Here is a 72,089-nt window from a genome sequence, read left to right as displayed (position 1 = left end):
TTGAAGGGGTGGTCCTCCGAGTCGAAGGTTAGATCGGCCTCGGGCGCCACCCAGCCCAGGGAGGCTTCTCGGCGCTTGGAGGCGGTGCAGATCCGGCGGGCGAACGGCTTGACGTGATGACTCGAGGGTGGTGCCTGGGAGCCACCCAGGAGACCTGCGACGACGGGTGGCGCTGGTGCGGCGAAACAGGTGAGGAAGAGGTCTCGCAGCTCCTCCCAGGAGGCGACAGAGGCCATTGGCAGGTGGAGGAGCCACGCGCGCGGGATGCCGGTGAGGGCCATGGGTAACCAGTTGGCCATCACCCGATCGTCTCCCCGGCTCCGAGGATGGCCTCCTCATACGCCAGCAGGAAAATCATCGTGTCCGTCGCACCGTCGTAGCGCGACGACATCTCAGGCCTGAACTTGCATGGCCACTGCACCTGTCGCAAGGGGGGGGGCAAGGCCCGGAGCCCCCTGGCCCCAGTGTCGGCATCCGTTGCTGGAGCGGGCGGCGCGTTGTCCGCCATGAGGGCGGGATGCGATGTCGGGGGAGAGCGGGTCATCAGGAGGGAGGACTCCGGTGCACCCCTACCTGGCGCGCCAAATGTCGGATTTCGGATTCCGGCAGACCCTTGAGGTTCGAATACTGGGGTGCGTGCGGATATCTCTCCCCTACAGATCTATGCCCAATCTCGTTGCGTGATTTGAGCTGGAAACCACGAACAAGAAAGGGACACAAGGTTTATACTGGTTCGGGCCACCGTTGAGGTGTAATACCCTACTCCAGTGTGTGGTGCGGTGGATTGCCTCAGGGGCTGATGAGGATCAGTACAAAGGAAGAACAACCTCGTGAGAGGTGTTCTTGAGCTGGTGCGATGAACTGCTAGGGTGAGTTCAGTCGCCTCTCCATCTCTCTCTGCTAGCGTTCTACCAGATTTCTAGATGTCCGTTCCCTCTGTGGTGGCTAGCTCTATTTATAGAGGCCCTGGGCCTCTCCCCAAATAATGAGCGGGAAGGGCGCCAACAATTGGCCATTTTGAAGGGGAACATGTAGTACAAGTTATCCTGACCAAAGGTGGTCTTCGGCTACCAAAAGTACTGGTGATGACGCCGTCTTGGGCTCCACGGTGACCTCCGTCTTGCCGCTCTGCTGGTCTTGGTCTCGTTGGACCGGAATGGCAACCTTTGCCTGATGCCTTGGCATGTGCTTGCCCCCTTTGCACCAAAGGGGAAACAAGGACACTGCGTAGGCCAGCGCCCGCCTGGCACCCGCCTGGTCTCGATCGTCATGGCTTGCGTCACGGGTTCCTCGCGAGGTACCCCTGCCTTGATCTCTCCGCCTACTCGCCAGCCTGCCTGAGGAGGCTACCTTTGAGGAAGCTTCCTGTCATCCGCCCCGCGAGGCTTGGCCCCTCGCGAGGGTCTTGAGCTTGAGCTGATGAAGATGGGCCGTTCTGGGCCCCCACTTGAGCCACGCCGCAGGCCGCAGGCAGGCAAGTCTGGGGACCCCCATTCCCAGAAGGCCGACACTAGGCATGTGCCTCGCGAGCGTTTTTCTTCTCTCCGCCTTCTCGTGAATCACCCTCATTCGAGCCTGAAAGCTGGCACATCTCTCCTAATCCGTGCCCCTCGGGTACAGCGATACAAAGCGCCAAGTCAAGGTTTGGGTGAACGGCAAACCCTCTAGCGCACCCGCTAACAAATTTGTTTTGGCAGTTTCTAAGCAAACACAGGCATCTCGTGAATGAATGGGCGTCCCATACGCACCAGGCAGGCACCTCGTGAAGGAAAGGGCATCCCAGACACATCAGGTTAAGTTATCGTTGCGCAAAATAACAACATGGCATGGGAATAACACACACGTCGCATTAACCAAGAACCACAGTTCGACACACGCCCCTCTGGGCCCATACTGGTTTTGATTTCTGATGCAGGAAAAAGGAAAAAGCTAAACAAAGTGGCATTTCAGCAATCCGCGGAGGCAGGCCCTTGGCGACGCCCCGAGCCTAGCCAGACCCCTCCTCGCGCTTCACGGAGGCGCGGCAACGTGATGATCCGCTGCCTCCTTCGAAGCTGGCGAGGCGCCGCGGCGGATGGTCGTAGCCACCGCTGCTGGAGCTGTCACCGAAGGAAGTGCCGCCATAGCTGCAAGAGACGCGGTCGCCGCTGAGGGCAGGCTCGCCCTCATCCTCGTCGCGACCATCGCCATGGCCGAGCACCTACTCACCGGCGTTCGTCTCGGGGCAGCACCCGGCGCGGCGACCATCTTCCTCGAACACCCTCACATAGAGGGTCGACCCACCGTCATACCTGAAGTGGAGCATGCACCACCTGCCCCGGCCGCGCGCACGGGCGAACGTCTGCCAGCCGCGAGCCATGGCTATGTTGCCCGTGGCAGAAGTCTCGACCACGACCCAGGAGGCCTTGCTGCAGCAACCATCCGCCTGCAACCAGAGTCCGCCTGGACCAGGGGCCGACAGTTCATCGACAAAGAAGCACGGAAGCTGGAGCCAGTTTTCGGCCGGGATCTCCGACCAGACAACGAACTCCGGCGACACCTCTACTGAATGGAAGCGTGGGCGGGGAGGCCACGCCACCATCTTGCACCTCCCCTCTTCAGCTGGACCGCCATGGTTGTGACGGTCCCCTCCGCATGCCGCGGCGCCGCCTTGGCGGTGGGCCACGGTGGGGGTCGCAGCATGCTTGTGCGGACGGCCGCGACCACGCTTGGGCGCCGGGAAACCGGGACCCTCGCGAGGGGCTTTCCCCTTCTCGGCGGCTGAGAACTTCCTTCGTGGCGCCATCGGAGGAGCTGCAAGCAATGAAGCAAAAAAGAAGCGAGCAAGCGAGGAAGAGAAGGGCAACGGGGGCTCCGCCCCCCTCTCCATTTATAGCAAGAGAAGGCCAACAGGCGTCTCCCACTTTCGCAGATAATGATGGTTTCCCTTGCATGTCGCAGGGACTTGTCAAGTCATGCAGTCATTGAGGCAGCGTGGGGAAGCGGAGATGCCCACGTCCAATCAACTGCCATGCGTCAACCGAGGCCGCGGGGTTTTGGGGGCCAGCGGTGCTCCGAACTTGACCCTTCGCTTCGCCGTGAAGCCAAGCATGAGCGCACCTTTGGCCCGGGGGCTACTGTCGGCGTTCCGGGAATGGGGGTCCCCAGACTTGCCTGCCTATGGCCCGCGGCGTGGCGAAGCCAGCAGGCCGTACGGCCTATCTTCACCAACAAGGCACCCAAGACCCTCGCGAGGGGCCAAGCCTCACGAGGCGGACAATGCAATACCTCCTCAGGAGTAGCCTGGTCAGGTAGTCTCGCGAGGAGCGGAGATATCAAGGCGGGGCAAACCTCACGAGGCTCTCGTGATGTGAGGCATGACGATCGACACCAGGCGGGCGCTAGGCAGGCTCCAGCGCGCGCAGCGTCCTTGCTTCCTTTTTGGTGCAAAGGGGGCAAGCGCAGCCGCGGAGTACCGAGGCATCAGGCAAAGGTTGTCATTTCGGTGCAACAAGACCAAGGCCATGGACCGCAGAACGGAGGTCATCGTGGAGCCCGAACGGCGTCACCACCAGAGCTTTGTGCAGGCGAAGACCGCTATTGTGAGGATAGCTTGTACTAGCTGTCCCCCTTCGAATTAGCCCGCCATTGTTGGCTCCCTTCTCGCTCAATATTTGGGAAGAGGACCAGGGCCTCTATAAATAGGTCTAGCCACCATAGTAGGGAGGGGACATCATCAGACCTAGAGAGACACACAAGTCTGAAAGCACAAGAACACCTCAACCTCAGGAGGCTGTTCTCCCCCTTGAACTGTTCATCATCAGCCCAAGTGGCAATCCACCACCACACTGGAGTAGGGTATTACACCACAACAGTGGCCCGAACCAGTATAAACCCCGTGTCTTTCTGTGTCGTGAGTTCGTCGAGTTCGTCCGCAAGATCTTCACGAGCTAGAGTGTAGATCGGTAGGAGGGAAAGACTTCACGCGCACCCCAGTGTTCGAACCTTAATGGTTAGCCGGAGCCCCACATCCGACAGACATCAAGAAGCTAAGGGAAGCCAGGTATCTGATCGCCAAAATCTCGCACAAGCTGCCTGCTCAAGGGCAGGTCATCCCCACTCCCAAACCCAATGAGAGTGTCGTATTTGTTTCCCACTTCCTCCGAGGGCTAGGCTTTAGTCTTGATCCCTTTGTAAGAGGGCTTATGTTCTATTACGGGCTCGATTTCCATGATCTAGCTCCAAATTCCATCCTTCAAATCTCGTCGTTTATCATCGTGTGCGAGGCCTTCCTCCGCATCACCCCACACTTCGGCTTATGGCTCAAGACCTTCAATGTGAAGCCGAAGACGATCAACGGGCGACACACAGAATGCAGAGGTGCCATAATAACCAAAGGCGCCGATGCTCTATGGCCTAAGGGCTCCTTCCCGGAGGTGTCCAACTTATGGCAGCGGGAGTGGTTTTACATCACAGCTCCCCGAAGTAAAAAGTGGGCTGCTGCCCCCGCCTTCCGCTCGGGCCCCCCGCCGCAACTGGCGTCATGGGTCAACAAGGGGCTGGACTGGGGGCCAGTTAATGACGTGCTGACATTGCAAAGTTGCATCCGAGATCTCCTCAAGAGGGATGCCAGTCTTGTCAAGGTAATGCAAGTTATGCTAGTTCGTCGGGTCCTGCCATGCCAACGTCGACCTCTCTGTATCTGGGAGTTCAACCCGGAAGGACCGCGAACTATTCAGCAATTCTTCGGTGTGACACTCGAAGAGATGTACGGATTGTTCTTCGGATCACGAATAAAGTGTCCGGACACCACTAAGGATGCGGGTCTCAACTGCAACCATCCAGATACCCACGTAAGTAATTCTGCGGCCGAACATGTTGGCTTTTAATTTGTCACAACATCATTCTAAAAAAACCGCTCTCGGCCCCACTTCCCGAAGGCTCACCAGATCCTGTGCTAGGCAAGATGCTCGAGCGCGCACCTTATCAAGTTCCATCAGGGGAAGATGAAGGGAGGAATAAAGAAGCCGAAAGCGGGCTTCACGCATTACTCATCCAAACCGGGGGAATTAGTGTCTCCACGAAGGAGGTTAGTCGGGGAGAAGAATCTAGAATCCCCTCTCCCCAAAGAAGGAAAAGGACCGCCTCTGAAGACTTGGAAACGAAAATTTCCAAACGACGGAAGAAACCTTCACCAGGAGGCCCTGCCCCGGAGGGCGTCCTTACTGCACAGTGCCCGCAAGGGGGGCAGACCTCCACCGAGTTGTAAGTGAAAAACAGTACTTTTGGTAAATATATCCTGCTTTATCTCCGAGGATAACAACCGCGACATATATCTGGCATTCCGGCCCGTAGCCCTTCTCGACAGAGTTCGTCTTCGGGGGATCTTTTTCCGGAGATGATGGAGAGCGAAATGGCTCCCCCTGCCTCCCCGCCACATGGGGCGGACGATCCTGAGGTGTCATCTCAGAGGATTTCTCCTGATCTGCCAAGGCTAGAAGGTGACCCTTCGGCGACCCAAAGTCCGAAGTATTCGGCTCCTAAGGAGAGCAACAGAAAGAGTCTGGGATTGTCCGGTGCACAACTGGACGCACTAATGGGTCTTTTGGAGCAAGCGGCTATCTCAGAGGCGCATCATACTTTAATGGGTACAGTGGCTGAGAGGATTTCATCCGCAAAAAGTGGGTTACATGAGGCTTTTCAGCGCCTGCTAAGAGGCTTTGAGGTACGCAAAGTAATATATAAATTTTTTTGACGATACCACACATGCTAGGTGTGCTCTATATAGATAGTAGCCCCTGAGACTCTGGTTGCTGTCCAGAGGCGGCAAACAGAGGGTCATAGTCCCAGGTAATGATCGCACTGCTTTCATGTGCAGGCGGCTGAGGGTCCGGTGGCTGGCTAGACTGCTGAGTTTGCCGGACTGAGGCGACAACTTGACGCGGTAGATGCCGACATCGCGGTTGTGAACAAGCGGCTTGACGAGCCACAGGGTATGTATTTTCGGGTGGTCAACAAACATTAAGAGGAGCATGATGCTAGTATCTATAATATGTTGTGATTGCAGATGGAGCTGCGGCCGTGGAGAACCTTCGGCTGGAACTTGCCCGAGCCAAGGAACAAGCAAGGAGAAGTGATGCGGCCACCCTAAAGGCGGCCGAAGACTTAAGAGCCGAACAGGCTGCTCGTCGCTAGAGCAAAGATAAAATAGCCAAGATGGCTGTTGAGCTGAAAGATGCCACCGGCTGATATGAGCTTCTTGAAAAGGAAAGCCAAGCGAAAGCGACTGACCTGAAGAAAGCAATGGAAGCAGCCAAGGAAACCTGTTCTGAAATCAGAGCGGCAAAGGTGGAGCTCCGTCAAGCCGGAGATATCGCGGCTGGGAAGCCCTTTTTGTTGTGGTTGAAGTTCGGAGATCCGAAATATGCCCCTCTGGATCAATTATGGAGTGCTGTAGACATGTATTCAGACTTGGCAATGAGTGCTGCTGATGCGACTGAGTTTTTCAAAGATCAAAAAGATCATGAAGTTGAGAGGTTGTTCTGGTCGCAGTTCAGTGCTCCAACGCATCTGCTGCTGTTGAATGAACAAATGGCCGAGTGGGCCGAGCTCCATAGGTTGTCCGGACTTGCCATGAGGTCTGTCGTGGATGATCTTTAGCCGAAGGGGCGGAGGCCAAATAGTTATTTTGGTTTAGTGCAACGATTCCTTGGTGCTGTGCCGCATATCGATGTTGTAAAGAGGTCGGCGTGTATAGAGGGTGCGCGGATGGCTCTTGCTCGTGTTAAGACATACTAGGCAGAGATGGATACCACCGCTATTGTGACCCGGGATCCGGCCATGGGCCAGGTCTCGGCTGAGCACTATTTTGAACAAGCACTGGAAGGTGCTCGTGTAATAGAGGCTCAGTGCTCGAAGAGTATCATGTTCGAGTGTCATGAATCCCAATTGTAAAAACAATGCTATTTGGATTATAAAGGATGTGTTTATACTTTTGACTGAAAGTATTATGATGCCTCATGTGCGGCTGTTTATGTGTGCATATAACCTGAAAGTTTGCAGTCGTCGGCTTCAGCCCCCATGCATATAATGCGGGGGTGTTCGCAAAAGTGCTTGTTCACACCTGACCCAACGTCTTGGTCCATTAAGGAGGTGATAGCACAGCGAACAAGGCAATCGGATTATATAGCTTTAACACTTTCACTTAGCCATAGGAGTTTGACGGTGGGGCTACTATATAGCCCCTGGTACTTCTGCGCTCATCCGAACACGGTGCGCGTACGTACATGACCGAAAAACCGGTCCTTCATTAATGTGGAGAAATCGCGAAGATTCCGCTGAGTCATCAAGTGGTTAACTAGTCTCGCGCTTTATCATGACAGTCAGTTTTTGGCTTTCTCTACTGAGGTGCTCGTCCAGATGAACAAGGGCACAACCACCATAGCCGATAGAGCGGAACGTAAGGTAGCAAAACACGGGAGCCGGGAAAACCCAACTATTGACCAAAGACATGATTCAGAGCTGATGCATATAAGGCCAAACTCACGACGCCGAACACTCCCTAAGGTGTTCGGACTTTGCATCATATACTGGGCTGAGAAACGCCCTTGATAATGAGCCCTTAATTTCCAGGTACTTGCATTAGTCTGACGTGACGAAATGTCAATAACGCCAGCATCCCTTTCGGTTGTGTTGGGTATCCGGATGGAGTGAAGCAACAAGAGATAGTAAAAAAGGTTTACACAGGGTCTTAATATAAAAAGAAGCCTTTGAGCGGGGCCCTGCTGCACGTCTGCGCCTGTGTATCCGTTGTGCCATATTCTGCAAGGGTGTAGTAAGATGATCATCTGTAAAAGAGAAAAACGTAGGTGAAAGTCTTCGTGTGAAAAATTGGTTATTCTTAATGAACCATTGAAATGTGATCTAAAAAGGGTCAGGCCGGACTGTAGCCCTTTTTACATGCGGGAAGCCCCTAGCACCACCTATGGGGGTATATCCATCGACCCAATCTCAGGTTTATCTGAGCTGTTACAGCTAGTGGTGCACCGGAATCGTCTAACCGTGTCCGCGGTCTTGACGACCGATCATTTCTTCTGGTTGGAGAGGCCGTTCAGTGGTTGACTGCTACAGCCGCCACATATTCCTCCCTACGTGAGGAACGCTCTGTATTTCCGCAAACTATGACGATGCCATGTGGACCGGGCATCTTAAGCTTAAGATAAGCGTAATGCGGTACTGCATTAAAACGAGCAAAGGCCGTTCTTCCGAGTAGTCTGTGATGGCCGTTTCGGAATGGAGCGATGTCGAAGGTTAATTCTTCGCTTTGGAAGTTGTCGGAAGAATCGAATACAGCCTCCAGTACTAGAGAGCCCGTACAGTGGGCCTCTAGGCCTGGTATTAGTACTTTAAAGGTAGTATTGCTTTGGCTGGTTCTTGTCGGGTGTATCCCCATTTTGCGGACGGTGTCCTGATATATCAGATTAAGAGTACTGCCATCGTCCATAAGGACTTGGGTGAGATGGTATCCGTTAATTATTGGGTCTAGCACCAAGGCAGCTGATCCTCCGTGCCGGATACTAGTCGGGTGATCCTTGCGGTCAAAAGTGATCGGGCAGGCCAACCAAGGGTTGAACTTGGGGGTGATGGGCTGCACGGCGTATACGTCTCGGGGTGCGCGCTGGTGCCTCCTCTTCGGCGTGTGAGTTTGCGTAAATCATGTTCACTGTTTTGACCTCTGGTGGGAATTTTTTCTGTCCCCCATTGTTCGGCCGGCGAGGATCATCCTCGTCTTCGCTTGGTGTCTCCCTCCCCTTGTGTTCGGTGTTTAGCTTGCCGGCTTGCTTGAAGCCCCATCAATCTTTGTTGGTGTGGTTTGCCGGTTTGTCGGAGGTGCCTTGAATCTGACATCATCTGTCTAGAATATTGTTTAGGCTGGACGGTCCATCTCTGCTGCATTTAAAAGGCTTTTTTTGTTGACCGGGTCGAGAGCCCCTCAATCCGGCGTTTACCACCGTGTTGTCTGGGCTGTCTTCGTTGTTTCGATACTTGCTTTTACTGCGTCGCAATTTCCCGTTGCCATCCCTGACTTCGGATGTGCCTGGGTTGCTGGTGCCACTACGGGCTAGCCAACTGTCTTTGCCCACGCAAAAGCGGGTCATAAGGCTTGTTAGGGCTGTCATTGTCCTCGGTTTTTCCTGGCCGGGATGTATGGCGAGCCATTCATCCCGGACACTGTGCTTGAAAGCTGGTAAGGCTTCGGCATCCGGGCAGTCGATGATTTGATTCTTCTTTGTGAGAAATATGTTCCAACGCTTTCGGGCTGACTCTCCGGGCTGTTGAATTATGTGACTTAAATCGTCTGCGTCCGGAGGTTGGACGTAGGTCCCTTGAAAGTTGGCCCAAAAAGCATCCTCAAGCTCTTCCCAGCTTCCAATTGAGTTTTCAGGGAGGCTTTTCAGCCAGTGCCGAGCTGGTCCTTTCAACTTGAGGGGCAGGTATTTGATGGCGTGGAGATCATCTCCACGAGCCATGGGGGTGTGAAGGATAAAGTCCTCAATCCAGACCCTAGGGTCTGTTGTTCCGTCGTATGCCTCTATGTTCACGAGTTTAAATCCCTCTGGAAATTCATGGTCCAGCACCTCATTGGTGAAGCATAGGGGGTGCGCGGCACCCCTGTATTTTGATTTGTCATGGCATTATTCAGACGGTTGTAGCATTTGGTTTTGATTCCGAGCTGTTAGTCGGTCAGTATAGTTATTTGGGCGGCCATGATTCTGTGCCGGAGCGCGCTTCCTAGATCTGTAGATGGACCTGGTCATACCGGCTTTTTTGTGGGGGTCTTCACGTAGATCGTGTGCTGACTTGTGTGCGACGTCATTAGCCGCCCTATCGTGGCCTTGGGGTGGTCGATCCGGCTGATTGGCCGTTTTATTTATCGGTTGTATGGGCTCTAAAGCCTCATCGTTGAATTCAGGAAGAAGCTTGCGTTTTGGATAGCTCTTTGTGTGGCGACTGCCGCCATACTTTTCTTCAGTGTCGAGCACTTTGTTCCATCTGCTGTTGAGCGTATTCTGCGCGGCCTTAAGACTTTGCTTCTGTTTCTGCAGGCTCGTCGCAGTGGCGATAAGCATTCTATGGAGGTTCTCTTGTTCCAAGTGCCTTTCCGGGATGATGTGTACATCGTCGTCCGGGCTGTTCTCCTCCACGGAGAAAGGTTGATGAGTTTTACCCTCGACGTCGCCGTGATCGGACAACGGCTCTGTACTATGTTCGTCGTCCGCTTGCTCATCCAGCTCCATCGCTGGGTCCGTGTGGTCGTCGTTTCCTTTGGAGTCGACTGGGGTATTATTCTTTCTTGCGCCGTTATCGCCGTTTTTGCAGAGGCGGGCTTTGGAGCGGCGCCTATGTCATCGCTTTGGTTGCTTCTCGAGGGGACTAGCCGTCGCTGCATCCTCCATGTATATATCATGTGATGAAGTGGCTGTCCAGCGCCCTGTGGGCGGTAGTTCATGTTTCTCTCCTACATCGTCGTCCATACCGTCGATGTCTTCGGAGTCGAGATCAAGCATGTCGGTTAAGTCGCCGACAGTGGCTATTAAGTGGGTGGTGGGTGGGGATCGAATTGCTTCGTCGTCCGCTTCCCACTCGAGCCGGACATAGTTAGGCCGAGGGTCTCCTGACAAGGAGAGAGACCTCAATGAATCTAGCACATCGCCCTAGGGCGAGTGCTGAAAAATATATGCGGAGGTGAACTCCATGATCGGTGCCCAATCAGATTGGATAGGCACGGACGCAGGCGGTTCGGAGCCTGTGGCCGGGGACGAATCCAAGGATCCGGTAACACAGATCTCATAGGAGGTGAAGTCAGTATTTGGCTCTATCACCACTGGGTGTGTGGCTTACGTGGCGGGGTCCAACCACCCGTCCTCGGATGACACGATCTGCTCCGGATTGAGGGCCGGAGTTGCCACAGGTGTGATCTCCCGAACACCGTCCGACGGTAGAGCTAAGTCATGCTCGTTGTAAATGTGCGGCGCACCTGACACGGGCTCGGATCTGTCGAAGATCAAGTCTCTGCGGATGTCGGCAGTATAGTTCAAGCTTCCAAACCTGACCTGATGGCCATGGGCGTAGCTCTCGATCTGCTCCAGATGGCCAAGCGAGTTGGCCCGCAGTACGAAGCCGCCGAATACGAAGATCTGTCTGGGGAGAAAAACCTCACCCTGAACCGCATCATTGCCGATGATCGAAGAAGCCATCAAGCCTTTATCATGATGGCATAGTGGAACTCTCAATGAAAGCACCAATGTCGGTGTCAAAACCGGTGGATCTTGGGCAGGGGGTCCCGAACTGGGCGTCTAAGGCTGATGGTAAGAGGAGGCGGGGGACACAATGTTTATCCAGGTTCGGGCCCTCATGATCGAGGTAATACCCTACTTCCTGCTTCATTGTTCTAGGTGATATGAGTATTACAAGAGTTGATCTACCACGAGATCGTAGAGGCTAAACCCTAGAAGCTACCCTATGATTATGATTGTTGTTGTCCTACGGACTAAACCCTCCGGTTTATATAGACACCGGAGGGGGCTAGGGTTACACTGAGTCATTTCCAAGGGAGGAGAACTACATATCCGAATTGCCAAGCTTGCCTTCCACGCAGAGGAGAGTCCCACCCGGACACGGGACGAAGTCTTCAATCTTGTATCTTCATAGTACAACAGTCCTGCCAAAGTATATAGTCCAGCTGTCCGAGGACTCCCTAATCCAGGACTCCCTCACTCCTTCCTGACGGCGACCAGGGCCGCGGTAGCCGAGTGCGGCGTGGCAGCCAGGTAGAGCACCAGGGGCTCCAGTGGGTGCGGCGCCACCATTACCGGCGGGCTGGTGAGGTATCTCTTGAGATCTTGGAATGCAACATCGGCCTCTGGAGTCCACTCGAACGACCCCTTCTTCTTCATCAACTTAAAGAAATGGGAGGGCGCGCTCCCCCAGCTTGGAGATGAAGTGCCCCAGCGGGATCACACAGCCCGCCAGCTTTTGCATTTCCTTAAGAGTCTGTGGCGGACTCATCCTTTATATCGCCTTGACCTTCTCCGGGTTTGCCTCGATCCCCCTGTGTGATACCAGAAAGCCCAACAACTTGCCGGAGGGGACGCCGAACGCGCATTTCTCCGGGTTGAGGCGCAAGTCCACCCTGCACAGGCTAGCGAATGTCTCCACCAAGTCCTGAATGAGGGTCCTTGCCTCCCGAGATTTCACCACTATGTCGTCGACGTAGGACTCAACATTTCTCACGAGCTGCTTGGCCCAGGGCGATGTGCATGAGCCACTGGAAGGTCGCCCCAGCGTTGCGCAACCCAAAGGGCATGCAGGTGTAGCACTACACCCCGCACGGGGTCAGGAAGGCCATCTTTTTGAGATCTTGCACTGCCATCTTGATTTGGTGATACCCTGAGAATGCGTCCAACAAGCATAGCAGGTCGCATTCTATAATGGATTCAATGATCTGGTCGATGCGCGGTAGCGGGAAGGGGTGTTGAGGACATGACTTGTTGAGGTTGGTGAAGTCGACGCACATGCGTTACTTCCCGCCTTTTTTAGCTACCACGACCGGGTTCGCCAGCCATTCAGGGTATCGCACCTCCTGAATGACACCAGCGTCCTACAGCCTGCGGGTTTCTTGGACAATGAACGACTGCTTCTCTGTGGACTGTCACCGTGCCTTCTGCTTCACTGGGCGTACATTGGGGCATACATTGCGGTGATGCTCAATCACCCCCTTGGGACTCTGGCCAGGTCCTTGGGCTCCCACGTGAACACCGGCTTGTTCGAGCGCAGGAAATCGACCAACGCATTTTCTTGGTCCGGGGCGAGGTTGGCACCTATGGTGAAGGTGGCTCCTGACGCCCCATCTTGGTCGTCCAACACCTATTTCGTCTCGGCCCGGTCTTGAGAGAACAACTACTTCTTCTTCACTAGTACAGGCCTCGGGGACCTCTCCCGCCTTCGGCCACGCGGTAGCCGCGACCTTGAAGGCGAGCTTGAGAGCCGCCAGTGCTTCCTTGGTGTCCCCGGCCACAGTGAGGACGCCGCTGCTCCCTGGCATCTTCATGATGTTGTAGGCGGGGTGGGTCGCTACCATGAACTTGGCTAAGGCCGGCTACCCGAGGATGGTGTTGTATGGGAGGCCGATACGGGCGATGTAGAAGTCGATGAGCTCGATGCGGTAGTTGTCGTGGGTACCGAAGGTGATGGGGAGGCGGATCTGTCCCAGGGGGCTGGTGGATCCATCGACGACCCTGGAGAACGGCTTACTGGGGCGGAGCCGGCCATGTGACATGTGGAGTAAGCCAAAAGCTTCCACGGAGAGCACATTGACCCTGGCCCCGCCGTCGATGAGGGTCTTGGTTACCTCCACATTACAGATGGTGGGGTGCAGAGCATTGTGAGTGCACCTGCACCCGGGGTGGTCACTGGATGGTCTCTCGAGTCGAAGGTGAGGTCGGCCTCAGGTGTCGCCCACCCCGGAGGAGCTCCCTATCGCGCGCATGGGACACCGGCTTGGCGAAAGAATTGCTTGATGTGGCGGTCTGAAGGTGGCGCCTGAGACCCGCCGAGGAGGGCTGCGACAGTGTGGGGCAGCGGTGCCGCAAAGTGCGCAATGAAGAAGCTTCGCAGCTCCTTCCAGGAGGCCACAGAAGACTCCGACAGACTAAGAAGACAGGCACGCGGTACGCCCATGAGGTCCATGGGGAACCAATTAGCCAAGACCTTGTCATCTCTGCCTTCCACCCAGATGGCCTCCTCCTACCCCCGGAGGAAGCTTGTCGGGTCTTCTTCATCATCGTAGCGGGGTGGCATCTCCAGCTTGAACTTGCGCAGCCACCGTACTTGTCGTAAGCCGGGGGCGAAGACCCGGAGCCCCACCGCGCCTCCGCGCATGCCTGTCGGCCCTTATGGAGGGGCGGTGCTCGCCTTGAGGGTGGAACGGGGGAGCAGAGCGGCAGAGCGGACGAAGAGGCGAAGCTTCGACGCACCACTACCTGGCGCGCCAAATGTCAGATTCAGGGATCCGCAGACTCGTGAGAGGTTCAAACACTGGGGTGCAAAGGAAGGACACTCTCTCCCTAGCTCGCTCGCTAACGATCCCACGGCCTAGCTCGACGAACCCAAAGAACGAGAGACACCAAGATTTATCCTAGTTCGGGCCACCTTGCTGTGTAATACTCTACTCCAGCTTTGTGGTGGATTGCCTTGAGGGGCTAAGGATTAGCTAGTACGGTGGACGAACAGCCTGAGGCGGTGAGGTGTTCTTGAGCTCGATGAGCTGGTGGGTGTGGGGATGGTTCTTATGATCCTCTTTTCCTATGGTGGTGGCTAAGCCTTATTTATAGTGGCCTTGGTCCTCTTCCCAAATGTAGGCGGGAAGGGATCCCACAATGGCCAAATTCGAACGGGGACAACTAGTACAAGCTATCCTGACAAAAGTAGTCTTCGCCTACAAAAGGCTCTGGTAGTGACACTGCCATGTGGGCTCCGTGATGACCTCCGTCCCTCCATCCTGGTGGTCTCGGTCTTATTGCACCGATATGGAAACCTTTTCCTGATGCCTCGTCACCCCACGCCTGCGCTTGCCTCCTTAGCACCAAAGAGGAAACTGGTAAACTACGCTCGCTGGTGCCTGCTTGGCCTTGGTCGTCATGGCTCACGTCATGTGAACCTCGCGAGGGCACCTTGCCTTGATATCTCTGCTCCTCGGGAGCCAGCCTAGCGTGGCGGCCCCCAGGGAGGTCTTGGTGTTGTCCGCCTCATGAGGCTTGGCTCCTCGCGATGGTCTTGTGTTGTTGCTACTGAACTGGGCCGTACGAGGCCGCTAGTGGAGCCATGCCATGGGCCACAGGAAGGCAAGTCTAGGCACCCCCGGTCCCAGGACGCCGACAAAATTACGGTGTGCAAGTCATTACGGTGCACACGGTCAATAAAGCACAGCGTGTGCGATATACACCATAATCCGAGGCGGTTCACAGAGAGGAAATGTGTGTAACAATGCACACAGTTGCCGTTTGCAAAGCATGTGTGATGTCAGACACTATCACATACGATGCGGGAAAACTAAATGTGTGTGATTGTCTACCTATCATACACGGTTTATAATCATGAACTGTTTGTGATGTGCCAGGCATCGTAAACGTAGAGCTAGTTTGGAACGTGCCTGGAAAACTCCCGCGCTTGGAATCTGCCTTGTTTTAGGTAAAACCACAAAACTTTGACTGTGATGGTAATGCAAGCACAAATGAGTAGCAAGGATGAAGCGTTTGGGATATTTGAGATATTGGAAACGGTTATATAGGGACAACTATATGCATCAAGGCTCCCTATCCCCGATGGTTTCTGGGTCATGTGGGAAGGACCCCCTTATCGCAGTCACTCACTAGAAGAAGGTTCCAAATGTTCTCACGGAAAGAGGTTAAAAACTGTTTGTATAGCACCTCGCTATACCAGTGTCGGAGCCAGCGATCCGTCATGGGCTTAAACTTCCAAAACCTCTTAATGCATCTCAGTCATACCAACCCACTCCCACTCGGTCTCACCAAATTCATTAAGTTGATCTAGGTTTTCAGCTCGGTGCAACCGATTTGAACAATTCGGTCACACTGAGTTGCAGTAACTGCTAGCAATTTTGCATCTTGGTGCCACCAACTCATTCCACTCGGTCACACCGACAGTTACTGCATATATATATACTGCAGGTTGAAAGTTGGAAATTTCTTCAAACACTCAACCGCGCCTTCCTAGCTCCACCGCCCACTTGGTCTCCAGATCGTCGCCATCATCTCTGTCGGATTTCAGGTTCCGGCAAACCATTGATGTTCGAACACTGGGGTGCACACGAAGATCTCTCCCCCTTCTAGCTCGCACGCATCTTGATCTCATGGCCTAGCTTGACGAACCCAAAGAACAAGAGACACAAGAGTTTATACTGGTTCGGGCCACCGATGTGGCGTAATACCCTACTCCAGTGTGGTGTCATGGATTGCCTCTTGGGCTGAGGATGAACAGTTACAAGGGAAGAACAGCCTCCTGAGGAGAGGTTTTCCTGTGCTTGGTGAGCTTGAGTGGTTGAGGATGGTCTCTTTGATATGTCTCTAGATGAGCTGACCCCCTCTTCTATGGTGGCTAGTCCTATTTATAGAGGCCCTGGTCCTCTCCCCAAATATTGAGCGGGAAGGGATCCCACAACGGCCAAATTCAAAGGGAGACAACTAGTACAAGTTATCCTGACTAAAGGTTGTCTTCGCCTGCCAAAGGCTCTGGTGGTGACGCTATCTTGGGCTCCACGGTGACCTCCATCATGTCGTCCTGCTGGTCTAGGTCTCGTTGCACCGATATGGAAACCTTTGTCTGATGCCTCGGGACTCCTCGCCTACGCTTGCCCCTTTAGCACCAAAGAGGAAACGAGGACACTATGTGCGCTAGTGCCCGCCTGGCGCCCGCCTGGCTCCAGTCGTCATGGCTTGCGTCACAGAAACCTCACGAGGTGTCCCTTGCCTTGATCTCTCTGCCCCTCACGAGCCGGCCTTGTGAGGCCGCGCCTGAGGAGGTCTTGCTTCATCTTCCTCGCGAGGGTCTTGAGTGTTTGCTGGTGAAGATGGTCCGTACAGGGCCATTGGTGGAGCCACGCCGCGGGCCGCAGGCAGGCATGTCTAGGGACCCCCTTTCCCGGGACGCCACCAGTAGCCCCCGGGCCAAAGGCACGCTCGGTCATAGCTTCGAGGCAAAGCCAAAGGGCAAGTGTGGAGCGCTGCGGGCACCAACAGCCCGCGGCCACAGTTGGCGCGTGGCGATTGATTGGACGTGGACATCTGCACTTCCCCATGCTGCCTCGGCAACTGCTCGACTTGACAAGTCCTTGCTGCATGTAGAAAAAGATCATTATTACCTTAGACCGTGGAGGCCGGCGGTTGGCCTCCCCTTGGCTATAGATGGGAAGAGGGGCGTGGAGCCCCTTGTCACCCATCTTCTCCTTCGGTTCTCCCGCTCCTTCTTCTTCCTCGCTTCATCGCTTGCTGCATCGATCATGGTGCCGATACAGAGGTTCTCGGCCGTGGAGAAGGGAAAGACTCCCCTTGACGAGCCTGAGCCACTTCTGTCGAAGAAGAGGTTGTCCCATCGTCGTGGCATAGTCGTGAGGCTTGAAGTGTCGCGCCCATGGTACGAGCGGCCACCTCCCGGGTACCTGCTGCCTTTGTACGCCTAAGCTGAGGGCTCCGGAGGGAGGGGCGACGAGCGTCGTCGCCTGCGCCAGGGCTATGGCCACCGCGCCGTGGTGATGCATGCCGTCGCCCCAGGAGTCCACTCCACGGACTCCTCGCGCGAACTTGTGATGTGGGCGGCGATGCCTCCGTGCACTTGGATCCGCTTTGCGCAGTTCTTCTCTGTCGAGATGCCGCCGAGGGGCCCCCTTGAGCTTTGGCTGCAGCACGCCGACTGCGATGCCCCAATGACTGGAGCGGAGAATGAAGCCGTCTCCTCCGGGAGGATCTTCATGACTCGTGGCTGGGGTGAGGTCGCTCGAGTCTGCCATGCGGAAGGCACCCTCGCCATCCACTTCGTGTATGACAGCGTGTCCACGATGTTCTTCAACGTCTTCGACGAGGAAGGCCGCCGCTTGGAGTGTTGCCCCGAAGGGAGTCGCCAGGACAGCGCAGTGGCCGATGCCGAGCCTTCCGCTGGCCTCACCAGCAACTCCTCCAACGACAGCGGTGATTCCTGGTGGTCCAGCGACTCTCCCGAGCCCGCCGAGACTCCAGAGACAAGCGACGATAGCTACGTGCCCTCGAGCTCTCGCCGGGCCCGGAGCAAGGCTGCAGCATCCGGCCCCCACCGTCGCTGATCTGGATGGGGTTGGAGCTGGCCTCCCGTGGCCTACTGTTGATGATGGCGTCGGCCACCCCAGCGCGTCAAGATAGAGCTCCTAGGAACTCCCTTCTTTTTGTTCCCTGCGAGGAATCGAAATGGACCCCGTGGGGGCATGTAAAGGGTCTGTAATGTCTTCTGTTCATATTATCCCTATTATGAAAATTTGCGATCGCATGTCTTGTTTCGGCTCGGTCTCCCCTTTCCAACCCCACGGTAGTTTGGTGCTCTACGCCGACAGGTCCCAGTCCCCAGGCAGGCTGCAGCCGTCATTGGTATGCCAGGTCGCAATGCCGTGGTCAAGGCCAGGAGGTGAGCGGCCAGAGGTCCACTAAGAGCTCCTGAGCCGCGATGCTCAAGAGGTCCCTGAGGGAGTCCTGGATTAGGGGGTGGACGGATAGCCGGACTATACCTTCGGCCAGACTTGAAGACTTCGTCCCGTGTCCGGAAGGGACTTTCCTTGGCGTGGAAGGCAAGCTTGGCGATACGGATATGTAGATCACCTACCATTGTAACCGACTCTGTGTAACCCTAGCCCTCTCCGGTGTCTACATAAACTGGAGAGTTTTAGTCCGTAGGACGAACAACAATCATACCATAGGCTAGCTTCTAGGGTTTAGCCTCCTTGATCTCGTGGTAGATCTACTCTTGTACTACCCATATCATGAATATTAATCAAGCAGGACGTAGGGTTTTACCTCCATCAAGAGGGCCCGAACCTGGGTAAAACATCGTGTCCCCTGCCTCCTGTTACCATCCAACCTAGATGCACAGTTCGGGACCCCCTACCCGAGATCCGCCGGTTTTGACACCGACATTGGTGCTTTCATTGAGAGTTCCTGTGTGTCGTCACTTTTAGGCCTGATGGCTTCTCCGATCATCGACAGCGATGCAATCCAGGGTGAGACTTTTCTCCCCGGACAGATCTTCGTATTCGGCGGCTTTGCACTGCGGGCCAATTCGCTTGGTCATCTGGAGCAGATCGAAAGCTACGCCCCTGGCCATCAGGTCAGATTTGGAAGTTCGAACTACACGGCCGACATCCGCGGAGACTTGATCTTCGACGGATTCGAGCCACAGCCGAGCACGCCGCACAGTCACGATGGGCATGATTTAGCTCTGTCGCCGAACAGTGCCCTGGAGGCCGCACCTGTGTCCGCTCCGACCCCTAGCTCGGACCCGATCACACTAATCGAGGATGGGTGGTTAGACACCGCCTTGAGGGCTGCAATCTTTACGGCGATCGAGCCGAACACCAGCCCTATTCTCTGCGAAGCCCGTGACTCCAAGGAGCCGGACTCCTCTCTAGACTCTGAGCCCTCCGCACCGATCGATTGGGCGCCGATCATGGAGTTTACCGCCGCGGACATCTTTCAGCACTCGCCCTTCGGCAACATTCTGAATTCACTAAAGTCTCTCTCTTTATCAGGAGAGCCCTGGCCATACTACGGTCAACAAGGTTGGGATGCGGATGATGAAGAAATTCAAAGCCCACCCACCACCCACTTCATAGCCACTGTCGATAAATTAAACAACATGCTTGACTTCGACTCCGAAGACATCGACGATATGAACGATGATGTAGGAGATGAACACGAACCAACGCCTATAAGGCACTGGACAGCCACCTCATCTCATGATGTATACATGGTGGACACACCCAAAGGAAGCGATGACGAGGAACACAGGGATGCAACGAGGGATCTTTCACTCGAAAAGCAATTCAAAGCGGCAACATAAGCGCTGCTCCAAGCCCCGCCTCAACAGAGACAGCAGCCATACAGACCCAACCATAGAGCAGGACGAGCCGGCGGACGACGAACATGCCTTCGAGCAAGCGTCCGAACAGGGAAACTTGGATAAACAAACCGAACACCCCGTCCCCGGCGAAAACAACAGTCCGGACGACCTTACACCGGATAAACTCATGGAGCAGAAGAACCTCCACAAAAGGCTCGTCGCCACTGCGCATAGCCTGAAAAAGTAGAAGCGGAAGCTCAAAACTGCGAAAGATGCACTCAGAATCAGATGGAGTAAAGTACGCAACACCACAGACAAATATGCCGGCAGTCGCCACACAAAAACCTATCCAAAGCGAAAGCTACTGCCTGAATTTGACGAGGAGGCCTTAGAGCCCCCGCAGTCAAAAAATAGGAAAGCCATCCGGTTGGATGGACGACCGCATGGCCAGCATGGAGCGGCAAGCGGCGCCGCACACAAGCCGGCACGCGATCCACCAAAGGATCCGCATCAGAAAGACGGCCCAGCCAGATCTATATACGGGCCAAGAAAGCAAGCTCTAGTAAGCAATGTAACAGAACAAATATTCGAACATCACGGCACACCCAAATACAGGGGTGCCGCACACCCCCTATGTTTCACCGATGAGGTGCTGGACCATGAATTTCCAGCGGGATTCAAGCCCGTAAACATGGAGGCGTATGACGGAACAAGAGACCCTGTGGTCTGGATCGAGGATTATATACTCCACATACACATGGCCAGAGGAGATGACCTCCACACCATAAAATACTTACCCCTCAAGCTTAAAGGGCCAGCCCGGCATTGGCTCAAAAGCCTTCCTGAAAACACCATTGGAAGTCGGGAAGAGCTTGAGGATGCTTTCCGGGAAAATTTTCAAGGGACCTATGTCCGCCCTCCGGATGCAGACGATCTCAGTCACATAACTCAACAGCCCGGAGAGTCAGCCAGGAAATTCTGGAATAGATTTCTTACTAAAAAGAATCAGATAGTCGACTGTCCGGATGCCGAAGCCCTAGTAGCTTTTAAGCACAACGTTCGAGACGAATGGCTCGCCAGAGACCTCGCCCAAGAAAAGCCAAGAACAATGGCCGCATTAACAAGCCTCATGACCCGCTTTTGCACAGGAGAGGACAGCTGGTTGGCGAGATGTAGCACCAGCGACCCAAGTACATCCGAAGTTAGGGATGCAACGGAAAACCCCGACGCAGCAAGGACCAGTGCCGAAATAAGGGAAACAGCCCAAAGAGCACGACAGTCAACACCGGATTCAAAAGCTCGCGGCAGAATCAGAGAAAGCCGTCCCTCAAGGATAACAGGGACGATCTATCCAACTTAAACAAAATCTTGGACAAGATATGTCAAATACACAGTACTCCCGGGAAGCCTGCGAACCATACCCACAGAGATTGTTGGGTTTTCAAGCAAGCCGGCAAACTCAACACCGAACACAAGGGGCTCGACACACCAAGTGAGGACGATGACGAACCCCACAAGCAGAGCACCAGAAAACAAAAGGATTTCCCACAAGAAGTCAAAACAGTACACTTACTTCACGTGATGAACAGAACGGCGCCACCAGAGATATGCGCCATATGGCCTATCCCAAAGGAGTCTCGCCAATGGTTGTTAAAACCGATCACCTTCGACCATTAGGATTACTCTAGAAGTATCCGGAACGTAGGCTGGACTGCCTTGGTATTAGATTCAATAATCGGCGGACTCCATTTTACAAATGTCCTGATGGACAGCGTTAGTGGTCTAAACCTGTTATACCAGGACACAATCCGCAACATGGGGATAGACCCAACCAAAATTCTCCATAGCAAAACCTCCTTTCAAGGGGTAACGCCAGGCCCGGATGCCCGTTGCGCGGGTTCTCTCCGGCTAGAAGTTATGTTCGGCTCCCCCGATAACTTCCGTTGCGAACAGCTAGCATTCCACATCGCCCAATTCTCAAGTAGCTATCAAGCACTGCTGGGACGCGAAGCTTTCGCCCGCTTTAATGCAATACCGCATTATGCATCTCTTACGCTTAAGATGCCCGGTCCACGAGGTATCATCTCATTAAAGGGAAAACACTGAGTGTTACTCCCGCGCGGAAAATAGTGCAGCTGCCTTGACAGCCCCACAATAAAGCGGCTTCACCAACCAAAGCATCTAAATAGGTCGTCAAGACCACGGACACGGCTAGACGAGTCCGGCATACACATACAATTGATAAAGGCTTAATAACCATATACCCCTGCACTAGGGGCTCCGCGCATATAAAACAAGAGACAATAAAGCTCAGTTTTACCCATTTCGATTTATACTTTGTTTATTTAGTATAACTCATGTTCGGCACGATCTTTCTTTAAATAAGTTCCTCTCTTTTACAGATGAACAATGTGCTACGCCCGTCCAGGATACGGCACAACGGAGACACATGCGCAGACGTGCAGCAGGGACCCATTCCAAGGATTTTTTTTCAGATTAAGACCCTGCGTAAACCTTTTTTACTGTCTCTTGTTGATACACATCCCCTGGTTTCTTGGTATAACCAAGGAGGAGGCTGGTGTTTTGGCATGTGGCCACGTCAGAGTTTTGCGCGTACCTGGACACTAGGGGCTTATTACTAAGGGCGTTATCCCGCCCGCCCTCATAAAGACCGAATACCTTAGGGAGTGTTCAGCGTCGCGGGTTTGGCCTTATATGCATCATCTCCGAATCATGTCTTTGGTCAAATGTTAGGTTTGCCCGGCTCCTGTGTTTTGCTGCCTTACGTTCCGCTCTATCGGCTAAGTCGGCACCAGGAGAACTACTGCGATTGTGCCCCGGTTCGGCCAGGCGAGCACCTCAGTAGAGAAAGCCAAAAACTGATTGTCATGATATAGCGTGAGACTGGTCAACCACTCGATGACTTACCGGAATCTTTAGGATTCCTCCGCATTAACGAAGGGCCGTTTCCCGGCCAGGCACATACGCGCCCCGAGTTCGGGCGAGCACAGGCGCCACTAGGGGCTATATAAGTAGCCTCAATGTCAAACTCATATGGCTAAGTGATAGTGATAAAGCATCATAGTCCGATTGCCTAGTTCGCTGTGCTATCACCTCCTTTGTAGGACCAAGACGTTGGATCAAGTGTGAAAATTCGCCTTCTGCGAACACCCCCGCATTATGTGTGTGGGGGCTGAAGCCGACGACTGCCATATTTCAGATTATATACACGTATATGTTAAACGGCCGCACAGGAGGTATTCCAATACTTGCAGGAACAAGAATAAAAAGCTTCTACAATTTATCAAAATATTTTTTTACAATAATACATGCTATTTGAATATAGTATCCTTCGAGCACTGTGTCTCTATTAAACGAGCGCCTTGCAGAACTTCTAAAAATAGTGCTCGGCAGGTACTCGGCTTCCATCCGAGTCTGGGGATGCAACAGCAGTGGATTCCATTTCCGCCCAGTATGTCTTGACACGGGCAAGAGCCATCCACGCACCCTCTATGCACGCTGACCTCTTCATCGCATTGATATGCGGCGCCGCACCAAGGAACTGCCGCACCAACTTGAAATAACTTTTCGGCTCTAGCCTCTCTGGCCACATATGATTCATGACATACTTCATGGCGAGTCCGGACAAACTATTTAGCTCGGCCCATTCGGCCAAACGATCGGCTAATGATAGTGGACACTCTGGATTGTGGAACTGCGACCAGAAGAGCTTTTCCGCTTCGCGATCTTCTTGATCTTGGAAGTGTTCGGCCGCATCTGCGGCACTCACTGCTAAATCCAGATAGGTGTCCGCCGTACTCCACATCTGGTCTAACGGAGCAGGTTTAGGATCACATAACTTCCTCCGCAGCATAAAGGGCTTTCCAGCCGCGATCTCTCTGGCTTGACGCAGCTCCTCCTTCATAGCTCTCATCGTAGAGCGAGCATCCTTGGCATCGGCAACGGCCTTCTTCAGGTCCGTCCATTCCGCCCGATCTTCTTTTTCAAGAAGCTTGCAACGGTCAGCAGCGTTCTTCAGCCTCACGGCCATCTCGTTCATTTCCTTCTTGCTTCGGCAGTGAGCAGCCTGTTCGGCTTTCATCTCTTCAATTGCCTTTCCGGAAGCCGCATCACTTTTCCTGGCTTGCTCCTTGGCTCGGGCAAGTTCCACCCGAAGATTCTCCATGGCAGCAGCACCATCTGCATCAAGCACACACATTGTAAGATACTGGCATAAAGCTCCTCTTACCAGGCGCCGCCGACGGAATTACATACCTTGTGCCTCGTCAAGCCGCTTGTGGACAAGCGCGATGACGGCATCTGCCACGTCAAGTTGCCGCTTTAGCTCGGCAAATCCATCAGTCCAGCTGGCCACCTGACACTTTGCCACCTACGTATAAAGGCGACATATTAGACCTAGGATTATGATCCTCTGTGCGCCGTCACTTTTGACAACACACAGAGTCTCAGGGGCTACTATCTACACAGGGCGCATCTTATTTATGCGCAACTGTCCATAAAGGGTACATTATTTCGCGTACCTCAAAACCTGTTAGTAAACTCCTGACGGCCTCGTGCAATCCGCTCTCCGTGGATGAAATCCTCTCAATCACCGTACCCATCAATGCACGGTGCTCCTCTGAGATGGATGCTCGCCCTAGCAGATCCTTCAGCTCCTCCGACCGTGCACCAGACGGCGCCGGACTCGTCCGATGGCCCTTTTCAAAGGCCGGACACGGAGGGCTTTGGGGGGCCATATGACTACCTTCCGGCCCCGCCGGATTTGGAGAAACCCTCCGCGACGATACCTCAGGGTTGCCCGCCTCGCAAGGCGGTATGGCAGGGGGAGGCATTCCGCTCTCCATCATCTCCGGAAGAAGATCCCCCGAAGACGAGCTCTGCTAAGAAGGGCTAAGGTCCGAGCTACAAGGTAAATTTTCAATTACTTTTCTCAGATATATAGCAGGGATTTCTCTCGTTTCTTAAAAATAAAACTCCTCTCTACTTATGGCTCGGTGGAGGGCTAATCCCCTTGAGGGCATAATTCGACCGAAGTATCCCCTTGCACAGGACCCTCTGGCGAAGATTTCTTCCCCCGCTTTAAGGCCATGGTCTCCGGGTCTTCAGAGGTGGTCCTCTTCTTCCCCTGTGGAGAGGAATTTTCGATTCCTCCCTTCCGGACAACCTCCTTTGAGAAGGTTGTAGCTTCCTTGTCCCCTCCCTCGCTTCCCTTTAAAGGCACAACCTCCAACATCCTAACTAGCACGGGACCCGGCGTGGTCTCGGGGAGGGGGCCCGGACACCTAATTAGCTTTGCTTTCGCTACCCACTCCAGTTTAAAGGACAACTATTTTAGGGGGCAAATTTATGATAAATATACGGATAGTGAGTCCGGGCACAAGGCTACTTACTTGAGTATCCAGACAATTGCAGCTCAGACCTGCGTCCTCCATAGAATCCGGACACACTACTTGTGGTTCGAAGAACAATTTGTACATCTCCACGGGCGTCATGCCAAGAAAATGTTGGAGAACTCGTGGTCTCTCCAGGTTGAACTCCCACAGGCGGAGGGGGCGACGTTTGCAGGGCAGAACTCGGCGAATTAACATGACCTGCGTCACCATGACCAGACGGATGTCTCTTTCTAGGAGATCTCGGATGTGGCCCTACAATAGGGGCACGTCCTTTGCCGGCCCCCAGTCCAGCCCTGTATTGACCCATGACGCCAGTCGTGGCGGGGGACCCAAGCGAAAGTCAGGTGGTGCCACCCACTTAGGGGCCCTGGGAGCAGTAATATAAAACCACTCTCGTTGCCATAAGCTGGACTCCTCTCGAAAAGAGCCCTTGGGCCATGGAGTACCAGCATTCTTGCTTATAAAAGCACCTCCGCACTCCAGGTGCCGTCCCTCGATCATCTTTGGATCTACTTTGAAGGTCTTGAGCCATAGTCCGAAGTGAGGAGTGATACGGAGGAAGGCTTCACACACGACGATGAATGAGGAAATATGGAGGATGGACTCAGGGGCTATGTCGTGAAATTCCAGCCCATAATAATACATGAGCCCCCTCACGAAGGCATCCATCGGGAAGCCTAGCCCCCGAAGGAAGTGAGACATGAACACCACAATCTCACCGGGCTTGGGAGTGGGAATGACCTGCCCTTGAGCAGGCAGCCTATGCAAGATTTCGCCAGTCAAGAACCTGGCCTCTCTCAACTTCAGCACGTCCTCCTCCGTACCGGAGGAGGGCATCCATCAGCATTGAAGGTCGGAACCGGACACTGTCGAAGGTCTGAAGCGCCTAAAATCTGGAACCTTGGGTGTTGGAACTCGAGGCGAAGGGCGAACTCGTTTGAGATTGAAAGAAAGGAGTAAGGCCATGGTCTCTTTATAAGAGGTTGAATACCAAGGGCCTTCCCCGTGACCGTTTGGGACTCGCCTTTGATCGAGAAAATATACCAACTGGTACGGTTGGGTTACCATGCCCGTATAGATGAGAATCCCGGAATAAGGGGACACGATCTCTGCTTTAACAAGACGTGCCAAGGAAACCGCCTCGCTAAACGCGCTAAGGTGGGACAGTAAAGCGATTCGAATAAAGACTTGTCCGTGGTGTGGTGTCATGCTACGGAATACGTCAGCAGATTAGATTTGTGTAAATATTATTCTCTCTATGGAAATATGTGGAAACTTATTTTGCAGAGCCGGACACTACTTTTGTGTTCAAAATCTTCTATGAAGTACTTGGAGGAGGAACCCGCCTTGCAATGCCGAAGACAATCTGCGCGCCAGACTCGTCGTCATTGAAGCCTGGTTCAGGGGCTACTGAGGGAGTCCTGGATTAGGGGGTGTCCGGATAGCAGGACTATACCTTCGGCTGGACTCCGGGACTATGAAGATACAAGATTAAAGACTTCGTCCCGTGTCCGGAAGGGACTTTCCTTGGCATGGAAGGCAAGCTTGGCGATACGGATATGTAGATCTCCTACCATTGTAACCGACTCTGTGTAACCCTAGCCCTCTCCGGTGTCTATATAAACCGGAGAGTTTTAGTCTGTAGGACAAACAACAATCATACCATAGGCTAGCTTCTAGGGTTTAGCCTCCTTGATCTCGTGGTAGATCTACTCTTGTACTACCCATATCATCAATATTAATCAAGCAGGACGTAGGGTTTTATCTCCATCAAGAGGGCCCGAACCTGGGTAAAACATCGTGTCCCCTGCCTCCTGCTACCATCCGACCTAGACGCACAGTTCGGGACCACCTACCCGAGATCCACCGGTTTTGACACCGACAGTCCCCATTAGCGCTCAAGCAACTACTGAGAGGCAGGAAAGGTTGGCCATGTTGCCGTAACAAGGCTGCCGCAGGTGAGGATCCTATGCTGTAGCGCTGGGTCGATCCAGGCGCGAGACTTATCTTGGCATTCCGGAGTTGGTTCCTTGTGTTGCGCCAGACTTGGGCATAGACCACTGTTGGGTAGCTAGGTTAGTCCCGTGCGAGCCTCCCCCTCTTCTCCATGATCTTTTGTGTGCTCTGTGTCCTCAGGTCCCAGGCTTCGAGCGAGCTCAGCCGTCGCTGGTATGCCAGGTCGCGATGCTGTCCGTGGCACTGCTGCGCCACTTCTTCTTCCTCTGAATCAATGACGACCACACCTCTGGGTGCGTCAACTTCGTCACGGCCGGCAAGGCCAACGCGATGTCGAAGGCCGGAAAGAAGGCCGAAGGCTTCAGGAGCAAGTGGGTCATGATGGATGCCAAGTGTCTCCACCCACGGTTGAAGCTGTCGACGGAGATGCCCCAGCCTGACGAGGGGTGGTCCCGCGTGAAGCTCACTGACGACCGAGCGAAGTCGGTGCTGGAGAAGAGGACCACCGACCTGAGGCCGGGCAACACGAAGGTGGCGAAGCTGACGGGGGCCATGCTCCTGAGAGAATTCCTAATGATGCGGGTGGCTCCTCTCCAGGCACGCTCGCACCCCTTGTGGACGCTTGGGGGCAGAGAAGACAAGCTTTGCTTGAGTTCGGAGGCCTTGTCTGAAGAGGAGCTGGTTGTGGCTCTCCGCCTCTTCGTTGAGGACGACCAAGAGTATCTGCCAAGTGCCCATGTTCCGCTGTTCCTTCGGAAGGATGGGGCACAGGTCATGGCCGCCATGCCCACCTTTGAGGGGCGCGGCCTAGTGTCGCTGGCGCCACTTGGAGTCCCAGTGGCGACGGCGCCGGTAGACATGTCTTCCGGCGATTCCCGCAGGGAGCAAGAAGAGGAAGAGGGCGAGGAGCGTGACTCGGAGGCGACCCCCGAGGGGATGGGGGAGAACTCCCCCTTGCGCAAGGCCGACATCCTCCGCACCTTGCCTGATGACGATGACGAGGCTGGCGTCCTCCCAGAGAGAGAGGAGCCGTCCGTGGTTTCGACGAGGGGCAGGTCGGCGCTGATCTCCCGGGATGACGCTCCTGCCCGGACATTGCCTGGAGCTGCTTCTGGTCCATCTGCTGCCCCTGCTTCTGCTCCTGGAGCCTGCGCACTTGCGCCTTAGGCTGCGAGGCTCTCATGCTTCAAGCTTAAGAAGCGGAGGAACTACGCCACGGTGGACCAGTTAGTGTTCTTGTCCTACCTTGTTCTTGCTTCTGTTGCTCATCCTTGACATTTCTCCGTTGTGCAAATAGGCCGACGCCCGCGGCGAAGAAGAGAAAGGAGGACGAGGTGGTATTGCTCGAGCCTAGATCGCCTCCTGGGGCCGCACCCCTCTCCATGGATAAGGGCAGTGACGGCGCTCGTGCTTCTCTAGCCCGATCAACCTCTCAATGCTTGGTGGAGCATCCTCTGGAGGAGTCAGCTCCCGTGGCCCCGCTGGCTCTGGAGGTGCCAATGTCCGGCTCGGGCGCTGGGATCCCCGAAGCTCAAGAGCTTCTGGCCTCCTAGGCCATGGTGACGACGTCGCCTCCTCCTCCTTCTGCCGCATTGCTGTCTCCGGGTCCTTCGGCCTCCCCTGACTTCCTGGAGTGCACTCTTTCTGTGATGACCCTACTGCGAGAAGATCTTCAAGGCACCGACCGTCGCCTGGTGGCCGGGCGCCAGGAGCTGGTCTCTAGCTGGCTTCTCTCCGATGTGTCTGTCCGGGCGATGCTGAGCCAGGCTGCTGTGGACTCCGAGAAGGACAAGGAGGCCGTCGCGCAAGCTGTGGCTGCCCGTGAGGTGGCGTTGAAGGATGCCAGGGCCGCCCAGGACTGCTGCCGGTCGCTGGAGGCTGAGCTGCAGACCGTGCGGAGGGAGCGCGCGAAAGAAGCCCGAGGACGCAAGGCAGAGGAGGAGAAGATGAAGGCCCGAGAGGACGCCGTCAGGGATCGCGACGCCGAGCTGGATCAGTTGGCGAAGGCGCAGGCCACGAAGCCAGCTGGCTAGAGGAGCTGGAGCAGAAGCTGAAGGCGGAGAATGTCGAGCTTGAAGCCAAGGCAAAGGTCCTGGATGAGGACTGTGCAGCCTTCAAGCTCCTCGAGGAGAGGTCTCGGATAACGCTGCGTTCACTCTACGAGAAGGGCTTGGAGGAGCCGCTGGCCGCCAGCGACGAGGGCCCCACCCAGCTGCCTCCTTATCTGGTCGATGCGCTTGAGGACGTCGTGAGCAGTATCGGCCCCATGGCAGAGTAAGAAGCCCGCGTTCTTTCCTCAACCGCACTGACGCGTGTCTTCAGCCACCTCCATATTCGCGATCCTGCCACCCATCTTAACGAGCTGCTGGAGCCTGTGGACGATGAGCATTGCGCGGCCGCTGCTGAGCCGTGAAGGGTCAGGTGGAGGCCCTGCTAAAGAAGTTCCGCGCCTTCGGTCCCGGGCCCCCGACCAGAGGTGCTACTGATCCTGCAACTTCGGCTGGTGGTACAGGTGAAGGCGACGCCGTTCAAGAAGAGGCATCCCTTGCAGGCGATGGCGGTGTCCAGGGATGACAGGATGACTTGCTGGTGGCTCCTTTCCTGCTTAGTTTCTGCAATATGCACCATGCCTTGTGGAGGCGTTAAACTCGCGTTTGGGTTCAGGAGAACAATATGTCTTGTAATATTTTCTTTGAAATTCTGCGGTTTCCTTTCCATTTGCTTTACATTCTACGTCAGCAGGGCCCGACCCCGTGCATACCTCAGCCACCATTGGGCTGTCCGGATCCCTAGGATGGACCAAGGAGTGAGGGGCTACGTGATCAGTTAGGCTCCCGAGTCGCGATGCTCAGGAGTCCCCTTCACACACAAACAACCTATAGAAAGGAGATCCAGGAGTAGGCCCAGTGTTCTATGTCGGCAGGGCCCGACCCCGCACATACCTCAGCCGCCATTGGGCCGTCCGGATCACCAGAACGGTCCAAGGAGTGAGGGGCTACGTGGTCAGTTAGGCTCCCGAGTCGCGATGTTCAGGAGCCCCCCTTGACATTCAAATGACCTTCGTACCTTGGCACCAATTGGGAGGGCGCGTGACGAACAGGTCCGAGGGACCTGGCAGGGTGGCGTATGCTTGGGCTTGACCCGAGCGCAACCCCCGTGCCCAGCCCCCCCCCCCCAAGGGGAGGTGTTGTGATGAGGCCAGACACTGAGCTCGGAGGCTCCCTGAGGTCGATGCGGCCTTGAGGCTGCCCTCGGTTGTTTATCACCAGCGCGGAGCATATATAGCGCTTCCACACTTGCACGGGCATAGCCACTCGTCGGCAGTGTCGACTGCCAGCGTGGAGCATGGTGCTTCCACTGGCACATGGGAGGGGACTCCGTACTGCGGAGACCCCTCGGGGCATGTACAGCCCCGCCCTGACATGTGGCTTGCACGACAGGGCTGGACGAGGTGTGTCTAGGCACTCGTGAGCCAACGCAGGACTCACGAGGCCCTACCTCAAGGCGGGTTGCGCCTAGTCTTGGTTCTTGATGGCTGTGGTGTTGCTGCGAGATGGTTAGGCAACCTGTGCCGAATGAATTTACTATAGCTATCGCATGAGAAGGCCAAGCACCAATGACCCCAGGAGGTGACATGAATGGGGCCGGCCCGCTAGACAGATCTCAGTCGTTGGATTTATCAATGCTGCAGGGACGGGCCCGAGCATAGATGCCGTGCCTAGCCTTCTTATGCGAAGGATCCTAAAAAAAGACGATCGGCGCGCGGCTCCCACGGTGGGTGACAATCAACCAGGTGATAACCATAGGTAGATTATGCACGAAAAGCAAACTAGCTTAGGTTAATGCAAGAATGATACACACCATTGGGTTGGACCCGATCGGCTTGGGGATGATGCAGCCCGAGGGGTGCCCCCAGCAGGGTGAACTAAAGACGTAAAGGGATACATGCCACAGGGACAGACCCATGCAGCCTGGGAATGATGCAACCCAGGGGGCGCTCCCAGATAAATAAACTTGGAAAATTTCACCTAGTTTGGTTGTTGAAGGAGTGTTGGGGTAGCTGAAGATGCATGGCGAAGAAGTCGCTCCTCACGAGCCGTCGAGACTCAGAGCCTCGGGAGGCTTTGGAGGCTCAGGTGACCTCCTGAGGACCGTCTCCATCTTCGCCAGGACTGCCTGATGCCTGGCCTCTTGACCTCGCAGTATGCTCCGCAGGTTGCGCTGGAAGGAGGCTACCACGCTCGGCAGTCTGAACGGCATGTGAACATAGCTGTGAGGTGAACGCTCACACTGCCCAGCACGCGAAGGCTAGAAGCGCTCCTGAGATGCGGCCCTATTGAGCCCTGGGATGTCGATGAAGACGTGTAGCTCACCTCCCTCGCCTGGGTGGGGAGCTACACTAGGTGGGCGGCAGTCGCCGCGTATTGCCCTTGCTTCCTGAAGCTCCTGAGTGGTCTTGATGATGAACTCCTGAGCGTCAGGCGCTCCTCACCCGGTGCCCTCCCGAGGGAAACTTGCCGCGAGGCACGCCTCCGTGTGGTGCCCGAGCGCCTCCCTAGTGATGCTGGCTAGGTCCGAGGCCCTCCAGAAGAGAGCCCCCGAGCCCCAGGCGCGGGCACCGATCCTGAGGTGGTGCCGTTGGAGGCGTGGGTCCCCTGAGGCCCAGTGCGGAGTAGCTGTTTCTTCTTGGGGTTGGCCTCAGGAGGGTACTATACAACCGCGCTGTCAGGGTCTTCGATTGTTGCAGCTTGGAAGGCACGCTCGAGGGAGCACACCGCATCTCTTTCTTCGCAGGGGACTATGATGATTCCGCCACTTCCCGGCATCTTGAGGATGTTGTAGCCATGGTGGGTGACAGCCATGAATTTGGCTAGCGCTGGGTACCCGAGGATGGCATTGTACGGCAGGCGGATGTGGGCGACGTCGAAGTCGATGAGCTCGGTGTGGTAGTTGTCGCGCTGACCAAAGGTGACAGGGAGACGTACTTGCCCTATCAGGGTGGTGGAGCCATCACTCACTCCTGAGAAAGTCTTGGTGGGCTGGAGCTGATCGTATGGCACTTGAAGGTTGTCGAACGTCTCGATGGACGGGACACTGAGCCCTGCGCCGCCGTCAACGAGGGTCTTGGTGACTTGGACATTGCTAATGACGGGTGAACAGAGCATCGGGAGAACGCCGGTGGTTTCCGCGCATTTGAGATGGTCCATCGAGCTAAAGGTGACGGCGTACTTGGACCATCTGAGCGGGCGCGTGGCCACGAGCTTGGGGAGGGCTGGCATTCACCTCGCGAGAGAACTGCTTGAAGATGCGCTAGGAGGCTGGGGCCTGAGCGCCACCCAAGATGCAGGCAATGGCGCGTGGCTCCTGGAAGCCCCCAGCCCCTTCGTCCTGTTGGTGGTCGTCGTTCCTCCTTGGTGGTGGCGGTACCGGAGGGAGACCAGGATTGCCCTGAGGACGGTCCTCGCGAGGCTAGTCCCTCCAGGCGCCCTCACGAGGCTGGTCCTACCAGTGGTCCTCACAAGGCTGATCACACCACTCCTGGCGGGCCCCATGGTCGTCCCAACGTCCTCCACCTCATCCACCTCCTCGATCGTAGCCCCAGTCGTCACGCTCAGGGCGTCGACCAAAGCGTCCATCTCGAATGGTCCTGAGCTCTTGACAATCGTTGGTGTTGAGGCTGCGCACGCTGTGGAAGGCGCAGAATGTATGGCTGCCCTTGGGCGACTCGGGAAGGTCTCGTCCGCGCTTGGTGTCTGGATCTGCCGCGAGTATGGCCACCCCTTTGTGCTTCACGTCCTTGACCTTGGCCTTCTTCTCCTCTGGATCCGCAGCAGGGAGCTCAAGGAGGGAGAGACGCCCCTCCTCAGCTCTTGCACACTTTGTCGCTATGTTGAACAGCACGATAGTCGTGCATAGCTCCTCATGGATGGCGAGCTCCTCCTTCATCTTGATGTCATGGAAGCCATCGGAAAACACTGAGATGATGGCCTCATCCGTCACCTTGGGGATCTTAAGGCGCACGCTGTTGAAGCGCTGGATGTACTTCTGCAGGGTCTCTCCCAGCTGTTGCTTGATGTGGCACAGGTCACCCGTGGCCGGGGGGCGGTCGCGAGTGCCCTGGAAGTTGGCGACGAAGTGGTCGCGCATCGCATCCCAGGAGGAGATCGAGCCCGGGGGCAGGTTCAGGAGCCATGAGCGGGCACCGTCCTTGAGAGCCATGGGGAACCAGTTCGCCATGACCTTTTCGTCGCCGTTGGCGGCCTCAATGCTCAGCTCGTAGAGCTGCAAGAACTCCGCAGGTTCGCGGGTGCCGTCGTAGCGAGGAGGAAGATTCGGCTCAGGAGTGAAGGCGCGGCAGCGCGCCGTGGCCACTAGGGCCCGTCATGGTGGTTGAGCTTGATCTTGGTGTCCTTGTGCGTCCACGGCAAGTGGCGCATGGCCCTGCCGCGGCAAGCGATCCTAACATGGCGGTGGTGCGAGTGGTGGAGCGTTTTCTTGCGGACGAGGAACCTCTTGGCAGCTTCTTTCTTCGTGCGCAGGTGCACGGCGTGGTGGATCACGCCGCGGGACCGCACATCTTGGAGCGAGGACACCGTCTTGATGTGGAGGAGGCGGAGGCACTCCATGAGCCACGTGTCTTGGCGCGCGGGCACCGTCTTGATGCGAAGGAGGCGGAGGCCCTCTGTAAGCCACATCGCTCGCAGCCGGGGGCGGGCGAGGCAGCAAGAGGGATGGTGCAGGAGAGTCCCCCACAGCGCTGACGAGCTTGGCAATGCGGTCCAACCAGTCCTCGTAGAGGCTGTCGACCGGGCGGTAACGCAGGAGCTCACATCCCATGAGCAGCACGGCCTGCGCGGCCGTGGGTGCGCGACAAGCGTGAGACGATGAACTGACCGGAGTCAGCGACGGGGTGGCGATGCGGCCGTCTCGCCGCACGAAGGGGTGTAGTGAGGAGGCATGCTGCCCGTTTGTCGCCGGGCCAGTAGCGGCATTGGCGGCGGGTGACGGAGAACGACGTGGAGGCCCACCGACAGGGGCTTTCTGACCGACGCGGGTGGCTAGAGCGGCCCGGCGCTCAGCGCGGGCCCGGCAAGCATCGACCATGGCTTGGTGAAGTGGCGACGCACGGATTGACAAAAGGGGAAGCTTCAACGCTCCCCTACCTGGAGCACCGAATGTTGGATTTCAGGTTCCGGTAAAGCCCTTGAAGTTCGAACACTAGGGTGCGCATGGAGATCTTTCCCCCTTCTAGCTCGCACACATCATGATCTCACGGCCTAGCTCGATGAACCCAAAGAACAAGAGACATAAGAGTTTGTACTGGTTCGGGCCACCGACGTGGTGTAATACCCTACTCCAGTGTGGTGTGGTGGATTGCCTCTTGGGCTGAGGATGAACAGTTACAAGGGAAGAACAACCTCCTGAGGAGAGGTGTTCTTGTGCTTGGTGGGCTTGAGTGGTTGAGGATGGTCTTGATGATCTGTCTCTAGATGAGCCGACCCCCCCCCTCTTCTGTGGTGGTTAGTCCTATTTATAGAGGCCCTGGTCCTCTCCCCAAATATTGAGCAGGAAGGGATCCCACAACGGCCAAATTCGGAGGGAGACAACTAGTAGAAGTTATCCTGACTAAAGGTGGTCTTTGTCTATGAAAGGCTCTCGTGGTGATTCCATCTCGGGCTCCACGGTGACCTCCATCATGCCCTATTGCTGGTCTTGGTCTCGTTGCACCGATATGGAAACCTTTGCCTGATGCCTCAGGACTCCTCGCCTGTGCTTGCTCGTTTAGCACCAAAGAGGAAACGAGGACATTTCGCGCGTTGGTGCCCGCCTGGCTCCAGTCGTCATGGCTTGCGTCATAGAAACCTCGCGAGGTGTCCCTTGACTTGATCTCTCCACCCCTCGCGAGCCGGCCTGGTGGGGCCACCCCTGAGGAGGTCTTGCATCGTCTACCTCGTGAGGCTTGGCCCCTTGCGAGGGTCTTGAGTGTTTGCTGGTGAAGATGGGCCGTATAGGGCCGCTGGTGGAGCCACGCCGCGGGCCGGAGGCAGGCAAGTCTGGGGACCCCCATTTCCAGGACGCCGACAGTCTCCAGTTTTTCTTGCCGCTAGTCTCTGTCACCGTCAACGGGGATCTCACCGCCGTTGCCGCTATAGTGAGTTCGTCGTCAAGTTAGGGTACGAAATTGACCTCTTTGTGCGCTCCATTATTCCGATTCTTGCACAAAGATCTTTGCCATTGTTCTTACCACGAATGAGATCAATCTATCCTCCGTAAAATTCCATTAGTATAGATTTGATGCAAAAACGTAGGGTTATGTTTCTGTCGAACTCATCTCGGACCGACCGATCTAAGGATCTCGGTGTGACCAATTTGGCTCGGGCTATTGCACAAGTACAACTCGTCTGACCGAAGTGTACTAATCGGTGTGACCGAAATCACTTACTTTGTGAAACCCTAGCATCTCAGAGTCACCGAACTGCATTTCGGTCTGACCGAAACCGTATGTTTAGACACTGGTTGTGCTTCGGTGTCACCAAGTTTGTAATATTGGTAGCTCCAAAATGCTTTCTGTAGAAAACTAAAATTAAGTTTTCATCTCAATATTTTTGCAAAATAGTTGTACTTTGTGATGCTCATCCATTCTATCTATACCCAACTATACATAGGGTCAGTTTTAGACATGTCAGAGGGTAGTGACAGCCAGAACAGGTCTGAAGAGAAAGTAAACCTCAGTGAGGGCACTGGTCCCTCAAGCAGCTATGATGATGGTAGCAGAAGCACTCCAAGAAACTTGCCTAAGGCTGCTACTTGGCAAAGGTAGAAGAGAGCTTCAGAATCCGAGGATGAGGATTTTGTCATTAAGGAGGAGGTCACCTCCAAGAAAAAGGTGCACAAGAAAGAGTATGATGCTGCTGCCACAAAGCCTAAGCAGTCATAGAAAGCTCCTACCAAGGGAGTTTCAATGTCAAAAGCCAGAGCCTCCACTCAAGAAACCAAGGTGTTCACTCTTGAACTAAGAGAGGAAGAGTCCACTGGAGGAAAGAAGAGGAAGGAGAGAGTCAAGAAGACTATTTCCAGAGTTATTGGCAAACCTTCCATGCTGAGAAGATCAGGTGAAGAGGAGGAGGAGGAAGAGCTAGCTACACCTCCATCAAAGACTCAGAAGCTCATGGGGGATGCTATAAGGACTGGGGCTGCTCAATCTAAACCCAAGTCGGCCCCCAAGCCTCCAACTCAAGCTCAAGCTCCAAAACCATCTGCAACCAAGAGATCCACCAGAAACATATCTATTGCTGAGAAGAACGAGGCCCCAGTGCTTGAGACTCAAGAAGATGAACGAGGCCCCAGTGCCTGAGTGCACTCCAGATCATAGTGATGATCATCTAGTGGCTGAAAACATGAAGGAATGGAAGGATGCAGTCGTCTTCTGGGAATGGGGGTACCTAGACTTGCCTGCCTGCAGCCCATGGCATGGCTCCATCGATGGCCCAGTATGGCCGAGCTTCAACATCAACAACTCAAGACCCTCGCGAGGCGGATGACACCAAGGCCTCCACGGGAGCGGCCTCCTCAGGCTGGCTCCCGAGGAGTGGAAATTCCTATGCAAGCCTCACCTCGTGAGGATCGGATGACGTGAGCCATGACGACAAAGGCCAGGCGGGCGCCAGCGGGTGTAGTGTACTAGTTTCCTCTTTGGTGCAAAGGAGGCGAGCGTAGACGCGGAGTCCCAAGGAATCAGCCAAAGGTTTCCATTTTGATCCAACAAGACCAAGACCGCTAGGATGGCAGGACGGAGGTCATCGCCGAGCCCACCATAGCGTCACGACCAGAGGCTTTTGTAGGCGAAGACTACTTTTGTCAGGATAGCATGTACTAGTTGTCTCCCTTCGAATTTGGTCGTTGTGGGAAAACTTCCCGCCTTCATTTTGGGAAGAGGACCAATGCCTCTATAAATAGGGCCTAGCCACCACCATAGAGGGGGCGGGCGGATCTGAACTAGAGAGATTATCCTCTCCCTCGCCAACTCAAGAACACACCTCCTGAGGTTGTTCCCCACTGTACTAGTTCATCCTCAACCCCTCGAGGCCAATCCAGCACAAAGCAGGAGTTGGGTTTTACACCGTAAGGTGGCCCGAACCTGGGTAAACTATTGTATCTTGTTTCCTTCCTGTTCATCAAGCTAGGCTGAGAGATTGGCGAGTAGACAGACTGGGGAGGTTGAGTTCTTCGCACGCACCCTAGAGTTTGAACATCTCAAGGGTCTGCGGAACCGGAAATCTGACATTTGGCATGCCAGGTAGGGGTGTGTCGGGCCTCTCTTCCTCCAGTCGATTCGCCACCACCTCGCCATTCCCATGGCTGATGCTCCGAGGGCTCACGTTGAGAGCTGGGTTTCTCGGCGTACCCGAGCAGTGTCGTCCGCCCAAGAGGATCTCCACTCCGTGCTCCCCGCGACCTGCGCGCTGCCCAACGTCACCGGTCGCGGGCGGCGTGGACCGCCGCCGCCCGCCATCGCACCATGACATGCTCATGCCACCATGCGATCTTCGAGCTATGCCGCAGCGTCACTGCTGCACACTCGCCGTGCTCATCGTGGCATGAGAGCTGCTACGATGCCGAATGACGGAAGGCGGCCGCGATGCCCTGCTAGAGCGGGTCGCCGAGATACTCGATGTCGCCTGCAGGGGCGTGGCACCCTTATGTACCATGCCTACATCACAAATGGTGTCGGGGCCTGTATCGGCCGTCATCAAGTCCGCGCGCCCCTCCTTGGAGCACCTGGGGAGCCCGACGACACCAACCTAACCCGCAGTGCCGCTCCTCCTACCCAAGGTGTGCCACCCCCAGGCGAGGCAAGCTTGGGCGGTCCCTCTTGGGGCCGCGCCAGGGCGCCATCCTACGACCATCGAAACCCGGTGCCTGGCCTGGTGGCCAACAGCACAGGACAGCCAGGCGGCGACCTTGGCGCGATAATTTCAGATGCCTACGTGCCTTCCATGGTGGACCCGCGATACACGTCGAGAGAAGGCCCCAGCCAGTTCCGAGGCTCTCCACGAGCCGCCCGGGAGCTTCATGGACGTCTTCAACGACAACAGCCACTGGGTACAACCAATATCTTAGGAGCACGATTACGCTAACCATGGACCGCAGGTGAACCAAGCCATGACGGCAGCTAGGAACCGCAAGGCAGTGGCCTCACTGCCGGCAGGAGGGGTGCACTGGGGGCTATGCGGGGGGAGCCCGGAGCCAGGGCCTCCCCTGCGCCGCACGGAGCAAGGTGCTGCAGGGAGGTAGGTCCTCTGCCGAGGAAGGCGCCAATGAGCCCTTCCCCCTGACGGAGGGCCTCCGGCCGCCGAGGGCACCGCCAGCGTCCCCCTTGCCCGTTGGTATCGTGCTGGTTTTCGGACGCCCCAACGGTGGTCAGGGGAGGTGCAGGGCGGGGCCCTTGCCAGGCGCCATGAAGCAAGGCCCAATGCTTGTGAAGGTCTCCGCTCGTGACACTCTCACGTAATAATGACTTGGGCTATACATGCCCCAGAGTCTCCTGTGTGCCGCCCTCAGGCCTCACGGGGGCTCCCATCCATGTCCAAGTGGAAGCACCATGATCCGAACTGGTCGTTGACATTGTCCCCCAATGACTATGCCCACGCCCAGTGGAAGCACTTAGCTCTGTGCTGGTCGTTAGGCACCGGACGCGGCTGTTTGCTTTTGCTCTCTTTCTCTAACCAACTTGCCTTCTTTTGGAATGATATTTGGAGTTTCTTTCGTTTGTCAAAAACGGGGGGAGTTTTCTTGCTCGTGGTGATTTCTTGCTTTCTAGCTTCATGTTTAAGAGTGAGGCTCATGCCCGCCACCCCCTACGAGCGCCCCGCGAGCAGGGGATAGGCGTGGTATGCATGCGTCGGGTATGCTTGGGCTAGCCGAGGTAGCGCTAAGGCACCCCTACGGTCAAGGATGCAACCGCCTCAGGGCCACTGCGCGCACACCTTGTTGTAATCCGGCAACCGGCTCCTCACGAGGCTCCTTGGGCAGGCCAGTGGTCCCCTCAGGAGGGCCGAAACCTCACGAGCCCCTCGGGGCTCACCTCAGGAGGAGGGTGCTTCTACAATGAAAGGGCCCCCTCGGGATCCACAAGACCAGAGATAATCCGTGACAACTACTCCCCTCCCAGGTCCACGGCGACACATTTCAAACCCTATTTTAAGGCATATTGTCATGTCATACATTATAAGGGCCCCCCTTAGAAAATGCTTTCATGCCCCACAAGTTCGTGCCCGAAGGTTTTTTCATACATGTCAGAGCAAAAAGGAAATACAGGCCTAGCTAGACGCGCTACTTCCGATGTCATCTTCATCGCCTCCATCTGCGCCACCTGTACTGTCGCTGGAATCGTCCTCATCGTCGCCATCAGCATCGCCCCATCGGCTGCAATCATGACCGTGTCATCCTTGGGAGCGAACTCCGTGACCAGGTCGTCCACATGGTCGTCCACCCAGCCCGCCAGGTTGTCTTCGATGACCCGGGGCATGGGGGCTATGGCGGCGTCAAAGTCGAAGTGAGGGTCAAGGCTGAGGAGGTGACTAAAGACTTATGAGAAGGCACCCTCGAGAAGGCCATGGCTTCTCTCTCCAACGAGCTGGTGAGCCATCGCGGTTTGGTCTTCCAGGCGGGTCATGTTCTGGGTAAAGAAGCGCAAATGGTTGGTGCCATCATCCTCATTCAGATGGGCAACGCTCTCTTCGCAGATGGTGCGCAAAACCTGGTTGGCCCTGACCCTGAGGGCCTGGAGCATCGAGGAACGCTCATGCGACATCGTCCGACAGAGGCACGCCTCATTCTCAGTCTGCTCTGCGCGGGACACAACGACCTCAACCTATTGCTGAAGTGAAGACAGGTCAGTTTGAGCAGAGGCCAGGTCGGCCTGGGTGGTAGCCAGAGCCTCCTTGATAGCCTTCTCACGCTGTTCCGCCACATCCAGCTTCATCTTGAGGGCGGTAGTCCTGCCCTTAAGCTCAGCCTCCAGGAGCTCCAACTTCAGCCGGTGCTCGTCAACAAGAGCTGTGCGAGCCTTCGCCAGCCTTTGGTCGGCCTCCTGCTGGATCTTGGCCTCCTGAGTGGCGACGGCGTCCTCAGCCATGGCTACCTGGTGCTCCCTCACCTCCAACCGCTCAAGCTTCAGGCTGCGCTCCAAGAACTCCAGCGCTAGCGCCTCCTCGCATTCCCAGACCTCCTTCTCATCGGAGGAAGCCTCGCTCAATGATGCTACCAGGGCGGCCTTGCACGCTTGGATCTGCAACTCGAGGGCGGTCTTCGAAGCATGAATCTCCTGCTCCCTCTCCTCGACCGCCTCACGATGGTGGTCAGCGTCCTTGGCTTCCTCATGAGCACGGGCGCAATGTCGGATTTCGGGTTCTGGCAGACCCTTGAGGTTCGAACACTGGGGTGCGCGCGGAGATTTCGCCTTCTGGCTACCTGCACCCCTCCGCCTCGCTGAGATCTAAGCTATGGAAAGAACAGCACAAGAGACACAGGGTTTATACTGGTTCGGGCCACCGTTGTGGTGTAATACCCTACTCCCGTGTGTGGTGTGGTGGATTGCCTCTTGGGCTGATGATGATGAGCAATACAAGGAAGAACAGCCTCGCGAGGGTCTGTTCTTGGTTGGGAGGATGAACTGCTAGGGGGAGTTCAGTCACCCTTCTCTCTCTCTCTTCTCGATTCTCTCTCTGATTTCCGATCCTCTCTCTGATTTCCGATCCCTCTCTGATTTTCCCATTCCTTCACCCTGTGGGTGGCTAGTCCTATTTATAGGCAAAGGCCCTGGGCCTCTTCCCAAATATTGAGCGGGAAGGGCGCCAACAATTGGCCATTTTGAAGGGGAACATCGGGTACACTTATCCTGACTAACGTTGGTCCTCGCCTGCCAAAGGCTCTGGTGGTGATGCTCGCTTGGGCTCCACAATGACTTCCTTCCTGCCGTTGGACTGGTCTTGGTCTCGTTACACCGAAATGGGTGCCTTTGCTTGATGCTCCCGCCTGCGCTTGCTCCCTTTGCACCAAAGAGGAAAGGAGGACACTGCGCGGGCTGGCGCCCGCCTGGCGCCCTTGGTCGTCATGGCTTGCGTCACGGGCACCTCGTGAGGTACCCTGCCTTGATCTCTCCGTCTCCTCGCGAGCCAGCCTGATGTAGTCGCGCCTGAGGGAGCTCCGTGTCGTCCGCCCCACGAGGCTTGGCCCCTCGCGAGGGTCTTGGGTTTGCGTCGATGAAGACGGGCCGTGCTGGGCCCCCTTTGAGCCACGCCGCAGGCCGCAGGCAGGCAAGTCTGGGGACCCCCGTTCCCAGAATGCTGACAGTAGCCCCCGGGCCGAAGGCGCGCCCGGACTTGGCCGTGCAGGGAGGCGAAAGGGCAAGGGTGAAGCACCGCGGGCCGTAACAGCCTGCGGCCGTGGGCGCCGCGTGGCGGTTGATTGGGCGTGGGCGTCTCCACTTCTCCATGGCGCCTCGGCAACTGCACGGATCGGACAAGTCCCTGCATGCAAAGCAGGTCATGATTACCTGCGATCATGGAGGTCAGCGGTTGGCCTTCGCCGGCCATAAGTACGAAACGGCGCGCACCCTTCCAGTCCATCCCTCCTTGCTTCTCCTTCTTCCCGGTCCTTGCTCCGTCTTGCTGCGATGTCTCCGATCCGCCAGTTCTCGTCGGCAGAGAAGGGAAAGGCTCCCCGAGAGGAACCAGACCCGCTCCCGCCGAAGAAACGGCTCACCCTCCGCGGCCGAGACGAGGGGGCCCATCAGGTGGTGTCGAGGCCATGGTGCGAGCGGGCACCGCCGGGGTTCCCGTTTCCCTTGTACGCCCACATCGAGGGCCCTGAAGGAGTTGATGCTGATCGCCACGGGCGGCGCCACCGTCGGCGCCAACGGGTCATGAAGGTGTGGGTCGTCCCTCCTGGGGTCCACACTAAGGGCTCCTCCCGAGAGTTCGTGCTCCGCGCCGCTATGCCTCCTCAGTCTTGGATTCGCCTTGCTCCCTTCTTCGCCTCCATCATCCCACAGGGAGAACTCTTGGAGCTTTGGCTGCAGCACGCCGGCTGCAGCACCCTCGCGACCGAAGCAGAGGTCGCGGTCGTTGCTCCGGGCGAGGTCTTCATGACTCGAGGCTAGAGCGAGATCGCCCGGGTTTGCAGGACAAGAGGCGCCTTCGCGATCCACTTGGAGTACGACGGTGCTTCGGTGATGTTCTTCAAGGTCTTCGATGCGAACAGGCACCGGCTGGAGTGCTGCCCCGGGAGAGGTGGTCGGGACCCTGCTACGGCGAGGACTGGGCCCGCCGACCGCTCCCTTGGCGGCTCCTCAGGCGGCGGAGGCATCGGAAGTTCCAGCGACTTCGGCGAGCTCGTCGCGACTCCGGTGACGAGCGACGATAGCTACGAGCCCCCGAGCCAGTGCCGCTCCTGGAGTAGGGCAGGCTCATCAGGCCGTCGCCGACTCTGGTCTAGATGGGGTTGGCGCCGGTGCTTGATGGTCCACTGTTGATGATGGCGTCTTTTCCAGGGGCACGTGTAGTTAGCGTCCCTTTAGGATTTGTTCCCTGCGAGGAATCAAAGATGCGTCCCGTGGGGGCTTGTAAGGTGCCTGTGATCCTGTTTTGTTAATATAACCCTTGTCGTAGAACTGTGCGAGTTGCTCATTCCGTTTTAGCTCAGTTCTCCCTTTCGAACCTCACGAGGGCTTGGTGCTCTGCGCCGACAGGTCCCAATCCCAAGGCGGCTTCAGCCATCGCTGGTATCCCAGGTCGCGATGCCATGGTCAAGGCCAGGAGGTGAGCGACCCGGGTTCCGGTAAGAGACCCTGAGTCGCGATGCTCAGGAGGTCCCCTTTGGCGCTCAAGCAGCCGTTGTTCGGTGAGAAAGGGGAGCGGTGTTGCTAACATGGGATTGCATTAGGTGCGGGGATGGTGCCACGGTAGCTGGTGCTTCAGGGTGGTGACTTATCTCGAGAATCAGGGGCCGTTCTCTGGTGTGTCGCCGGGTCCATGCATCGGCAGGCGTGAGGTTGCTCGGCGAGGTCCTCGTGTGTCCCTCCCCTCTCGCCTTTGCTCCCCTTTCTGCTCTACGTCATCGGGTCCTGGCCCTCGAGCGAGTCTCAGCCGTTGCTGGTATGCCAGGTTGCGATGCCGTCGACAAGGCCAGAGGGTGAGGGCTGGAGAGCCAGTAGGAGCCCTAAGTTGTGATGCTCAGGCACCCCCCCCTTTAACGTGCAAGCGCTTCACGCGGATGAGAGTGAAGGAGACACCGCAAGGGCCTCGGCTGACGCAGCTCCTGTCCTGCCTTTAATTCCTGCACATGTATCATGCCTCGGGGAGGCATTTAAACTTGCGTTTGGCATTGAGATAACAGTGTGGACTGTAATATTTGCTTTTGAATTCCTTGAAATTTGCGCTTTTCCTTCCTACTTGCTTATGTTCTACGCCGGCAGAGCCCGGCCCCGTGCATACCTCACCCAGTGTTAGTCCTGACCGGAAACCAGGATGGGGCCAAGGAGTGAGGGGCTACGTGACAAGTTAGGCTCCTGAGTCGCGATGCTCAGGAGTCCCCCTTGGCGCACAAACAGCAAGTAGCGAGGTATGATGTGGGTGGATCTACCGTTCTACGTCTGCAGAGCCCGGCCGCGCGCATACCTCAACCGCCGTTAGCCTTTCGGAACTAAGGAGTGATGGGCTACGTGACCAGTTAGGCTCCTGAGTCGCGATGCTCAGGAGTCCCCCTTGACGCTCAAACGGCCTTCGTACCTTGGCTCCGCTCGGGGAGAGACGCGTGATGAACCAGGCCCGGGGGGGCCTGGCTGGGTGGTGTGCATCTGGGCATGACCCAGGCGCAGCCCTCGTGCCCAGCCCCCTCGCGCGGCACTCCCGAGGGGAGGCATTACGATGAGGCTAGACACTGAGCTCTGGGCTCCCTGAGGTTGATGCGGCCCGGGGGCCGCCCTCAGTTCTTTATCACTAGCACGGAGCATAGCGCTTTCGTATGTGTACGGGCATAGCTGCCCCTCGGTAGTGTCGTCAGCCAGCGCGGAGCATGGTGCTTCCACTGGTACGTGGGAGGGGGCTCCCCTCCAGGAGGAGCCCCCGGAGCGTGTACAGCCCCGCCCTGACACGTGGCTGGCACGGTAGGGCCTGGCGAGGTGTATCTGGGCACCCGTGAGCCAGCGCGGGACTCACGGGGCCCTACCTCTACGCGGGTTGCGCCTGGCACTGGGCCTTATCTTGTGATGTGTCCCTGCAAATTTGGTTAGATGCCGGCACTCTACGTCCTCGGGTCCCGGCCCTCGAGCTGGTCTCATCCGTCGCTGGTATGCCAGGTCGCGATGCCGTGGACAAGGCCAGAGGGTGAGGGCTGGAGAACCAGTAAGAGCCCTGAGTCGCGATGCTCAGGTACCCCCCTTTAACGTGCAAGTGGTCGGCATGGAGAAGAAGAGGTGCCGTGGATAGGCATCAAATAATCAAGCATGTTGGGTCGAACGCATAGCCGGAAATAAACGCAAAAGGGGTACATACCGCTCGGTCTGGCCCGAGCGACTTGGGGGATGATGCAGCCCGAGGGGCGCCTCCAATAAGGTAAGCTAACAACATGGAATAAAAGGGATACATGCCGCAGGGACGGACCCACGCGGCCTGGGAATAATGCAGCCCTGGGGGGCGCTCCCAGCTGGAAGTGAAACTTGAAAGATGTCACCTGATGATGTTGAGGACGAAGGAGTGTTGGTGTAGCAGACTCGGTGGGCTGCAGAAGCCGATCCTCACGAGCCCCAGGCCCAGGGGCCTCGGGAAGCTCCGGAGGCACTGGTGGTTCCTTGCGGACCATCTCCATCTCCGCCAGGGCTCTGGAATGCCTGGCCTCTTGAGCCTCCATGATGCCCATCGTGAGGCACTGGTACGTGGCAGCCGCGTTCGGCAAGCCATAAGGCATGCGAACGTAGCTGTGGGGTGGACCTTCGCAGCGCCCCACTCGCGAGGGCCAGAGGCGCTCCAGAGAGGCGACTCGATTGAGCCCTGGTATGTCGATGCAGACGCGTAGCCCACCATCGTCGCCTGGATGGGGAGCCACAGCTGGTAGGCGGCGGCCGCCTCTCATTACTCTTGACTCCTGTAGCTCCTGAATGGCCTTGCTGACGAACTCTCCTGAGGGTCTGGCTCTCCTTCCTTTACTCCTTCCTGAGGGAAATATGCTTCGAAACACGCCTCCATGTGGTGCCCAAGCGCCTCCCTCGTGACCTTAGCCAGGTCGGTGGCCCTCCAGGGGAGAGCCCCCGAGCCCTGCCTGAGGAGGGCGCCGGGCGAGCTTTCCTATGTGATGGAAGGAGGTTCCGTCTGGGCAGGCGCGGGCCCTAAGGGGCCTGCCTCCTGAGGGGCCGGGCCGGACGATGTCTTCTTCTTCTTAGGGGCGGTCTCGGGAAGCCTCCTGCTTCCGCGATCCGGGTCTTCCAGTGACGCGGCCTGAAAGGCTTGTTCTAGGGAACACACCGCGTCCTTCTCTTCACAGGGCACCGTGATGACTCCACCACTTCCTGGCATCTTTAGGACGTTGTAGCCGTGGTGAGTTACGGCCATGAACTTGGCCAGCGCTGGGTACCCAAGGATGGCGTTGTACGGCAGGCGAATGTGAGCGACGTCGAAGTCGATGAGCTCAGTGCGGTAGTTGTCGTGTGCCCCGAAGGTGAATGGGAGGCGGACCTGCCCAATCGGGACCGTGGAGCCATCGGTGACTCCGGAGAAAGGCTTGGTCGGCTGAAGCTGGTTGTAGGGCACATGGAGATTGTTGAATGTTTCCACGGACAGGACGTTGAGCCCTGCCCCGCCATCGATGAGGGTCCTGGTGACCACCACGTTGCTGATGATTGGGGAACAAAGCATCAGGAGGACTCCGGCTGTAGCTGCACAGTTGAGCTGATCTGCTGAGCTGAACGTGATGGCGCACGCCGACCACCTGAGAGGGCGTGTGGCTTCCAGCTTGGGGAGGACTGCATTCACTTCGCGGGCGAACTGCTTGAAGATGCGTTGAGAGGCTGGGGCTTGAGCCCCGCCCAGGATGCAGGCGACTGCGCGCGGCTCCTAGAAGCCCCCAGCCCCCTCGTCCTGATGGCGGTCCTCGTTTCTCCTTGGCTGCGGCGGCAGCGGAGGGAGGCCTGCGTTGCCTTGCGGGCGATCCTCGCGAGGCTGATCCCTCCAGTCTCCCTCGCGAGGCGGGTCTTGCCAGCGCTCCTCGCGAGGTTGATCGTGCCACCCTTGGTGCGGGCTGCGGTCTTCCCAGCGTCCTGCGTTCCTTCCTCCTCCTCGACCGTAGCCCCGGTCACCGCTGTCGGGGCGACGGCCGATCCTTCCTTCTCGCATGGCTCGGAGCTCTTGACATTCGTTAGTGTTGTGGGTGTGGAGGTCGTGGCACACACAGTACCGAATGCCCTTGGGAGGTTCGGGCAGATCTCTTCCCCGCTTGGTGTCTGGTTCTGCCGCGAGCACGGCAGCCCCCTTGCGCTTCACATCCTTGGCCTTGGGCTTCTTCTCTTCTGGGTCTACGACAGGCAGCTCGAGGAGGGAGAGATGCCCTTCCTCAGCCCTGGCACACTTGGTTGCCAAGTTGAACAACTCCAAGGAAGTGCACAGGTCTTCATGCATCGCCAGCTCCTCCTTCATCTTGACATCGCGCACGCCGTCGGAGAAGGCTGAGATGCTGGCCTCGTCGGTCACCTTGGGAATCTTGAGGCGTACATTGTTGAAGCGCTGGATGTACTTCTGCAGGGTCTCTCCGGGTTGTTGATCGATGTGGCGCATGTCGCTCACGGCGGGTGGCCGGTCGCGAGTACCTTGGAAGTTGGCGATGAAGCGGGTGTGCATCTCATCCCAGGAGGAGATCGTGCCTGGGGCCAGGTTCAGGAGCCAGGTGCGGGCCCCGTCCTTGAGCGCCATGGGAAACCAGTTCGCCATGACCTTCTCGTCTCCATTGGCAGCTTCGATGCCCAGCTCATAGAGCTGGAGGAACTCCGCAGGGTCGGCCGTGCCGTCGTAACGAGGAGGCAGGTCTAGCTTGAACTTGCCGGGCCACGCGACACTGCGTAGCTCGGCAGTGAATGCACGGCAGCCTGCTGTGGCCACGGGAGGCCTTGGGTGACGAAGAGCTTGGTCTTGCATGCCCCCACGCGCTGCAGCTGGGAGCAGCATGGGGTCTTGACGCGCGGGGGCAGGAGCTGGAGTAGGGAGCGCCCGGGCAGCTTCTTGCGGGCGAGGGACTTCTTGGCAGCTCTGCTCTTGCCGCGCTGGCACCTGACGGAGCGGGTTCCACCCAGGGGCCACGCGCCTTGGAGCCATGGCGCCTTCTTGAGGAGGAGGCAGCCGGGGCGCCGCCGGAGCTTCGTCGCTCGCGCGGGGCGGGGTGCGGTGCAGCGGAACGGACGGCGCAGGAGAGCCCCCTGCGGCGCGGACGAGCTCGGCGACGCGGTCAAGCCATTCTTCGTGGACGTCGTCGACGGGATAGTAGCGCAGGAGCTTGTTTGCCGTGATGAGCGTAGCTCGAGCCTCCATGGGTGCGCGGAGCGCGCGGGACGAAGAACCAGTTGGGGTGAGCGAGGGAGTAGCGGTGCGGCCGTCTTGCCGCACGGACGGATGCTGAGACGACGCTTGCTGCTCGTCCCCCACCGGGACGGTGGCGGTGATGACGGCAGGTGACGGGGAATGGCGAGGACGCCTGCCGACAGGAGCCGTCTGGGCGACGCGGGAAGCGAGAGTGGCCCGGCGCTCGGCGCGGGCCCGACGAGCGTCAGACATGGACGCGATGGTCGGAGGAGAACGGGGTGGTGGAAGACAAATTCCGGCGCACCCCTACCTGGCGCGCCAAATGTCGGATTTCGGGTTCCGGCAGACCCTTGAGGTTCGAACACTGGGGTGCGCACGAAGATTTCGCCTTCTGCCTACCTGCACCCCTCCGCCTCGCTGAGATCTAAGCTATGGAAAGAACAGCATAAGAGACACAGGGTTTATACTGGTTCGGGCCACCGTTGTGGTGTAATACCCTACTCCAGTGTGTGGTGTGGTGGATTGCCTCTTGGGCTGATGGTGATGAGCAATACAAGGAAGAACAGCCTCGCGAGGGTCTGTTCTTGGTTGGGAGGATGAACTGCTAGGGGGAGTTCAGTCACCCTTCTCTCTCTCTTCTCGATTCTCTCTCCCATTTCCGATCCTCTCTCTGATTTTCGATCCCTCTCTGATTTTCCCATTCCTTCACCCTGTGGGTGGCTAGTCCTATTTATAGGCAAAGGCCCTGGGCCTCTTCCCAAATATTGAGCGGGAAGGGCGCCAACAATTGGCCATTTTGAAGGGGAACATTGGGTACACTTATCCTTACTAAAGTTGGTCCTCGCCTGCCAAAGGCTCTGGTGGTGACGCTGGCTTGGGCTCCACAATGACTTCCTTCCTGCCGTTGGACTGGTCTTGGTCTCGTTGCACCGAAATGGGTGCCTTTGCTTGATGCTCCCGCCTGCGCTTGCTCCCTTTGTACCAAAGAGGAAAGGAGGACACTTCGTGGGCCGGCGCCCTCCTGGCGCCCTTGGTCGTCATGGCTTGCATCACGAGCACCTCGTGAGGTACCCCGCCTTGATCTCTCCGCCTCCTCGCGAGCTAGCCTAATGTGGCCGTGCCTGAGGAAGCTCCGTGTCGTCTGCCCCGCGAGGCTTGGCCCCTCGCGAGGGTCTTGGGTTTGCGTCGATGAAGACGGGTCGTGCTGGGCCCCCTTTGAGCCACGCCGCAGGCCACAGGCAGGCATGTCTGGGGACCCCCGTTCCCAGAACGCCGACACGCAAGCCTCACGAGAGTCTGCGAGGGACACCGCGGCGCTCGTGCGGGCACGCTCGTGCTGAAGATGACCAAGGTTGATGGCGACCTTCAGCTGCCGCCAGTCGTGCACCAAGCGGAGGTCCTCCATCTCAAGACGGGTATGGACATCAGCGAGCTCTTCTCCAAGCTGTCTCAACGCGCCCATCGCCTCGCGGAAAAGCTCATGACGAATGGCACTACGCTCGCGCGTGAGCCCCAGCGCGCGGCCAAGCTCATCCTCCGAGCCGGGGGCTGCTGGGAAGGCCTGGAGTGGCTCGCCTGCCTCCCTAGGGGGCTGGAGGCCAGTGCCTTCCCGGTTGCTCTCTTGGTCTTGGTAGAGGAGCCTGGTGGCACGGTCTCGCGGCTCGATGATCTTGCCGACACTGGGACCGCCCAGCCTCCGGAGATGACCAGTGGGGGAGCCCTCGGCATGCCTCCTGCGCCCCAAGCCTGGACGTGAAGGAAGAATGAAGGGAGAGTTGGCTCACGCCCCCAAGCGGTGTGTCTACCTCATGAACCGGCCCTGCGCCTCGCGCGGGCATCCGACGCGGGGGGCTCAGAGCCACAAGTGGACAGGGACTTCCGGAGGCCGCTTCGAAGCAGGTTTCGCAGCCACAGCTGGGGAGATCCTGAAGAACCATAGTCAGAAAAGGACGTGGCACGCGAGAAATCACAGAGATAAGGTACTTACTAGTCTCTGGCTATGTACATCCTCTGCTTCAGCAGCCGGTAGGCGTCACCACTGCAGATTCGAGGCCCCTTCCTATTGCGGAGTGATTCAAGGTTCAGGTGAAGCTGGCCGAGCCTTGGGGCACGGCCATTAGCAGCTGGGGTACTTTGCGGGGCTTCTTGGGCAGTAGCCTCAGGAGCACCAGGCCGCACCTTCCCACCAGCCGCTGCCTCAGGACCACTCGCCCGGGCTTCAATGGCAGTCGCCTCAGGAGCGTCGGGCCGCCCTAGCTCTCCAGCGGCTAGGCCTCACGAGCGCTCGCCAGAACCTCAGGAGCGACTACCTCGGGAGCACCTGGCGACACCCGCTCCCCCGCAGTCGTCCCAGCGGTACCCAGTGGCGTTCGTCCCCCTGCATCCACATCCAGGGCATGCGCCACAGTGTCAACGAGCAAAGGAGCCACGAAGATGGGATTCTCGTGAGGGCCTTGAAGGCCCAGCGGGCGCAGCCCCCACTCGTCAAAAAGGGGCATCTGCCTCACAAAGTTCTCCTTGTTCGAGCATTGGTACAAGAGGCAGCCCTCCTACGAAAGCGCGGCTGGCGCTGGGTCGCCCGTCAAAAGCTTGATTATCGTGTGTAGTGACTTGGAAGGAAGCGCGGGCACCTGGAGCCTCATGGGGTCCTTGCTACCGGCGAAGGCCCACATTGGGCGAGAATGGCGCTGGAGCGGAGCGATGCGCCACCGGACGAACTCCTTCACCACCATCGGTGCAGTCACCCCGACCTTCTTCAACCTGGTCGGCTTGGACCACACATGGGCGAGCCGATGATCGACAAGCTTCACGTGCCCCCAGCCGGAGCTGGGTACTGCCGGCACCCGTGGAAGCAGGAGCAAGGGGCTGAGCACGCCAGCATCCACATACACCCACTGCTTCCGGAACTCCCTCACATCGGGCTAGAGCTCGAACTCGATGCCCGAGCCTACTGTCTCTGCTATGGCCTGGAAGGCCATGCATCTCGAGCGCTGGCCGGCGTCAACTAGATGAAGCGAGAAGACATGGCGAAACAGGGCTACGGAGGAAGCAATGCCCACTATAGCCTCACAAAGAAAGGCGAGAACAACAAGGAGGATGATGGATTGGGGGTCCAGGTGCAACGCCTGGATTTGGTAATGCGAGATTATAGCATCGAAGAAATTAGAGAAAGGGGGATCAGGCCAGCCAAGAGAGCGTGAAGATGGATGGGGATATCGGTGGCTTCCATGTCAATCATGGCCCGGGAAGCGGGCCAAGCCGTCATCGCCTTCCACTCGTTGGAATCGGCTGCAAGGGCCAGGCAGACCTTGGCCAACCTCTCTTGATTGATCACCGTCAACCGCTCAAGAGCAGGCTCCAAGATTGGCTAGGATTCGGCCGGAGCGTTGGTCTTCCCCTTCTTCTTCGACAAAGGGGCCATGGCAGCAAGATAGGGCCGACACCGGCGTCAAATCTGGGAGAAGAATCGGGTCTCCTCGGGAAGGTGGAGGAGCCAAGGGCGAGCACGTCAAGCAATGAAGGCAGAGCTGCACTGGCAACGGCCGACAGCCATGCCTGGGATATCTAGGCTGCATGGGGAAGTAGGAGCGCCCACGTCCCGTCAAACGCAATGCGTCTACCAAGGCCGCAGGAAGTTGGGGCCCGCGGCGCTTCGCACTTGCCATTTGGCTTCGTCTCGAAGCCAAGTTCAGGCGTGCCTGAGCCCGGGGGCTACTGTCGGTGTTCTGGGAACGGGGGTACTCAGACTTGCCTATGTGCGGCCCACTGTGTGGCTCCATCGATGGCCCGGTACGGCCCATCTTCAACATCAACAACTCAAGACCCTTGCGAGGGGCCAAGCCTCGCAAGCTGGACAACACCAAGGCCTCCACGGGAGCAGCCTCCTCAGGCTTGCTCTCGAGGAGCGGAGATTCCTACGCAAGCCTCACCTTGTGAGGATCGGATGACGTGAGCCATGACGACCAAGGCCAGGCGGGTGCCAGTGGACACAGTCTACCAGTTTCCTCTTTGGTGCAAAGGAGGCGAGCGCAGACGCGGAGTCCCAAGGAATCAGCCAAAGGTTTCCATTCCAGTGCAACAAGACCAAGACCGCTAGGATGGCAGGACGGAGGTCATCGCCAAGACCACCATAAAGTCACAACCAGAGGCTTTTGCAGGTGGAGCTACTTTTGCCAGGATAGCATGTACTAGTTGTCTCCCTTTGAATTTGGCCATTGTGGGAACCCTTCCCGCCTTCATTTTGGGAAGAGGACCAAGGCCACTATAACTAGGTCCTAGCCACCACCATAGAGGGGGAGCCGGATCCAAACCAGAGAGACCATCCTCTCCCTCGCCAGCTCAAGAACACACCTCCTGAGGTTGTTCCCCACTGTACTAGTTCATCCTCAGCCCCTCGAGGCCAATCCACCACAAAGGAGGAGTAGGGTTCTACACCGCAAGGTGGCCCGAACCTGGGTAAACTGTTGTGTCTTGTTTCCTTCTTGTTCATCGAGCTAGGCCGAGAGATTGGCGAGTAGACATACAAGGGAGGTTGAGTTCTTCGCATGCACCCCATAGTTCGAACCTCTCAAGGGTCTGCGGAACCCGAAATCCAACAGATGCAGGTCTGAGACTATGGAGACAGATTGATCCCTATGCTATTAGAAGGAGAACTATTGTAGACTGTCATTTCCACACCAAGGAAGAACATGACTTCTATGAGACAGTCTTCTTGGACAAGAAGCCCATTGTCTGTGATGTGAAGTGGGTTGACTAGAAATATATTGATGATAATGAGACTACTTCCCAGGAGTGCATGAGAGCTTCAGGATGAATGACGTGGACAAGTTTGTTCATCAGAAGTTGACCAAGTGGAATGATGATATGATAATGCAATTCTACTCCACTGCTCACTTCTACCCAGATGGAAGGATTGCCTGGATGACTGAGGGAACCAAGTATCAATCAACTATCTCTGAATGGGCCAAGTTGATCAATGCCCCTAAGGAAGAGTAAAGCGACACTGATGTATATGCCATGCCCCAAAAGGATCACAACTCCATGGCCAATATGTACAAGACCATTCCTGATGATGCCTTGGAGAATCACAGGCTTGGGTCTATATACTATCTGTTGTCAGGTCTGACCACTATCAACACCATCTTGAGGAACACTCTGTTGTTCAAGTTAGGAGATCGTAGGATGATCCGTGGTCACTCCATCAACTTGATGTGCCATAAAAGTTCAAAGTGATGAGTTTGATAGTTGAAATAGTGAAGAGAACTGCAACTGATCAGAAGAGATCATATGGATATGCCCCTCATATATAGATGTTGATCAACTCCAAGATGGGAACATGGACATATCTTCTAGATAAAGAGCATGTTCCCCTGAGGCCAGAATTTGAGGACAATGAGATTGTCATGGATGCATCTCATCCAACATGTACAGAAGCTCAGGAAGAGAGAGAGAGAGAGAGAGAGAGAGAGAGAGAGAGAGCAAAGGCTGCAAAAGCAGCAAAGGCAGCTAGTGCACCAGATGCTTCAACTGTGATGCTTAAGACCAAGCAAGATCAACTCGACTATCTGCTTGAGGCTACCATGAGGATTGAGAAGCACTACAGCAGGATGCTCCTAATGCGACACTACGATCAGAGACCCTTCGACGAAACTGTGTGAGATGCAATAATCGCAAACGGTGTTGTAAAAGAACCGTCAAAAAGGTGCAAAATGTTTGCGATGGCAGAGCCATCAAACACGGTTCAGATTTTAGTTGCGTCTGCGATGCAGGGCATACGGTTCGGTTCAATGAAATGTTTGCGATGAGGCAGAACAAAAGAAACGGGTAGCCAAATGAAGGCGTGTGCGATATACAGTATACGGTTCACTCGGATGAACTCATTGTGATGAGGAGGAACAATAGAAACGGGTAGCTAGATAAAGGTGTGTGCGATTGAGGGCATACGCTTCAGAAGGATTAACTGTTGCGATTAGGCAACATAACAGAAATGGATCAGCCAGATCAAAGTGTCCGTGATTGATGGCATACACTTCACACGAATGAACTATTTGCGATTAGCCACAACAAACTGAAATAGTTAGATCGATCAACGTGTGTGTGCTAGACGGGCACACATATTGTAGTTAAAAGAAGCGTGCGCGATGGTAATAACGAGCGTGCACGGTTGTTGGAAGAAGACATGTGCCGACATTGCCTATTGCGGTGCACCCTATGGTGCAATGCCACGTACACGGCCAAGAAGTCGTATGTTCCCATGTTACGCCTTTCGAGAATAATGCCACACTAATAACCGTCAGTAAATTTTGAGCCTGTGTCCCGTCACATTCCAAATTGCAAACTTGTTTACACTGATCAAAACCTAAACGGTTTCCCACTTAGGAGCGTATTAGTACTCGGTTATAAATACTACTACTCCAAGATGACTGCACATTCCCCCTCAACTCCTCATCCACAAAAACAAACAAGTCATTCATCATCGTTCCCTTGCATCTGCCATGGCCAGCGTGAGTTCTGGGTCGAGAGATTGCCACCAGGGAGATGCGAGCATGGAAGCAAAAGCATGAGAGATGTCCCGCCTTGCCGCGAATGCAGCCGGCTTGTCTCGCCGCACGGCCGTAGCAGCACGGAGGTCCCGTCATGCCGCTGAAGCAGCACGGAGGTCCCGCCGCGCCGTCGATGCAGCAGACTGGTCCGGCCACGTCGTGGAAGCAAAAGAGATGTCCCGCCGCACCACGAATGCAACAGAGATGTCCTATTGCGCCGCGACGGCCTGGGAAAATGTCTCGCGGGCAGGCGAGGATTCTTACAGGCCCATGCATGTGATCTTCCATAGCCAGATGGATCAGATCTCCAGTTGGGAGAGGTTGCAGGACGACATGAAAGCCTCTTTTGAATAGGCTACCGACGTCATCCAGCAACTAAATGAGAGCAATGCGAAGCTCCTGGCCGAGCATGACCTGCTGAGGGCGAAGATCGTCGGAAGTGCGGAGCAGCAGGAGGAGACCACTGCCTTCTTGAAGAGGACCGGCGTCATCGTCGAGAAACTTATGGACGAAAATGCCATGCTGCGCATCGAGCATAGAAGGTTGGTGGAGGAATCTGTGGATGCTCTCAAGCAGCATCTTGAGGAAAAGAAAGATCTCATCACCGCTCGCCGCAGAGACTAGTTCCTTCGGCCTGCAGCAATGCATCAAGAAAGTAGAGATCAGCGAGCCAGATGCTTGTCTTCCTTCTTCTTTTGCCCTTATGTATTTCGGGCATTGCCGCATGTGGCTTTTTTTTAATTATGTACCTAAATATGTAAGACAATTATTATCCACTGTCGTCGTCCTTATATTCATCATGCTTGCTATAAGTCGTAGTCGATGCTATATAGGTCCGTTGGATCTTCCATCAAGATCCATGCAAAACTTTGTTTTCTGATTTTCATTTTTCTCTCTTAAATCTCAGTCCAGTGAGACATATAGCCACACCGTAGAACAGGGGCTCGGGCGCCATTAATGGAGACGTTGGAAGGGAGGTGTGTGGCGGGTAGAGGTCAAAGGGCTCTCCTCCCGATGAGCACGTAGGGGTCTGATCGCATGGCTCCTGTACTAAAATAGCTACCCCGCACGGCACCTCCTAGCCAATAAAAAAGGGGACGCGTGGAGGCACGTAATTGGTAAGTAGAATTCCCACAGTTTCAATAATACTTGTGTTTCCTATTTGTAACGTGACATCATTTGTTCCAAAAAGACTTTGTTGATTGTTAATGTGTGCGCCTTCGCAAATCGGACAGAAAAATTACCACAGCATGTTGGCGCCATTTCATGACACCACGCCAAGTTTCATGATTTTCAGGCGTGTTTTGGATTTACAGGAATTAAAAAACCAAGTTTCTCAAACTTTCTGGCCGAGCCACGACGCCCAGATGTTTGCATTTCATTCCCATTTCTTGCATCGGACCTAGAAATTTACCCAAGGACACACATGTGATTTCTCAACCAACTTTGGTGCACTGGAGCATGTGCTTGTAGTTCAAATTTGAATTATGCAGATTAAATGCCTAGAAACTCAATTAATGTATGAACAAGGCCAAATGAACCCGAAATAATTCCAAAATTTAACACGATACTTCTATTTGGTCTAATCTGCCGGTCTAAAAAAAGTAAGGCGAGAGAAGGCAGTGTACGTATGTCATTTCGCACACGGAGGTGACACGTTTCCTCTCGGAACCACGAGCCTTCCTAAGGGAAGCTCCAGTTTGCAAGAAGCTTACACCAAAGCTTGTCCCACTTGGCCAAAAAAATTACCATAGCATGTTGGTGCCATGTCATGACACCGTGCCAAGTTTCATGATTTACAGGCGTGTTTTGGATTTACAAGAATTAAAAAACCAAGTTTCTCAATCTTTACGGCCAAGGCACGACGCCCAGATATTTGAATTTCATTCCCATTTCTTGCATGGAACCTAGAAATTCACCACAAGGACACACATGTCATTTTTCAACCAACTTTGGTGCACTGGAGCATGTGCTTGTAGTTCAAATTTGAATTATGCACATTAAATTCCCAGAAACTCAATTAATGTATAAAAAGCCAAACGAACCCAGAATAATTCCAAAATTCAGCACGATACTTCTATTTGATCTAATATGCCTATGTAAAAAATTAAGGCGGGAGAAGGCAGTGTACGTATGTCGTTTCGCACACGGAGGTGACACGTTCCCTCTCGAAACAACGAGCCTTCTAGTGGGAAGCTCTGGTTTTCAAGAAGCTTACACCAAAGCTTGTCCCAATTCGGCCAAAAAATTTACCGCAGCATGTTGGTGCCATGTCATAACACCATGCCAAGTTTCATAATTTTCAGGCGTGTTTTGGATTTACAGGAATTAAAAAACCAAGTTTCTCAATCTTTCCGACTGAGCCACGACGCATAGATGTTTGAATTTCATTCCCATTTCTTGCATGGGACAATTTTTCAACCAACTTTGGTGCACTACAGCATGTTCTTGTAGTTCAAATTTGAATTATGCACATTAAATTCTTAGGAACTCAATTAATGTATAACAAAGGCCAAACAAACCCATAATAATTCCAAAATTTAGCATGATACTTCTATTTGATGTAATCTACCTGTGTAAAAAAATTAAGGCGGGACAAGGCAGTGTACGTATGTCATTTCGTACACGGAGGTGACACATTCCCTTTCGGAACCACGAGCCTTCTTGAGGGAAGCTCCAGTTTGCAAGAAGCTTACACCAAAGCTTGTCCCAATTCGGCCAAAAAAATTACTGCAGCATGTTGGTGCCATGTCATCACACCATGCCATGTTTAATGATTTTTATGCATGTTTTGGATTTAAAGGAATTAAAAAACAAAGTTTCTCAAACTTTCCGGCCAAGCCATGACGCCCAGATGTTTGAATTTCATTCCCATTTCTTCCATGAGACCTATAAATTCACCCAAAGACACACATGTGATTTCTTGTAGCGATCCGACCTCGAACGGTCAAATCTCTTTGTACAAGTGTCATCCCTGGATCAGTAATGCTGACACGCACAGTACTCGAGGATTTATAGCAGAGTGCAATCACGCACATATTACATCAAATGTCTCAAGAGAGTACTTATTACAATAATATGGCTGAAGGCCATCTAAAATAAGATAACTTCGGAAGCTTCGAGGGTAAATGAGTCCATCAACTCCAACGGCATAGCTGACTGCACGACAATGACCTAGCGCACCTTACTCTTTGTGTGAAAACTCTGCAACATAATACGTTGCAGCCTGTGTAGGTCAGCACATGGAATATGCTGGCAAGATAACACTATAGAGCAAAGAACAAGTAACAGCTATAACTATATGCATATAAGGCTGGTGGAGGCTCTATAGTTATCATTTTTTGCGTAAAGCCAATTTTCCCTACAACAAAGGAATATATTTTATTTAACTACAAAGATTGTTGAAAACGTTGAGAATGGTAACCCGATATCAATCCCACATTAAGTAATCAATAACCCCACAGATTTATTACGTAAAGTGATGAGATCAACATAGTAATTCAAGCACCTGAGTAACATAGTAATTCAAGCACCATATACTCAAGATGTCCATAACCGGGGACATGACTAACCATGATTAGTTTATACACTCTGCAGAGGTTTGCGCACTTTTCCCCACAAGACTCGATCTCCTCCGTTGTATTTCTCGCACTACATGGTGTTTGAGAAACGGATGACCGAGACACTGTCTTTCTGAAGAGGTCCCCTTAACCGATAGATAATGCTGGTACACCTACAATCCCCTACATCTGCTAACCCATGATGGAAAGGTTTCCCACAACTTACTCCACTATGCCAGAGCCCATAATGGCTTGCGGCTGCACACAGAAGTTTCCAGCATGAATAACATAATGATCCCTTTGAGCCTAGGTGGCGAACCATAGGAAAAATCACATGGATACCCCGGGAATCTCCTTTGGACAACAATGTATTTCCCTAGGTGCCCACAAACCAATCCACCCAGATGTGTGTTAAAGTAGCCACCTTAAGTAATCCCTTAATTGATAATAATGCTCACATCTGTCATGAATCACTCAAACCAAACCACGTCTACGGGCATAGCATAGCAAGGTATAATAAGCGTAACGTAGTAACTCCCAAGGTTTGAATAAAAGGGCAATAGGTACTACCTCAACAACTACTTCCCGACCTCAAACGGTCAAATCTCTGTGTATAAGTGTCATCCCTGGATCGGTAATGCTGACACACACAATACTCAAGGACTTATAGCAGAGTGCAATCACACACTTATTACATCAAATGTCTCAAAGAGAGTACTTATTACAATAATAAGGCTGAAGGCCATCTAAATAAGATAACTATGGAAACTTCGAGGGTAAATTAGTCCATCAACTCCAATGGCATAGCTGAGTGCATGACAACGACCTAGCGCACCTTACTCTTCATTTGAAAACTCTACAACATAATACGTTGCAGCATGTGTAGGTCAGCACATGGAATATGCTGGCAAGATAACACAATAGAGCAAAGAAAGAGTAACAACTATAACTATATGCATATAAGGCTGGTGGAGGCTCTATGGTTATCATTTTTGCGTAAAAGCCAATTTTTCCCTACAACAAAGGAATATATTTTATTTAACTACAAAGTTTGTTGAAAACATTGAGAATGGTAACCCCATCTCAATCCCAAATTAAGTAATCAATAACCCCACAGATTAATTAAGTAAAGTGATGAGATCAACATAGTAATTCAAGCACTAGATACTCAAGATGTCCATAACCGGGGACACGTCTAACCATGATTAGTTTATACACTCTGGAGAGGTTTATGCACTTTTCCCCACAAGACTCGATCTCCTCCATTGTTTTTCTCGTACTGCTTGGTGTTTGAAAAACGGATGACCGAGACACAGTCTTTCTGAAGAGGCCCCCTTAACCGATAGATAGGCCGGTACACCTACAATCCCCTACATCTACTATCCCATCATGGAAAGGTTTCCCACAACTTACTCCACTATGCCAGAGCCCATAATGGCTTGTGGCTGCACACGCAAGTTTCCAGCATGAATAACATAATGATCCGTTTGAGCCTGGGTAGTGAACTATAGGAAAAATCACACGGATACCCCGGGATTCTCCTTTGGATAACACTAGATTTCCCCAGGTGCCCACAAACCAATCCACCGAGATGTGTGTTAAAGTAGCCACGTTAGGTAATCCATTAATTCATAATCATACTCACATCTGTCATGAATCACTCAAACTAAACCACGTCTACGAGCATAGCATAGCAAGGTATAATAAACGTAATGTAGTAACTCCCAAGGTTTGAATAAAAGGGCAATAGGTACTACCTCAACAACTACTTCCCAATACCCACATGTTAAACAGATCCTACTCATGCAATGTTTGAGGATTGAAACTAATGCATAAAAACTGGGTATTAAGGGATATGATCAAAGTGTTACTTGCCTTCCTAACGATCTGAAAACCCTAGCGACTCATAGTAGCACGCTTCGCACTCTGGAAACTCTATCATGAACAAACAATAGAATACATAAGCACTCAAGCATAAGATGCAAGGGAAAAACTTAAATGAAAAGATCCAAACTGAAAGTTCAACTAAAGAGCTTTGATTTGCAAAAAGAATCAATCGAATCGGAGCTACGAAACTTAAACTACGATAAAAAAAAGTTCGAATTCAAATCTGCTGAAACCAAATTTTAATTTGTCAAAATCATGTTCAAGTTGATTATCGGGAAAGAGGGGAACAAGATGAAGATTTTGGCATTGGTTTCATAGGATTTGGACAAACGAGCAAAAAGTAACGAGGGTTTGAAGATCAGTGACTAATCCGTGATAAAAGTATTCACGGATAGGTGCCTGGCCGAGGAAATAAAAAGAAAAACCTAACGAACGAATGTTCGCTAACAGAAACTAACGAACGAAAATCGTTCGCTACCGCGGATTAACGGATGAATGTCCGCTAATTAGAACCGATCTAAAAAACTCGAAAAACCCTAACCCCAAAAAAATTAAACCGGGAGAAAACCAAAGAAACCAAAAAAACTGATCGGTCTTTTACAGGTCAACGGCAGTGGCGGAATTATGGGGCTTCGGCGAGGTGATGCGGCGGCGGTGGATTGGGCTGGTGATGGAGAGCGGCGGCACGTGGGCGGTGGCGGCGGGTGGCGGCGCGAGCTACGGTGGCGAGCAGGCGGCGGCTGTGGGGTCAGGGTGGGGAGGAGGTGGCGGCGACTGCCTTGGAGGAGGGGGTGGCGCGATGGGAGTCCGGCTCGGACTTTCCTCGGCGTGTGTGCGGTGGCGGGAATCCTCCCGCCCGGGAGGAAGGCGGCGGCGGCCTGGTGGGCCGGCTGGGCCTTCGGCCCGATCAGTCTGAAACATAAAAAAATCGCCCGAGAGAAAAATCCTAATAAAATATAAAAAAATTATAAAAATACGAGGAACAATTTTCACCGTCTAATTCTAATTCAAATAAAATATCAAATAAAATTTTAATTTCATTTAGAACTTCTTCTCCTATATTCCATTCATTTCAAGAAGTCATTTTATCTTCTCTCTTTTATTAGGAACAATTGGATAGAAAATATTAAAATCAAATTTGATCCTCTTTTCAAATTTGAGAAATTTCAAATATGAAAATTTTGTGAAATCTCCAACTCTCTCCTTGGGTCCTTGAGTTTTTTAAGATTTTTAGGATCACAACCAAAAATGCAAATAAAATATGATATGCATATGATAACCTATGTATAACATCGAAATTGGAAATTCGGATGTTGCAAACTTACCCCCCTTAAGATGAATCTCGCCCTCGAGATTTGGTTTGGCTAGAAAATAGGTGAGGGTGGTCTTTTCGTAGGTCTTCTTCTCGCTCCCAGGTGGCTTCATCCTCGGTATGGTGGCTCCACTGAACTTTGCAAAACATGATAACCTTGCTGCGGGTAACTCGGCTGGCAAACTCAAGAATCTTGACGGGTTTTTCCTCATAGGTTAGGTCACTGATGGAGTCCTGGATTAGGGGGTCTCCGGACAGTCGGACTATCTCCATTGGCCGGACTGTTAGACTATGAAGATACAAGATTGAAGACTTTGTCTCGTGTCCGGATGGGAATCTACTTGGCGTGGAAGGCAAGCTAGGCAATACGTATATGGATAGCTCCTCCTTATGTAACCGACCTTGTGTAACCCTAACCCTCTCCGCTGTCTATATAAACTAAAGGGTTTTAGTCCGTAGGACAACAATCACAACATACAATCATACCATAGGCTAGCTTCTAGGGTTTAGCCTCTCTGATCTCGTGGTAGATCTACTCTTGTACTACACATATCTTCAATATTAATCAAGCAGGACATAGGGTTTTACCTCCATCAAGAGGGCCCGAACCTGGGTAAAACATCGTGTCCCCTGCCTCCTGTTACCATCCAGCCTAGACGCACAATTCGGGACCCCCTTCCCGAGATCCGCCGGTTTTGACACCGACATTGGTGCTTTCACTGAGAGTTCCTCTGTGTCGTCGTCGTTAGGCTTGATGGCTCCTACTATCATCGATAGAGATGAGGTCCAGGGTGAGACTTTTCTCCCCGGACAGATCTTCGTATTCGGCGGCTTTGCACTGCGGGCTAATTCGCTTGGCCATCTGGAGCAGATTGAAACCTACGCCCCTGGCAATCAGGTCAAATTTGGAAGTTTGAATTACACGGCCAACATCCACGGGTACTTGATCTTCGATGGATTCGAGCCACAGCCGGGCATGCCACACTGTCGGGATGGGTATGACCTAGCTCTGCCACCGGACAGTACCCCAGAGGCCGCGCCCGCATCAGCTCCGTCCCCTAGCTCGGAGCCAACTATGCCAATCGAGGACGGGTGGCTAGACACCGCCTCTGGGGCTGCAGTCTCGACGGCGATCGAGCGAAACACCAGCATAATCCTCTGCGCAGCCCGTGACTCCAAGGTGCCGGACTCTCTTCCGGACCCCGAACCATCCACGCCCCTGCCAATCGAATCCGATTGGGCGCCGATCATGGAATTCACCGCCGCGGATATCTTTCAGCACTCGCCCTTCGGCGACATTCTGAATTCACTAAGGTCTCTCTCTTTGTCAGGAGAGCCCTGGCTGGATTATGGCCAACAGGGTTGGGATGCGGACGACAAAGAAATTCGACGCCCACCCACCACCCACTTTGTAGCCACTATCAATGATTTAACCGACATGCTCAACTTCGACTCCGAAGACATCGACGGTATGGACGACGATGTAGGAGACGAACATGAACCAGCACCTATAGGGTACTGGGAAGCCACATCGTCGCATGACATATACATGGTGGATACACCCAATGAAGGCAATGGCGACGAGATAGCGGAGGATGACCCCTCCAAGAAGCAACCCAAGCGCCGACGTTAGCGGGGCCGCTCTAAGTCCCGCCAAAGCAGAAGTGGTGATACCGGCATAGGAGATAATAACACTCCGGATAGCGCCGAAGACAACAACAATCTCCTCCAGCAAGATTTAGAGCAGGAGGATGAAGGAGCCAGCTCTCCTGAGAGAGCGGCTGGCGGAGAGGAGGAGGATGACAATTACATGCCCCCCTCCGAAGACGAGGCAAGCCTCGGCGACGATGAATTCGCCATACCAGAGGATCCCGTCGAACCAGAGCGGTTCAAGCGCGGGCTTCTGGCCACGGCAAATAGCCTGAAGAAAAAGCAGTAGCAGCTTCAAGCTGATCAAGATCTGCTAGCTGACAAATGGACTGAAGTCCTCGCGGCCGAGGAATATAAACTCGAGCATCCCTCCAAGAGTTACCCAAGGCGCAGGTTACTACCCCGAATGGAGGAAGAAGCGTATGATACGGCTGATCGGCCACCTCGTGGCCGCGATAGAGAGGCATTCCAGCCAAAAGCTCAGCCTCCACCCCAACGCCATCCAAATAAAAAGGCATGGGAAGACATATTGGAGGACAAAGCAAAGCATTCAAGATCGATCTACGGATCACGAGGGCGCACCACTCCGCGAGACGGTAAACGTCACGCCAGATACAGTAAAAGCAAATTCGGCCGGGCCGAACACAGCGGGCAGGACCCATTCGAGCTGCGTCGTGATATAGCCCAATACAGAGGCGCCGCACACCCCTTATGCTTCAAAGACGAAGTAATGGAACATCAATTCCCAGAAGGTTTCAAACCCGTAAACATTGAATCATACGACGGCACAACAGATCCTGCGGTATGGATTGAGGATTTCCTCCTCCACATCCACATGGCCCGCGGTGATGACTTACACGCCATCAAATACCTCCCACTAAAGCTCAAAGGACCAGCGCGGCATTGGCTTAATAGCTCGCCAGCGGACTCCATTAGCTGTTGGGAAGATCTGGAAGCCGCATTCCTCGGTAACTTTCAGGGCACTTATGTGCGACCACCAGACTCTGATGACTTGAGCCACATAATTCAGCATCCAGAAGAGTCGGCCAGGCAATTCTGGACTGTCCGGATGCGGAGGCCTTAGCGGCTTTCAAGCACAACATCCGAGACGAGTGGCTAGCCCGGCACCTTGGTCAGGAAAATCTGAAATCTATGGCAGCCCTCACGACGCTCATGACCCGCTTTTGTGCGGGAGAAGACAGTTGGCTGGCTCGCAGTAATAACATATCAAAGAACCATGGTACCTCAGATACCAAGGACAGCAATAGCAGGTCATGTCGCAAAAAGAATAAGCGCCGCATTAATAGCGAAAGTACTAAGGATATGGCAGTCAATGCCGGATTCAAAGGCTCTACACCCGGTCAGCGGAAAAAGCCATTCAAACAAAGTACGCCGGGTCCGTCCAGCTTGGACGTATACTCGATCGCTCGTGTCAAATACATGGCACCCCAGAAAAGCCAGCCAATCACACCAACAGGGATTGTTGGGTGTTCAAGCAGGCCGACAAGTTAATTGCCAAAAACAAGGACAAGGGGCCGCATAGCGATGACGAGGAAGAACCCCGGCAGCCGCACACTGGAGGACAGAAGAGGTTTCCCCCGCAAGTGCGGACGGTGAACATGATATACACAATCCACATCCTCAAGAGGGAGCGAAAGCGTGCGCTCAGGGACGTATACGCGTTGGAGCCAGTCGCCCAAAGTTCAACCCTTGGTCCTCCTGTCCGATCACCTTCGATCACAGGGACCAGCCAACTAGTATCCGTCATGGTGGATTCATAGCACTGGTCCTAGACCCAATCATCGATGGATTTCACCTCACTCGAGTCCTTATGGACGGCGGCAGCAGCCTGAACCTGCTTTATCAGGACACAATGCGCAAAACGGGTATAGACCCCTCAAGGATCAAACCCACAAAAACGACCTTTAAGGGCGTCATTCCAGGCGTAGAGGCCCACTGCACAGGCTCCATTACACTGGAGGTGGTCTTCGGATCCCCGGATAACTTCCGAAGTGAAGAGTTAATCTTTGATATAGTACCGTTCCGCAGTGGTTATCACGCGCTACTCGGACGAACCGCATTTGTTAGATTCAATGCGGTACCGCATTATGCATACCTCAAGCTCAAGATGCCAGGACCTCGCGGAGTTATTACAGTCAATGGAAACACAGAGCGCTCTCTCCGAACAGAGGAGCACACCACGGCCCTTGCAGCAGAAGCGCAAAGCAGCCTCTCAAGGCAATCTACCAATTCGGTGTTTCAAAGCCCAAACACCTTCAAGCGCGCTCGGGGTAATCGGCAAATAGACCGCCTGGCGCGATCTCAGCTCGCGTAGCAATACGGCGGCCACCACAATCCCAGCCCAATGGCGATATTCGTGCCGTGCGTACATAATTACGCACTAAAAATGCCATGGGCACAGGTGGGGAGGGGGGGAACAACTACGGCACGCCCCAAAACGCAGCCTAAACTGCACTAGGGGCTTTCCGTTTGGTTACTTTTCTTTTTATTTCAGTACTTTAATCTCTGGAAACACTGTCCGACAGCTCTATTGCCGAACAGATGATACAGAAACCAAGGAGGCAGACAGCTACGTTATACAACGGAATTCTCAGGTTGATTACAGATTTCATATCATTCCTCAGCTCGCCCTTGGAAGGGACATAGTCCTACTCTTTTGCTTATTGCACCATCTGTATCACTCTGCTTTAATGCAATTTTTTAATAAACAATGCATAACATTACGACTATTATTGCATTCTTGTTATATATATATATCTATGTGTTCATTAATGACACCTTGCAACCGTACACTCTGGTACGGCCAATACACCAGGGGCTTATGTACCCCACAATGCGGTGTGAAAAGTCCGAACACTTTCACAAGTGCGGCACCCCGAACTTATAGCATTATATGCATCAGCTCCGAATTATGTCTTTGGTAAAATGTTGGGTTTGCCCGGCTCCTATGTTTTGGTACCTTACGTTCCGCTCTATCGGCTAAGGTAGCGCTAGGAGAACTACTGCGATTGTGCTCCGGTTCTGCCAGGCTGAGCACCTCAGTAGAGAAAGCTAAAACTGACTGTCATGATAAGGCGAGAGACTGGTCGCTGTTCGGCGAGGGTTTTCAAGTCCTTAAAGACTTATGCTGCTTAGGGCGAGGGGCCGGCTCTGTCCGGCTTACAGGCGTGTATCACGCCCTGAATTCGGCCTTCCGAATACCAGGGGCTTCGTCGAAATTTAAAATTATAGAATTCTATGGCTAAGTGAGAGTGATAAAGCATCATTAGTCCAGTTGCCTTGTTCGTTGTGCTGAACACCTCCCTCGAAGGACCCAAACATGGGAACAAGAGTGCTCAGGTTTATCGTGAACACCCCAGCACTCGTGGCATGGGGGCAGAAGCCCAGGACTAGCCATCTCTCAGATTGGATAAACAGCCAAACATAAGGTAATATTTTAAATTCTAACAAGCGTTGCATAGCGAATACGATACAAGTTTTCATACATACAGGACAAAATGAGCAAGTCTCATTCAAATATTACATTTTGTGAACACTCATCCGCGATAAGACGGGCACCCGGCAGAATACCCTCATAGTACATCTCGGGGCGGCGGTGCTCCTTGCCCTCCGGCGGCCCCTCCTTGATCAGCTTCACGACGTCTAGCTTGACCCACTGCATTTTTACACGGGCGAAAGCCCGGCGTGCACCTTCAATGCAGACGGATCGCTTGATGACCTCCAGCCGTGGGCAGGCATCCACCATCCGCTTCACTAGGCCGAAGAAGTTGTTCGGAAGGGCGTCGCCAGGCCACAACCGGACTATGAAGCCCTTCATGGCCCGAACAGCTGCCTTATGTCGCTCGACCATCTGCTTCAGCTGGTCGCTCATTGGCACCGGATGTTCGGCCTCAGCATACTGAGACCAGAACAGCTTCCCCGTCGAGCTCCTGTCCTCGGCCTGGTAAAATTGTGCGGCTTCGGACACACTGCGGGGCAAATCTGCGAATGCTCCTGAAGAGCTCCGGATTCGGGTAAGTAATCGATAATTCACTCTTACATGCTTGCTTTGCATATAGAAAGCCTTACCCGCCGCTATCTTCTTCATCGCGTCGATCTCCTGAAGGGCCTTCTGGGCCTTGGCCTTGGCACTCTTCGCGCTCTCATGGACCGCGGAAAGCTCAGTCTCTCGCGTCTTCAAGTCAAGCTCCAACGCCTCGTGCTTCATCACAAGAGCCTGGAGCTCTTCCTGCACCTCGCCCACCCGAGCCTCGTGTCTCTCTCGCTCGGTGCGCTCCTTGGCCGCTGTATCTTCGGCCTTGGTTAGCGCCTGCTTCAGGGTCACCACCTCGGTCGTGGCCCCTGGCAAAACATACAATGATCCTGTCATTTTCCAATCACGTACTTTTTATAAATACCTATCTATAGACGGGGTATTACTTACCCTCGTTCTCCTCGAGCTGCCTCTTGGCAAGGCCGAGCTCTTTCTTGGACCCATCTAGGTCTTGCTTTAGTACGGCGACCTCTGCAGTTAGTGCGGCGGACGCCAGCAAAGAAGCCTGCATATGCATATTGACATACTTATATTAGACTCCTCCGATATTATTTGATCCTCTGTTTGGCTTTTCTTTGCGAACACCGAACAAAGCATCAGGGGCTACTGTCTATGCGGTAATACTTCTACTACATTTTAAAACACTTACCTCCAAGCCTGTTAGAAGGCTAGTACAGGCTTCAGTCAATCTGCTCTTTGCGGACTGAACCTTCTGGATCACCGCACTCATGATAATGCGGTGCTCCTCCTTGATGGAAACGCTGTGAAGCGCTTCCAATAGATTGTCCGGCACCTCTGGATGGACAGAGGTCACTAGCACAGGAGTCTCACCCCTCTTAGAAGGAGACAGTTTGCCCAAGCCCAGAACCGCTAGAAGTTCCGGCGCGGTGTTCGGCTGAGGGCCGAACTCGGAGCTCTCAGGGGCCCCGTCCCCTCTGCTCCCGGAGTCCGGAAGGTCGCCTTGCGGCACCTCCGGGATTGTCTCCCCTCGATCATGTGCCTCTTGAGACAACAGCTCGGCGTCGTCGGCAGGATGAGGGGAGGTGGCAGTCGGGACTGGATCGCTATCCATGTCCGACGAACCCAGGGAGCCGTCCGATGATACCTCGATATTAGCTCGTGGCGGCCTGCGTAATCATGTTCGGCGATTAGGGAAAGCAACGCGACAGAGGAATCCTGTGGGTTACTTTGGTATCCGAATACTAACGATCTCCCCTAGGGCTTGGCCCTGGACAACCACTCGTCTTCACTTTCGTTAGCGGCGGTGGAGCTGTCCGGAAGGAGAGTCCTTCCCTTCTTGGACCCTCCGGCCTCCCCAGTTGAGGCGGCCTTCCTTTTCTTGTCTCCCCCAGTCGGTGGGGGAGCCTCTTCTTCCTCTTCCTCGTCTTCGGGGGAAGAGTGCGCCGCAGAGTCATCGGATGGTGAGTCCGATGACGCTTGGCGTCGGGAACTCTTTCGAGCTCCCTTGGCCTTCTTGGTCTTATCCGGCACCTTATAAGGGGCCGGAGTCAATATCTTCGCCAGAAGGGTGTCTGCGGGGCCTTCGGGCAAGGGAGCCGGACAGTCGATTTGTCCGGCCATCTTCTGCCAGTCCTGTTAACGGCATGGGAGTTTAGATCCCGCATAGAGTCAATCTATATAAAAATAAGTATCCTGTGAAAGGTAAAACAACTTACCGTGCTAGCTTGGCGCTTCGCGCTGAATCCGCGATCCTCGGTAATGGGGGGAGGGACCTCGGCGCTCTTGAACAGCACCCTCCAAGCATCTTTATGAGTCGTGTCGAAGAGCCTGTTCAGAGTTCGGTGATGCGCCGGATTGAACTCCCACAAGGTGAACTCACGTTGTTGGCACGGGAGTATCCGGCGGATGAGCATGACCTGGACTATGTTGACGAGCTTGAGCTTCTTATCCACCATGTTTTGAATACATGTCTGGAGTCCGGTCAGCTCTTTTGAATTACCCCAGGACAGGCCCTTCTCCTTCCAGGAGGTGAGCCGCATGGGGGTGCCAGATCAGATCTCGGGGGCCGCTACCCAAGCGGGGTCGCGCGGCTCGGTGATATAGAACCACCCCGATTGCCACCCCTTTATGGTTTCCACAAAGGAGCCCTCGAGCCATGTTATGTTGGGCATCTTGCCCACCATGGCGCCTCCGCACTCCGCCTGGCGGCCACCCACCACCTTCGGCTTGACGTTGAAGATCTTCAGCCGTAGGCCGAAGTGGGGCTTGATGCAGAGAAAGGCCTCGCACACGACGATAAACGCCGAGATGTTGAGGATGAATTTCGGGGCCAGATCGTGGAAATCCAGGCCGTAATAGAACATGAGCCCCCGGACAAAGGGATGGAGAGGAAATCCCAGTCCGCGGAAGAAATGGGTGAGGAATACAACCCTCTCATGGGGCCTGGGGGTGGGATGAGTTGCCCCTCATCTGGGAACCGGTGCGCGATGTCGTCGGGCAGGTATCCGGCTCTCCTCAGTTTCTTGACGTCTCCCTCCATGATGGAGGAGACCATCCACTTGCCTCCTGCTCCGGACATGGTTGGAGAAGGTTGAGATGGAAGTGAGGACTTGGGCGCTAGAGCTCGAGTGTGCGGGAGCGGATGAGCAGAGGAGGAAGAAGGTGTGGATAGAAAGGTGAATCCTGATCCCTTTATATGGGCGGACAAAACTAAGCGTCCCCACTTGCCTGGTAAAACTCTCTTATCCCCCAAGCACCGTAACTGATGGCGCGGTTGGGTTACCCACACCCGTATTGATGAGAATCCCATAATAAGGGGACACGATCTCTGCTTTGACAAGACATGTTGAAAAACTGCCTCGCGTTATGTGCGGGGCTGGTTAAAAGAAACGGTTCGAATAATCACCGGGCCATGACATAACGTCGTGTTGCCAAAATAAGCCAGCGAATTAGATCTGCGAAAACATTATTCTATCTACGATGGAATGTGGAACTTATTTTGTAGGGTCGGACACTATCCTCATATTCAAATTCTTCTATGATGTATTCGGAGAAGGAACCCGCCTTGCAATGCCGAAGACGACTGTCGGTGTCAAAACCGGTGGATCTCGGGTAGGGGGTCCCGAAATGTGCGTCTAGGCCGGATGGTAACAGGAGGCAAGGGACACAAAGTATTACCCAGGTTTGCGCTCTCTTGATGGAGGTAAAACCCTACGTCCTGCTTGATTAAGATTGATGATATGGGTAGTACAAGAGTAGATCTACCACGAGATCGGAGAGGCTAAACCCTAGAAGCTAGCCTATGGTATGATTGTTGTTCTGTATGCTGTCCTACGGACTAAAACCCTCCGGTTTATATAGACACCGGAGAGGGTTAGGGTTACACAAAGTCGGTTACAATGGTAGGAGATCTACATATCCGTATCGCCAAGCTTGCCTTCCACGCCAAGGAAAGTCCCTTCCGGACACGGGAAGAAGTCTTCAATCTTGTATCTTCATAGTCCAGGAGTCCGGCTGAAGGTATAGTCCGGCTATCCGGACACCCCCTAATCCAGGACTCCATCAGTAGCCCCTGAACCAGGCTTCAATGACGACGAGTTCGGCGCACAGATTGTCTTCGGCATTGCAAGGCGGGTTCCTCCTCCAAGTACTTCATAGAAGATTTTGAACACAAAGACAGTGTCCGGCTCTAGAAGATAAGTTTCCACATATTGCCATAGAGAGAATAATATTTACACAAATCTAATCTGCTGGCATATTCCGTAGTGTGACGCTCCACGGCCAAGCCTTTATTCGAATCGTTTTATTATCCCACCTCAGCGTGTCATGCGAGGCGGTTTCCTTGGAACGTCTCGTCGAAGCAGAGATCGTGTCCCCTTATTCCGGGATTCTCATCAATATGGGCGTGGGTAACCCAACCACGCCATTGATTACGGCGCTTGGGGATAAGCGAGTTTTACCAGGCTGGTGGGGACACGTAGTTGCGTCCACCCATATAAGGGGATAAGGATCCACCTTTTCACCTACGCCTTCTTCCTCCTTTGCCTATCCATTCTTGCGCACTCGAGCTCCAACGCCCAAGTGTGCACTCCCCACCTCAACCTTCTCCAGCCATGTCCGGAGCGGGAGGCAAGTGGATGGTCTCCTCCGTCATGGAGGGACACATCAAAAAACTGAGGAAGGCCAGATACTTGTCTAACGACATCGTGTACCGGCTTCCCGAAGAGGGGCAGCTCCTCCCCACCCCAAGGCCCCATGAGAGGGTAGTGTTCCTTCCCCACTTCCTCCGCGGACTGGGCTTTCCTATCCACCCATTTGTCTGGGGACTCATGTTCTACTGCGGCCTGGATTTCCATGATCTGGCCCCGAACTTCATCCTCAACATCTCGGCGTTCATCATCGTGTGCGTGGCTTTCCTCTGCATCCACTCGCATTTCGGCCTTTGGCTCAAGACTTTCAATGTCAAGCCGAAGGTGGTGCGCGGCAACCAGGTGGAGTGCGGAGGCGCCATGGTGGGCAAGATGCCGAACGTCTTATGGATCGAGGGCTCCTTTGTGGAGACCCTGAAGGGGTGGCAATCGGGGTGGTTTTACATCACCGAGCCGCGCGACCCTGAGTGGGTCGCAGCCCCCGAGTTCTGGTCCGGACCCCCAACTCGGCTCACGTCCTGGAAAGAGACAGGCCTGTCGTGGGGCAGCAAAGGAGAGGTGACAGGACTGCAAACATGCATCCAAACCCTGGTGGACAAGCAGCTCAAGCTTGTCAATGTAGTCCAGGTCATGCTCATCCGCTGGATCCTCCTGTTTCAACAACGGGCCTTCAATCTGTGGGAGTTCAACCCGGCGTAGCACCGAACTCTGAGCAGGCTCTTCGACACGACGTACGAAGATGTCTGGAAGGTGCTTTTCAAGGGCGCCGAGGCTCCCGCATCCACTACCGAGGATCGTGGATTCAGCGCATAGCGTCACGCCAGCGCGGTAAGTTGTTTATGCCTTTTATAGGGCATTAGTTTTTCATAGTTTAACTCTATGCGGGATCTAAGCTCCCTTACCTTTGACAGGTTTGGCAGGCGAAGTCCGGACAGATCAACTGTCCGGCTCCTTTGCCCGAAGACCCAGCCGATGCCCGCTTAGCGAAGTTGCTAGTTCCGGCACCCTATGTGGTGCCGGAGAAGAAGGCCACGAAGAAGGCCACGGGGACTCGAAAAAGTGCCCGGCGCCGGGAGGTGTCAGGTTCATCATCCGACGGCTCCAAGGCGTATTCCTCCCGTGAAGACGAGGAGGAGGAAGAAGAGACCTCTCCCCCTCCAGCGGGGGGGGGGGGGGGGGTGGGAGAAGAAAAGGAAGGCCGCCCTCACTGGGGAGGCCGAAGGGTCCAAGAAGGGGAAAACCCTTCCTCCAGACTACTCCACCGACGCCGACGACGGCGGAGAGGAGTGGCCGCTTAGGGCCAAGCCCCTGGCGAAATCGTAAGTATCCGGATACCAGATTAATTCATAGTATTCCTTTATTGCACAGCTTTCCCTTATGTCGAATATGTTTATGCAGCCCACCCA

Source organism: Triticum urartu, chromosome 6A (assembly GCF_056163025.1).
Source record: "Triticum urartu cultivar PI428250 chromosome 6A, HENAU_Tu73, whole genome shotgun sequence".
Taxonomy (NCBI): domain Eukaryota; kingdom Viridiplantae; phylum Streptophyta; class Magnoliopsida; order Poales; family Poaceae; genus Triticum; species Triticum urartu.
The sequence above is the reverse complement of the archived record's forward strand: the minus strand, read 5'-3'. Positions refer to the sequence as shown.